This window comes from Cygnus atratus, chromosome 5, assembly GCF_013377495.2.
Source record: "Cygnus atratus isolate AKBS03 ecotype Queensland, Australia chromosome 5, CAtr_DNAZoo_HiC_assembly, whole genome shotgun sequence".
Taxonomy (NCBI): Eukaryota; Metazoa; Chordata; class Aves; order Anseriformes; family Anatidae; genus Cygnus; species Cygnus atratus.
In genome coordinates this window covers 33,963,313-34,031,448 of record NC_066366.1, presented here as the reverse complement: position 1 = coordinate 34,031,448, position 68,136 = coordinate 33,963,313, and the positions used below count along the sequence as shown (strand labels likewise).

The following is a 68,136-nucleotide window of genomic DNA, read 5'->3' as shown; positions in this document are numbered from 1 at the left end:
GGAGAAAAAGAGTAGTCAGGCCATAGCCTGGAAACACGCAGATGTAGTGTGGTGCAGTATCAAGGAGCTTACCTCATCTACCTCCCTCTTGCTGGAATCAAAGGTGATATTGAAGAGCACTTTGAGGATCTCCATGGCTCGCTCTGTCTCTTGCCGAGGCAAAGGTAGGAGAAGTCCCTCCTCGGTGGCAACTTCGTAGGGGTCCATCCACTTTACACCAAGAGTCAGCTCCAGGGTGTCTGTCATCAGGCCGATGCCCCTGAGCTCTTGGGCCAGCTGCTGTCGGATGTCCACTCGCAGCGCCGTCAGCAGGAACAGGAGGCGCAGGTCGAAGAACTTGACCTCGTGAGGAAGGCTCCTCTCGTTGTACAGTTTGATGCGCTTGGCCAGGCCCACCACCAGCCGAGCCTCAGCTGTCAGCTCCTGTGCCCGAGGGCTGCTGAAGACGATGTTGCAGAGACATTTGAGGGATTCCAGGATGACATCCAAGTCTGGGACCTCCCGGATGAGTTCCTCTGAGTAATCAATGCCAGCGTGCCTAGAGAGGGTCTTCAACCCTTCCTTGGTGGTGAAAGGGTCAAGGCAGTATTTGTCCCGGGACAGGATGCGGATGCTTTCCAAACAGGTGACCTGGCAGGATGGCTGGAGCTCTCTTTCCAGGAACTTGATAAGTAGCTGGGCCATTTTCTGTGCAGTTGGAAACAAAGAATGCCTCACATGCTGACACTTCATAGCGCACCCTCAAGGGTACCACCCTGTTACACTCTGCCCTGGAAGATGAGAGCATCATCTAGACATGGACCTGCTACCAGCTCTGATTCAGGTGCACATTTGGCAGCACTCGGGAACGATTTGGCTCTGGAATCCAGTTCCAGCTCAATTCAAGCAAGGACAAGCAGCAAGAGACAAAGAATGGCTGGGAGATGGTATCAGATCAAAGGGGGAGAGTACAACCGGCTACTGCTACTGACCTAAGGAATGACTGCTTATTTGAGGTTCACCTGTAGTTAGGATGGTTTAGGCTAACACAGTTTACTTGACAGCTCCGTTAAGTTAAAAGACAGTCGGGCAAAAAAAGCCCCTTTTCATAGCTTCAGGGCAACAGCAGACGTCCACTCTCACCAGAGCCTTAAGATTAGGGAGGCATCTGCCTTGGGTGCTCCAGAAACAGGCTGATGAGCTTGAGAGATGCATCAGAAAACTGCTGCGGGAGGGGAAGAGGAACTAAATGAGTTCAGAAGTGTTTGTGATATCGTAGGAAAGGAAATGAAAAGACCTCAGAAGATTCAAGTACCTCCCTAAATCTCAAGGCTGTCTGGAGACCTACTAGCCCAGATCTTCAGCAGGTACAGACTGGCAGAGCTCCAGTAACACCAATTTACAGCAGCTGAAAAGCTAACCCTGGTGGCTAACAGTACTGTATGTGATGGCAAGCAGCGGAAGAGTATGAGAGCAAAGGTAATGCCTCACAAAACCAAGCTTGGCTTTAACTACATGTAGCAACACTTCACGTTTCACTAGTAATCCACTGCTCAAGCAATCATACCGCGATGAGGGAAGATCTCACTAGGTCTCTCTAACGATAACGGTATCAGAGTAAAGGTCTTTCTGTGCCTATCATTGGAGCAAAGAAATTTAAGATTACAAGGTTTGCTATCATTCAGTGAACTGGATTAACGCAACCTAATCAATGCTAGTTCATAGTAATAAAAGGAATGAGGGAAGGAATGAAAGAACCATACATTTTAGCCCTTAATGTGAGGCTGGAAGAACTGAAAAAGCTTCAACGTATGAACTATGCCCCACAATTACACCCTTGAGCATCAAGAAAGTACAGTCATTCCTCTTCTCCTTCCATAAGAGGAGACAGACACAGGAGTTAAAGATGTATTCCTAAGTGACCAATGCCTCTGACTCAGTCAGGCTAAAGAGATCTCAAAGCACGTGTGTCCACAGCTAAACCTTCAGAAGAACCGAACACGCAGAATTACACGGTGATGCCCAATTCATATTTGATGACAGACACCCAAGAAGTAGAGCACCTTAGCTCTGCTCCTGAATTCACTGCCTGCGCGGCCACTCCAGCTCAAAGAGCAAGTCAGTGCAGGGCAAAGAGCTCCGACCTTCTGACCATGAGTCAGGCTGCAGCTGGAAAAACTTCACGCTAGCATTAGCTGGCAACGGCAAGGACAAAAGAGGTCCCGTTTTTCACCCTGATTGCCCTGTCTATGCTTGCTGTGCTAACATGGGCAGCAGTGCAACCAACCAATGATCTGGACCACAAAACTGATCCAGATGTAAAATCAGCCAGGAAAAATAGTTTTTGTTTGTTTTTGGTTTTCGTTTGGTTGTTTTTTTTTCTGGCAGATCAGCCCACCATATTCAGTGTGCAGCCATGCAAAGGTCTGCCCTGGCATGAGAAATGCAAGACTGGAAGTGAACAGACAGGGGTGTTTATGTCTATTAAGCACTCGATTATGTCAGCTTAAAGTGTCTGTTAACATACAGCCCTGGTCAAATCCTGCAGCTGGCTCACAGTGAAAGCACTCACCCACTAGAGGCGTGCATGTTGCTATGATTTTTGTCCAGCACACTCGTACCACTGAGACCCATACAAAGGATCACATCTTTTGTACACCTGTGGCAGAGGCTATACACATCTCCAAACCCGAAGGGTTTGCTAATGTTGGAAGGATGCTAACATTTATCCTAAACCATCATCTACTGATGGAAAAACTCGAGCCAGATGCCCTGAGCACACCATTCCCTGTGCAGGTACTTTATCAAGTTTTCAAAAAACCACTCATCTCTTTCCCCAAAGGAGCTGACACCACCAAGCCCGGCTGGACACAAGTGCAGAGCAGCAGACTTACCCCTCCAACAAAAGGAAGAAAGCAAAGAGCACGCCTACCTTCCTCTCTTCCCGTTCCTCATCATCAAAGGTGAAGCACTGAGATTTCTGTGGGGGCAGAACAGAAACAATTAAAATGAAGTAATAGTTTAAAAAACAAAACTGTTTGCCTCAGCCAGGGAAAAGTAATTCAGCTTGAAAGCAACAGGTCTAAAAAAGAAAGCGAAGGCAAAGAAGTCTTCTCAGAAACAGTCGCCTACCAGCACAGAGGCAGGGAATCAGCACGGCAAGGAGTGCAACAGCACTTAGAGAGGTCTGTAATATTCACAGCATTTTTAACAAGCAGTGGAAGTTCCTGAGGAGCCAGACAAAAGGACAACTTTCCTGGTGCTGAAGTTTTTGCTTCCTGCCTCTGAGGTTTTTGCTTTCTGCCTGCCTTTCCTCTCCAACATCGTTCCTTCTTAAGCAACTCCAACTACTGGCATCACAACAAGCAGGGAATGAAGCCGGTTTGGAAAGCACAAACATTGTGACCCATACTTCCAGGTCAGAATAGCTTTCCTTGACCAAGATCCCTGCTATTCCAGGGGCCCCTGCTTCTTTTTCGTCATTGAAAAAGATCTGTGATGAATAATACCCACTGCACTCTTCTGTTGGCTCTGTGTTGGAGGCTCAATGCCACAGGCCAAAGCTCTGCCCATCTGGTGGATGGACTTATTTTCAAATACTGCAGCTGTGAAGTGGGTATTCGTCATAAATATTCCATAACAGTCTGTAACAAAGAGTCATAAAATGGTTTGGGTTGGAAGGAACCTTAAAGACCATCTGGTTCCAACCCCCCTGCCATGGGCAGGGAAACCTCCCACCAGCCCAGGCTGCTCAAAGCCCCATCCAGCCTGGCACTGAACACTTCCAGGGACGGGGTATCCACAGCTTCTCTGGGCAATTCCTCTCCTCAGTGACACCACCAAGCTGTGCCTACACACCTCTTCCCTTCTTATTTATTGTTCCTTTTCCTGACTGAAAGCACCCTCTCCTTGTTATTTGGAAACAGATCCTTGTGTTCTTCGTTCCTACGATGTCTGGAAGTAAGAGTGTTTTTCAGCTCGTGTTCTTTAAACACAGCTGATAGACATAGGTAAACACCCCACTCCACGTGGCACCTCACAGCCTGAGTTACTCCTGTGTGACTTTGCATCAGAGAGCACTTGAACTGAACTGAAGAATGGTTAATATGCACAAATAATTCACAACCTCTTCAATAAGATAGGTTGACAGCCAGTACTGCAAAGAAGGAGTTGCTGGAACCAGGTAGGAAAAGCAGCCATCCTCTCTACCTTCTTTGCTTCCTAACTTCTGGCAGAGATCGCCAAAGGTGAACCACAGCACGAGGGAGTTTTTCCTTTTATCCCACACGTTGTCTCAAGTCACAGACAAGGACTGTCAGTCAAGTCTGATTTCCTGCACAGATCAGTTCCAGAGCCTGTTTTGGAAGAAATCTGAATTTCTCTACACCTCCATTACATCCTTTTTCGTAATAAAACAGACCTGTCCTTTGCTCAGATGAAATGTTCCTGTGTGTCTCGTGGCTGTGTCTAGGAGGACAGTCTCCTTTCTGGCTACATTGGTTTCCCATGAACTGCTCAGCACAAAACACCAGTGTCCCTGGTAAAAAGCAGCACTTCCCAGTCAATGATGCAATTCTGATCTATACTAAGAGAACATGTGGAATGCTTCTGAGAATCAAAATATTTAAAATTTATGAAAACATTAATTATGTATGCATAGATACAGCCTGATCAGATACAGATAGAGACATGGGGGTATAATTATATCATATTTCTCTATTTTTTTCTTAGTGCTCCCCATCACCTTTTACTGAGTTACACTGCAGACACACACTTACAGAGCTGCTCAATAATGACAATTAGTCTCACCACAAACAATTATTGTTATGCACTGGGCTAGTCCTTCTCTTGAGCTTCTGCAATTCACTGATATCCCATCAGCATGTCTGAACAGCGGAGCTTGTTTCCTGCGGTACGTACCACCTTATGGTTCTGCTTCCCCCAAGCTGATGCTGATGCATCACTTGAGAAACTTCAGGTGCAGAAGCAGGACAGCTGTACTCCTGTAGTGCTGGGCCAGGGGCTGGCCTCTTGTGCTTCAGCACTGTGATCTGATCTGTGCACAGGCTGTTGTACCATGTTATGAGGAACTGGCAGTTCAGTCCTGGAACCCATGTGCTCTGCAGACATCCATGGCACTTGTTCTCTTCCCATCTCATCCTCTTTGCAGGCTCCCGTAATCTCATTTACGTACATTTTCACAATACCTGTGCTTTTGCTTTAGATTTATTTTATTCATAGAATCACAGAATGGTTTGTGTTGAAAGGGACCTTAAAGATCATCTAATTCCAACCCCCCTGCCATAGGCAACGACACCTTCCACTAGACCATGTTGCTAGTTATTCCTGGCAACCAGGAATTGACTGCATCTTCAATAGTGAATTAAAAAGCATATACCCCCAGAAAAGGGTACAGTACCATCAGCTTTTGCAGTAAAAAGTTACATAAGGAATTTGCTTATTTTATCTGCAGTTTCATATCCTCTTCGTTTGCTCCATTTCTTCCAAACAGACTAGCAAAATCACTGACATTCTCACAAGTTTCCTACACCCGATACACTGACAAAAGATCCAGCTGGAGGAATTCTACAGAAAATATTGTGTTTTGATGCCTCAGACTGGTTGCACATCAAGTGCCATTTGCTCTCCTAATTTCTCCAGCATTACAGCTGCTGCAGGTGATGTTGATCCTGCTGACCTCTTTTTAACAGGGACTCACTACTCCTTAGCTAAGATTTCTCCTATTTCAAAACTGACTGTTGGACATAGTAGTACATTTCCCCTTATTGCACGCTCGTGCAAAAACATTCACAGGTTTTCCCCACTGACTTCCCACCTACTTAAGAATGGTGCAGAATGAGTCACATAGATCTGCAGGGGCAGCCCTACCCTGGCGGAAACCCTCTGAAAGAGACTTTCCCGACAACCAGAGTCTATTTCAAAAGTAAATTACCCCCACAGACAACCTTTTGCCACTGTAAGGCTAGAATCACTTCCATTTCTGCTTCCCAGCCATTCTTATTCATATTCTATATTAATTATTTTGTATAGTCAGCTTTCAGACCAGGTGCCTGAATCAAATTTCAGCCTCCATTCATGTCATTCCCTAATTATCTTTTACTTGCAAATCACAATTTCACCTGCAGCTCCTCCCTAGATTTGAGTTTTATTACCTCCAAACCTTGCCTAATATAAAGAGCTCCTCCTACTTGGTCTTCACACCCATGATTATTTCCCTGCCAGGTTTTACTTAGAATCTGGATAATAAAGAAAATCCTTTCTATGTGCTTTTCTTCCAGTATCTCAAGGACACAAGATAAAGCAAGGCTACTTAGATGCTTCATAGCAAAAGATCAAAGAAGAAGCAGTCTGCAAGTAAAAGACGAGGCAGCCTGTAACATTTCCATGGCAGTAATGCACGGACAGATGCGCTCAGAGGAGGCAGACTGTGGACAGCTGGGTAGCACAGAAATCCCACAACATGGCCAACCTGCTTCCAGCCTTGTAAACAGAAGCTGACATTAGGCAGAGGTTTGATACCCACTCACCTCCTGGTTGTAGATCTGAAGCACCTTGAGGACTGTGTCTTGCTCCCCGTTTTCCACTGTGGCCACTACACTCCTGAGCTCCATTATCTCAACAGCTCAGCTACAACAGAGGTGAAACAGAGAAGAAGGGGAGTGAGGGGGCTTCCAGGGTTCCTGGATAATAGTGATGCAAAGGTACCTCAACACACAGAGATCTGAGAGGGAGTGAGAAGGGGGTGGGGAAAAGAAGGAGGAGGAAAAAAAAAATAAAACAAAACCAGAAAAAAAATTCCCAGTGAAATTGCTCACTCTGTTGCATCCATAAAAGCAGAGCAGATGGATAACCCAAGTATAACCAGCAGCCAAGCTCCTCTCTCTCCCTTTAATCCTCTTCCTCTCTTTGCTTTTCAATGTTTAATATATGCCCTTCCAGTAAAGCACTCAGAAAAACCTTCCCCCCTCCCAGCCAGGGGATTAACAGAGAACAGATAACAGCAGCTCCCTGAAATAGCTCCCTGCCTCCTCCTCCTCCTCCCCTGGCTGTCCTGATTTCTGTTACCGCACAGAACAACAAAAAAATAAATCCAGAAACATTGCTGTGGAGTAAAAAGAGATGGAGAGGAAAGCCAAACGGATAAGCAAGCACCTCCGGGCTTGCTTTAAGGTGGAGCTACCTTTTAAGGTGGTGAAAAGAAAGAAATTCCGATTTTGTTGCATTCACTGCTCTGTGTGCTGGGACACTCGATGCCTGAGACAGACCACGTACCACATTATGGCAGATACACTGCACAGGGGGGTAAAAATGCACATATGGCGGATGGCTGGCCTCCCTGGCTCAAATCTGTGTGTCATTACAGAGTATAATGCACTTCGCGATAATAATGTAAATGAGCAGATGCACATAATGACAGAGATAATCATTATTTTTAAAATAGGCGAAAGTTTAACAGCTTGTACAGCCAGGCAAGTCCACGGTGCTGAAAAGTAACTCCTAATCATGGAATATCGAACAAAATTTCAGTACAAACATGAGCTCGTACATCTGTTTAGATTCTGTGGAGCTATGTGCCACGTTCCACAGCCTGGCTGAGCAGCGGATGCATGTAATCACAAGATACGACTCTGCTCCTGAAAATCATTCTGTGCTGAGAGCAGCATCACGTTATCCCCCCTCCCTGCCCCAACACAGCCAAAGGGGGGACTTTCCAGGGCTGAGGGCAAGCCCTGCATCTAGAAACCCAACAAGACGCCAAGCCTTGGGCCACAAGAGCAGGAGAAGCAGCTCATCCACAACAGGCATCGCTAGCACTGCCAGACTTGGGTACCCGGAGTGACTTCCCTCTATTTTCAAGGGGCAGGAGCAGCTCACAGCATACCGTAACCCCCTCATTTATTTTTTTGATTTTATTTTTGTCCCTCAGCTCCCTCCTCATACCTCCTTTCCACACCGGAGCCGAGCAGAAGGGGGGCGCCTCGGCCCTCTGGGGACGGGCAGCGGCGAGGAGGGAAGCCCCGGCACCTTCCTCCCCGCCGCCCCGGCTTCCTGCCGCGTTTCCTGGCTCCGGCCCCGGCCCTCCCCCGAGCTCCTCCGTGCACCGGAGGCGGAGGGGAAGGAGCCGTGGAGGCTTCACCGAACAGCGTTGGGGTTTTTTTTTGGGGGGGGGGGGGGGGGGGAACACGGCGCCACCGCCTCTTAGGGCTGGTCTGGAGGTGTCACAAGCACGGAGCAGCGAGGGAGAAGGAAGCTGCTAAACCTTGCGGCTACCAGTCGCAGGCGAGCTCCTCCTGGGAAAAGCTCGTAACCCTGGGAGAAAACGCAACCTAAACTTCTTCTAACCACACGGGGCTAGGAAGGGACCCCAAAAGGGCCGCACAGCCCCCAAAACTACCAAAGAGCCCCACGGCAGGGGGCGGTGATGGCGCTCGGCGGCCATTTTCTGGAGGCGGGGGCCGGCGGGGCTCCGCCTGCGAGGTGCTGGGGCCGGCAGCCGCCATGGCGGAGTGGGGCCGAGGTGAGGGGAAGGCGGGGGTTGGGGGCGGTAGCCACGGGCCGAGGGGGAGCTGCCCGCCGCTATTTGGGGGCGAGGGGAGCGCCCCTGCCGCCATTGGGGGTGAGGGGAAAGGGGGCGCTTCTGGCCGCCATTTGGGAACAGCTCCCGCTGCATCAGGGCTGGGGTAGGGGGTGCGACTCGGGGCGTTGTCGGCGACACCACCCATCCCTTTGTCTCTCCCCTGCGTGACATGGCAGCGGGAAGAGCTGAGCTTCTCCCTCTCCTGGGGCCGGTGCTGGGGGGAAATGGCCGTCTCCCGTAACACCTTGGCAGGAGGCATGTCTGGAATGCCTGGAAAGGATTTACACCGTGAAGTTCCTGGTGCTGAATTTATTTCCCCCCAAATTCCATATGTGGGACAACGCTGGAGGTGTCTGTAGAGTCACACAGTGTTGGGGCACAAAATCTGCACTTGTTAGAGCTGTTGGCCGTGGTTAAAGTTTTTGGTGCGTTTCAGGATTTGTTTCTCTCTTCTGTGGTCCGTCGTGGCGACGGTTCAGTGCGTTTTTGTCAAAAAAGGTTAGGAATGTTTCATGGTGCAGTGCTCTCAGGGTGGTGGGTGGACGTGGGACGTGGATGTGGGCAGGTTCTGATGGCCCCGTTGGGAGTGTCAGGGCAGCCAGCCACCAGCTGGGCACTGAGACTCACCACATTGATTGAGTAAACATGCAGTTCCTTGTGTCAGACTGATAAAACTCATTCTTTTTCTTTTCCCCAGGTCAGAATGGAAGCGGTGTGGAGGATATGCTGGATGTGGAGAACAAACGTATGGCAGACAGTCTAGCTAACAAGGTCACCAGGCTGAAGTCGGTGAGTTGTAGAGTTCACATCAGATGGTACAGTGAATGAAGGACTGTTAGCTCCGTAGTTCCTCCTTCTCGTAGAGTCTCTAGGGAGGTGCAAATGTGTGGTTAACACGAAGGGCTTCCTATGTACTAATGACTTTTAGAGAATGTTGTGGCGATGTGATAGTTAACTTACTAGTAAAATGCAAGGGATGACTTTGTGAATCTTCACTTTTGTGGTTTAGCTATGTCATCTCTGTGATTCCATGATCTATTGGGAATTATGTGGGTTTAGTTACATTTAGGGAAGTTTTAGGCACAGAGAGAAACCTTAAAGGTGCACAGAGGAGTATTGCTAAGCACGTCTCAGGAAAAAAGTAATAATAAAAAGATAGGTAAATTACTTCTAAAAATTCAGGCACCTCTGTGTTTAGTGTTACTGATGCTAATTTGCTCTTACTAACATCGAATGTTTTGATTTAGAGCTTAGTAGAAATCAGTGACTCATTTTTGTAGAAGGGAAGACTGAACTTCTGCTGTCATGTCCCAGTGTTTAAATACCCCTGTCCTATGTTTATGTCAGGTAGTCAAACTTTATTTCCAGCACTGCAGAGCTGAAGAGTTCCAACAGCCTGAAACTGAAGTGAGGATCTTGTGTTGTCACTGTACTGAACAAGCTTTCTTCTTTTTGTGTAAGAGACAAGGATGCAGTGGCTTGCTATTCTAATGCACACAGTGGTTTTACAAGCACTGGATGCATTACAGGCTATCTTCATGTTAAAAGTTTGTTAATATCCATTTTCTCCCTTATCCTGTGCAGCTGGCTCTGGATATTGACAAAGACGCTGAAGAACAGAATCGTTACCTGGATGGCATGGTATGGAACCAATGAAATGTTAAAAAAGCATGGTTTTTTTTGTGCTAGCTTTCAGCAGTTACCTTAACTTGGGCTTACTCATAACTAAACATTAGATACTTAGCAACTGCTAATATCGCATTGTCCGAATGGGCAACAGGGCATCTAGCATCTGGAAAGACTGATGTAGGACAACACAATTCAGAAATACAGCTGGAGATTACCTGATTACTGGAATTAAAGAGCTGCTCCCTGTGGCTAATTCTGGGAGGTAGGTCTATTTCTCAGCTGTTCCTGTGATTTTGGGTAACGCATAAATCTGCCAGGGTTACTTACTGTAATCTCTGTAACACAATACCTGTCAGGACTGTTCACTGATGTCTTTGGAAGGGGCAAGGCTGATGCTTTGGGCCTACTCATGTTGTTCTGTGTCTTGTTCTGTCATTTTTCTGACACACAACACCTTGTAAAACTGAAATCACTTTCCAGAGTAATCTGTCTCTAAAGCTTTGGCGGCTGATGGAAAATCACAATGTACTGTGGAAAGGCCAGAATGGCAGATCCTTACAGCAAAGGGATTACCTGCTGAGGTTTTTTAGGAGAAGGGTATTTCATAAACTGAATTGTGAGAGGACGGGAATCCAACCCAGAGACTGGAGAAAGAGATTAGTGAAATAACACTGCTGTGTGGAGGGCATTTTCTGCACATGCTGGATGTTGGAGAGCTGGTACATGGAAGCCAGAGAAAAGGTAATTGTAGTGTTGAAATCAGCCGAGTCAAAGGTGTGAGCTCAGCTTGGAAGCTTAATAGCAGAGTACGCTGACAGTGTCGGAGTATCTGAAATAGATATTTGCTCAGCCCAGAAATTAGAAGAATGGAGAATTGGAATATGGAGAATTGGAGAGAAATGGAGAATTGGTGTAAAGGCAAAAGATCTTAAAGTAGAAGCCCTTATTCAGCATGATGATATGCTTCCAGAACAGAGGTGGTTTTGAGATATTTGAAGAGAAACATAAGCAGAAATTCTTAAGTAGTTCATGAGTAAGGAAAACAGACCAGGAGTCGAAAATGCCTGAACTGCATTAATAAGGGAATTTTTAACCACTGCTTGGTGGAGTTGCATATGCATGCTGTCCCATACTGAAGAAAAAGAACTAATAGAAAGGAACTGCACTTTCTCAATGCTTTTTATCCTGCCCTGGTATGCATTAATGGTTCTAGCTTCATGTAGAGACATTTCCTTTGGATGAAGCGTTGACTTGTAGAGTTGCCATTAGCAAGCTGCTCCAGGCAGAAAAAGCTGCATGGGAACAACTGAACAGCCCAGTAGCAGGTGGTTTGGCCCTGACTGAAAAAAGAGGAGGCACACGCATTGTTTTACATTTGGAACAGAACTTCCCCTGTCCTTTCTTCTGTGCTTTGAGCGCAGTGGGAATGGTGCTGCTCCTGGAGCCTGAGCACAGGAGGGGAAGGACCTTCTGAGAGGGATGTGATGGGTGTGGAAAAATGGGCAGTTACTGTGCAGCTCCCTCTGCAGATATTTTTTAGCCAGGAAGTGGAATTCTTCAGGGACAGCTTCATCAGTTTAAAATGTCTCCATTTGTTTTTTCTTTCTCCTTTAGGATTCAGATTTTATGAGTGTGACTGGCCTGCTGACTGGCAGCGTGAAGCGTTTCTCCACCATGACGCGGTCTGGGAGGGATAATCGCAAGTTACTCTGTTCTGTTTCTGCAGGACTGATTGTTGTTTTCTTCATCCTCTACTATCTTGTGTCCAGAGCAGGAACTTGATCTTGGTTCTGGTGTGGCAGTTTTACAGAACAAAACCTACGTGATGATTGACAGACTCGTTCGTCACCTTTCTAAGTTTGTCCTGTTGTGGGATCCCTGAGACTTTCCAGACAGACATTCTAAACAACTTTTCACCAGCTTCTTGTCATTGTTCCAGCTGGTCATCGACGTATCTTTATAAAATGAGTATGTTTCATTCTAAATGGGTTATGATGTATAACACAATTTTGATGTTGTTAATGCTTAAGACTTTATCTCTTGCCTAGTTGTCCATGGCTGGCAGCCTGTTTTTAAGGGCCACTTTTGTCTTACCTCCCTTACTGATATTTGATACTAGGCTCATGAAGAGTTGTCTGATAAATCCAGAGACCTGTCAATACTCAGAAGTTCAATAAATCAGCAGAGTTTTGGAAGCTGCAAAATTTAGGATGCTGATTTATAAACCTCAGAAATATGAATGTGACTTACTCCAGTTGGCCTCTAAGCTGATACCTGGTCTCAGTTTCCCCTTGCTTCAGAGACCTGTTAATATCCTTGGTGTCGCTGGGATGAAATGAAATCTGTACTGCTTTGAAATGAAATCAGCATTAACTCCGAACCCTGATATTCTCTAATTGTTGCAGTGAAAAGTTGATGAGGTAAAACTTTGGATGGACCCTGCAGGAAAGAAGGACCAAAGTCCATAGGCTGCCTTGATTTGCACACATATAGTGTAGTCTCTATATAGTGTAGGGAAGGAAGTCTCCACTACCTTCCCATACACTTGCAAACGCACTCCTTTAGACCATTAAAGCAGTGTAAAAAAACCTCTGATAGTAAAAGGTCTTAAGAAAATTAAAGAGGAAGCTGATTATGGCCTCATTACACTTTATTTCAGGTATTCCAGTACCCTGGTATTAGAGTGCTTTGGAAAGACATTGCAAATAAAAGCAGAGGTTGAGGTCAGGTTAAACTCCTAAACCATGCTGTTGCGGTGGTGGTAGGTCAAGAAAAGATTTGATTGGAAAGTTAATGGATTTATTTATTAACATGGAAGGTAACCTAAGAAACTCTTAACTCGCTTTGCCTTTCACAGAGCTTTGCAGATTCCTGACTGCAGTGCTTGTGTCAGACATGGCAAAGCACATCCCCACCAGTTTTGTTTACAAAACAGTTGTTCCCAATCAACATGCAGTGCATGCTTGATTTCCTGTCCTGTGGAGCACTCTGGGAGTGCAGTAGCTGGGAACTGCAAGTTCCCTTCACCCTTCTGTCCCATCATTGGGCTGACCAGCATCTCACACAGGCATCACGACCCCAAGTGTATTCTTCCAGGGCTGAATTATTTAAGTCTGCCTCTAACTGGAGTTAAGAAATCTGTAACTTTAAAAATACTGTGCCTGTTGGGTGAGAGGAAAATAAAAAAAGCTTTCTCTCCAGACAAACCTGCACTGTATAAGCTTCCCGATCTATAAACTTTTCACTTTACAAAGCAGCTATACAAAGCTACTGTTTCATTTTGTCTGTTTTCTGTACCAAGTGCCTATGTGTTCTGAGATTTGCTGTTCAAAGTCTTTGCTTATTTGATTTTCTTGTCCTCCTCCGACCTCTGCAGGGCTAAAGCATTCCCCCTCTGGTTTCACAGTCTTCTTCCCCAACAAGCCCGTATTGGCTAGATATTTCCTTTGGCCTTGTCCTGGAATCACTTAGCAATTTCTTTCCCCTTGTACTCATCCGGGTCCAGATCTGGAAACAGATGGTGGTGTCCTTTGTTCAGCTGTGCCAAAATGCCAACCAAGTACTACTGGGACTAGTTTAGGTGTTGTTTTTTTTTTCCAAGTTTCAGGAAGAATGTGCAGGGAAGAAGAGTAGGAATGGAGGCATCAAGGACTTTGGTTCTTATTGCTGCTTCTCTGTTAAATGTGGCAGCTCCCAGCAATTTCTCTGTTTGGAGGAAGGATGGGTGAATTGACAGACCGCTTTGATTTCAGAAGCGCATGGCTTCTGGTGAAAGGCCACTGGAACAGCCTGGTCTTCATGATGGTGGCCACTTCAGTTTGCTTTAGCTGTTGTAAATAAAGACCTGGTTTTACTTTTCTTTGCCCATGTGTTGTGTTTTTTTATTTCTCCTCCAGCTCCTGGCCTTGCCCCAGGCTCCTCTCTCAGGCCGCTTTGGCCTGTTTCTTCTGGCTGGTGCCCATGCCCTGCTTGTCGGTGTTGACGTGAGGCGCTAGCGTGGGGCTGGAACAGCAGCTGCCATGTGTCAGCACTGCCAGGCAGTGATTTCCATCACGAGGATTTATCTGTGTACGGAATCTCTTATCAGGAAGCAGCAGCACACTCGTATCAGAAAGCACCACATAACCATGCTTAACCCTCTGAAACTTAGAACTGCACCATTTGGAAGTTCTTGGAAAACCTGAGAATGTATAACGTGTACGCATGCTGGAAAATAGCCTCCCCCCACCAGTAAATAGTCTGAGAAAGTGCCGTACCTGAGACAATTCACGAGTATGAATTCAAAGCGGGTATGCAGGGTAATAACAGCAACAGCAACACAGTAGTTGAAATTATGATAGGGTGCGTGTTCAAATCTAGAACAGTATTGCCACTGGGACATGAAGATACTCCCTTGAAGGCATCGCGCTGCCCAGGCCTTCAACATTATCTTCAACATCATTATAACATATGGTTATTTGAGTGATTTGTTTATATTGGTTTCAGTGCTCCCCTGTAGTCCTAATACTGCAAAGTTTTTGCTGACACATAAAAATTAGAGAAAACAGCGTGCACGCACAGCCAATGCTGAATCAACAAAATACTTGCAGGTACATCGATGGAAGCTCTAACAAAGCAAGACTTTGAGTGAAGCTGTGAGCTGTTATTTTAAGCAGGGTTTTCCAGCGCCATCTAAAGGTGAATAAACGTTGTGAATCTGTAACTTCCAGTTGCTGTGCCTGCAGTCACTAGCAATGGGAGATTTTTTGCTCCTTAAGAGTCGATAACGTTGAGGTCTCAGGTTGTGCTTTGTATCTTTTGGTGCTTTACCAAAAGCTCAGTATCAAGATCTTACTGTTACAGGGAGGCAGAGAGACAAAAACCTCTCATTTCGGTTGCTTTGGCCTCTCCATTAGGGACCACGGTGTCTGCAACACTCCCTCAGGCTCCCGATCTCTTCCAACAGGAGTATCTGTCCATTCATCGCTGTCCAACTTATTTAGGGAGCTTATGGTGACCAAGTTTTTCAATTTAGTTTCCCCAGAGACGGATGAAGCGGCTTTTATGAGGTCACCCCAGGAGAGCTGGGGCAGCAATAGCAGTAAGTTTCATGCTCTGATACTATCTGTAGCTTTCAAGTACTTAGAGCTATAATGTAAGCATACCCACGGTTACAAGTCCCCCAGGTTTAAGTGCCCCTAGGTTAATTACCTCAAGCACTACCCTGCAGTTTGTTTAGTACAAGGGGCGTGAGGCACTTGGTGCTCCCAGGGTGCTCTTGTGAGGGGCTGGGAGGGCAGGAGGTGCTTATGCAAGGTGTGGGGTGCTCCCAGGGCACTTGTGAAAGGGGCTGGATGCACATAGGGTGCTCGTACAAGGAGCGGGGTCTGCCCCCATCCCCACCACCCCAAAGGGACCCAGGTGTCTGGAGGCCCTCCCCTCCCACAGACCCAGGTGTCCAGGATTTGCCCTGCACCAGGAGGACCCAGGCACCCCTGCCCCCATCCCCCTGAGGACCCAGATGTCCCCACCCCACCATCCTCCAGCTGTCCAGGCACAGGGACAAGGCACAACTCACACGCATTTTATTTATTGTCCTCAACCATGACACAGGGGCTGCACCCGGCATGCCCCAGGCATCGGGAGAAGTCACCAAGGTAGTGAAATGACGTGGCATGGCACTGGGGTGGCAGGTACAACATGGGATTGGCATCACTGGGACGTGGAGGGGACAACGTGGGGTTTCACCGGGACTGGTGTGGGGACATGGGGTGATGGTGTGGTGACATGGGATGTCCTCGTGTGTTGCTGCAGGACCCATGACACACGGCCCTCCCAGAGATATCCCCAACTCCGCTGCACCCCACAGCAACACGCGTCCCATGTCCCAGTGCCCCCCCCCCCCCATCCTATACATGTCCCCATTTGTCCCCCTGGCATCTTCAGGTCCTACCCACGCTCGCAGATGAGCTCAATGATGCTGTGCTCCATGGGGACAGGGTCGAGGCAGCGGTGGGCAGCGCTGGCGGCCACCTCGTCCAGCAGCCCCTGCACCACGCGCTCATCAGCGGCGAAGCGCCAGAGGTAAAGCTGCAGGTAGTGGCCGTCCACCTGCACCTGCTGCAGCCCGAAGCGCCCCAACATCCACAGCCGCATGCACTCCAGCAGTGTCTTCAGGCTGATCTTGATGATCCCCGTCAGCACTGACACCAGGGACGTAGGGACAGCAGGGACAAGTGGCACAGTGGGGACGGGGACACCCAGCGCAAGGAGGCCTCGAGTCATGTCTGCGCAGGGATGCAGAGAAATTAGGGACACCCCTCTTGGGGTCATCGGCACCTAGGACACCCTCATCCTCATCCTAACATGTGTCAGGACACGGGGACGTGTCACGCAGGAGGTCAGGGATGCCCTCAGTGTGGCTGTTGGGTGCAGACCAGTCTCACCACTGCAGGGACACAGGGACACCCTCAGCCTGGTCCTCAGCCGCAGCGGAGCACCCTCAGCACCACTGCCTGGGGACAGTGGGGACATGTGGCATGTGTTGGGACCTCAGCTGGGCTGAAGGCATCACCACATTCCATCAGCGTGGGGACAGTGGGGGACATCCATGTCCTGGTTGCTAGCCCCAGGGAGTCCCCCTGAGCCTGGACACAGGGCAGGGGGACACAGGGGACATGCGGTACAGCGAGTAGGACAAGGATGCCCTCGGCCTGGCTGCTGGGGTTACAGAGAGACCTCGAGTCACATCAGTGTGGGGACACGGGAACACTGACACTCACCCTTGCCATCTGCCCCAGGGACCGACCCCCCCCCCCCAAAATCCCTTGTCTTGGTCATCAGCTCCTGAGGAACCCCAGAACCCCAGCACTGGGGACACGGGGACACCAGGGACATGTGACAGGTGGGAAGATGGACATCTTAGGGGCCTTGGGGACACCTGAGGGACACTGGGACATCCCTATGGCCTCACCTTGTTGAACTCGACGGGGCTGAAGATGTCGATGCGTTCAGAGAAGAGCTTCTGGATGTTGCTGAGCAGGTGGGTGTCAATCGGGGCACTGGGGATGATGAAACCAGGACAATCAGGGGAGGCAGGGGACTGTCAGGGGACAGGGACGCAGAGGTGGTCGGAGGGAGGATATGGGGATGGTCAGAGGACACCGTGACAGATGGGACGTAAGGACTGTATGGGGACACAAATGGGCAGGGGATGTGGGGAGTGTCACAGCACAGGGACTTAAGGCACGTGGGGATCATCAAGGGATACTGGGATCTGGAGACACGGGGACAGTAGGGGAAGATGGGAATAATCAGGGGATACTGGGACACTTTGGGGACACGGGGACAGCCAAAGGATGTGGAGACCATGGGTGGATACTGGGACAATTTGTGATATGAAGATGGTCACAGGGACTGTAGGGGAACATTGGGATCATTTGGAGCCATGAAGACAGCCAGGAGGACACAGGGCTGGTCACGGATGTGGGGACAAAGGGGTTACACAGGGCTGACAGGGAGGTGACCCCGGTGATAGGAGTGACTTGGGGGCGTAGGGGGGGTACAGCGAGTACCACAGGGGTGACACAGGGAGCACAGGGGTGGCCAGAGCTGGCCAAGTGGGTGACTGAAAGGTGTCCTGGGGGTGACCAAGAGGTGGCCTGACTGACAGGGCTGACCTGGGGGTGTAGCTGGGGGCGTAGCGCCCAGGTGCCCGCGAGCTGCTGTAAACGGAGAAGGCGTGCCGGCTCGAGTCGCTGCTCTGCGCCTGCCGCACCCCCTCCTCCAAGAGCTGCCCCACCTGCAGCATCACACTGCTCAGTGCCAGTGTCCCCCCAAACCCAAATACCCCCTGGTGACTCCCAAAACAAGCCAGGATCCCTCAAAACCCTCTGAGACCTCCCAGTCTATTTGGGATCCTCTCAGACCCCTCTGTCTCTCCCTAAAATCCTCAAGGACCTTATGGACACCTCAGGGAATCTCCTCTTGACCCTTCAGAGACTTCAGCCCCCCTGCCAGGGACCCTCTAGGACTCCAAAACCCTCCCAGGAACCCTCTGGGATCCCTGGAGGTGCTTTAGGGAGCCCCACAGGGACCATCTGCAACATCCTAAAATCCTCAATGTACAAAGGACATGGGGACACGTGGGGACGTGTGAGGATGCTCCACACGCAGCCTCAGCCCCGTGTCCTTGGGGTTCAGGGACATGGGGACACAGGGAGATGGCTCCTTGGTGGCACAGGGACGTGAGGACATGTAGAGGCCTCCCCCAGTGCCCCCACGCACAGCACCATCCTTTGTGAGAGTACACAGGGACATCGGGGGGCACGTGGGATGCTCTGGGCTGTCCCAGTGTGCTGCACCACTGCTGTCCTCACATCCTTGTGGCGTTTGGAGGGACTCAGGGACGTGCAAAGGCCTCCTGGGGACATGTTGTGGAGCTCCCATCCCTTAGGGACACTGGGACACGTGGGGACCCTTCCACCTCCATGCGTACTGCTGTTCTTGGGGCCACATTCTGGACAGACACAGGGCCGTAGAGGGACACAGGGAGGGGCTTGGGGACATTCAAGATCCCTTTGGGGACATTTCAGGGGTCCCTCATGGACATCTGGGGGCACACAAAGTTAGAAGAAAGATCCCTATGCTCCCACGTTCTGGACAGACACTAAGACTTGGGGCCACTCTGTGGCATCCTGGGGACATTCAGGCCCACCTCAGAGCCATTTTGGTGCCAATGAGGGCAGTTTGGGGGGCTCACCTCAGGAGGAAACTGCTCGTCGGTAAGAGTGAGGATGTAGCTGATGGTGGTGGCCTTGTAGTCGAGGCAGAGGCGGGCGAGGAGCAGCAGCAGTGCCGGGGGTGCTGCGGGGGCTCCCCGCTCTGCGGGGCTGTCGGCAAAGCCCCGGGCGGTGCAGCAGAGCCAGCGGACGAAGGCCACCACCAGCCCTTCACACACCGCCTCGACACAGAACTCCCCCTGTGGCCAAAACCGGAGAGTTACACCTCCCAAAATACCAAAACGCCACCCCTGCCTGCTTAAAAGCTGCCACTGCACCATAAAAGCCTCATCCGCACCCTAAAGAACTGCTGCTGGGCACCAATGTCGCACCCATGTCACCACGCAGAACTGCCCCCGTGACCAAACCTGGAGGGTTATGTCCAAAAAATACCACCCTGGGACCCCTAAAAACCTCCTCTGTATCCCCAAAACTGCCCCCGGAGCCCGGTATCTTCACCATGACCCCCAGATCACCCCAGTGACCCCCATACTCCCCCCAAGGCTCCCCCCACTGCCCTCAGCCCACCTTGAAGTAGGGCAAGCTGGCGAAGGCGACATCCTTGGCGGTGAAGAGCTGCACGTAGGCCAGGACAGCCTTGAGCTGACTGAGAATGGAGGAGGCCAGCGTGGCCAGGAGGTTGGGGAGTCCAGGGCCCTCCTTGCTGGGGGGCCGGGGGGCAGCCAGCGCCTGGCGCACATCACCCAGGCACCCCAGGAAGAAGGTCTGCAGCGCCTGCAAGTAGTGAGCCACCCGCTCGCCCGCTGCTCGGGCCACCAGTGCGGCGCCTGCTTCAGCTCCGGCTGTGGGCAGCAGCTCGAGGAGGACACGGAGGCAGCGGTGGAAGCTGGGGACACTGCATGGGCTGCAGCCCGTCCACCAGCCTCCTCTGCATCACCCCCTTCTGCCTGGTTCACCAGGCCTGGTGAAAAAAGCAAATCAAGTAAATAAAGCACATAAAGCACATGGTGTCAGTTGTGTTCAGGCTTCAACATTGGGGAGAGACCCGGGAGGTGAAGACTCTGGACATCAGGGATGTGGACGCACACACTGGGGGGGAAACGAGGGCTGGAGATGGGGCTGGGGCAGCAGGGTGACAGGATGACTCGGAGGCATCATGGACGATAAGGGGGGCGTTGGAGATGAGGAGTAAATTAGGAACATCAGGAGGAAATGGTAATTTCGGGAGGTCGGGAAGAAACGACTTCCCACCCTCAGTCCGTGTCACATGTACCACAACCTTCTACAGCCTTTTAGACCCTCTCCAAATATAAGGACACCACACACATCTTCAATGCCACCCAAGACGGGCAGAGCTACTCTTCCCATGCATGCTGCAAGTACTGCCATCTACATACTGCCTGGCCTGATGGAATAAGAACAAGCGCTTGTCGCCAGAAAGACGAAAACGCACCGGCTAAGCTCTACCTGCAGGTGCAGACAGATTATTTAACTCCTTTATAAAGAATCTGTGAAAGGCATTGATGAACAGCCAGCAGTATGATTTTAACCTGTGTGTCTATGTAAAGTTTAAGCCTCAACAAAAACAGCGCAAGAGTAGGAGGAGAGGAGAGCCCTGAAATGCCGAGGGCGTGCAAGACAGCCAGCTCTACCAGCACCTTTACACCTGCTTGCCTTCAACCCCACAGGCCTTGCATCCCGACTGCTCCCTTCACCCTGCACCAGGGCCATGCCTCACCTGCAGGCTGCAGTGCTCCTGGCTGAGGAGAGATGCCAGCCCCACAAAGAGCCATCAGAGCTCAACGCTGCGCCGTGACAGCACTCAGGGCCTTCCCCACCCACTCGCACCGCACAGCCAAGCATCCATCCAAATTTTATATTTCTTTTACCCATTTTTTTTATTCTTGTGCATATGCTGTCATGGCAAAAACATGAGATGAATTCACTCTGTTGTTCTGAAACTCGAGAGAACCTGCTGCCTCAGAGCCCAATTTCCCTGTTTTCCGGAGAAACGGTGCATCTTCAATGAACTGAAATACAGGGATGTGAGCAGACCTGTCCTAGCTCCGAAGTCGTAGATCATTCATTGCTCTGCAAGATCTTCCTGTGCTGTTTCAGAGGAGGCCTTGTCTCTCCAGTATTCTCTCAGAACAAAAATTTACATTACACAGAATCATAAAATCATTCAGGGTAGGAAAAGACCATTTACTCCAACCTTTAAACTAGTCCTGACAGGTTTACCGCTGACCCATGCTACTGAGTGCTACTAGGCCTTCCCTACCCACTCACACCCCACAGCAGAGCATTCTGGAGGTGAAGACTTGTCCCGAAGGACAGAGCCCAGCTCCACACCCCAGTCTGGGGGGCGCAGGGCTGGCACCTCCCCAGGCTGAGGCCAGAAACACTTTACCAGATGGGGTCCAGACCAAGCTGAGGAGGTAACAGCCCAGACGCCATCCCCCATGCTCCCGAAGCCTGTATGCTGTCATAATGCATTTCTATGGTGATGCCGTGCCCTCCCCAAGGACCCCTGGAAGCTGACACGCCCAGAGGCAGTGTCCGTCGTGAGCTCTGCCTGCCTGCAGCAACTCTCTGTGCCCTGTGACTGTGAGCAGCCGCAGCAGCAGCAGCAAAGCTCATCCTCACCCTGTTTGCCTTCCTAGGCTAAGAAAGGTGAAGCGGAGCTCATCCCGCAGGGGGAGGCAGGTTTCAGACCTGGGTTTTGGGACTGGAGATTCAGATGTCGGTCTGCTGCTGAAAGAAGCAGCAGTTTTTTGAAAGAAGCTTTGTTTCCTCTGAAGGCTCAGTACCAAGGCACAGAGGGGACGGTGGAGAAGTGGGGCTGCATTTTAGTCCTACGCACCAAGTGGAGCACTGGCACTTGAAAGAGAGGGGCAGAGCTGAACTCCAAGCTCTTTCAGGGCAGCCCACCAGTAACTCTTCTGCTCTTCTGCCTTTAGGCTTTGGAGGCGCCTGCCAGCATGGACGGAGCCTTTGTGGGGACATGGAGACCTCACCGCCCACGCGGCCCAGTCATGGCCCAGTTCACCAGCCCTGGGCCCAAGTACTCCATCCCAGGGGCAACAGGTACCGCAACCAAACCCAGGGCGGGCGGCACATTTAGGACATCCCTGCTCAAAACAGCTCAAAAGCCATTCCCCTTTTTGGCAAAGCCTCTGTGCCCTCGAGCACCAACAGCCCCCCAGGCCTGGCAGAGGAAGGCCGATACTTGCCCATGCCCAGGAGAACACTGCTTTCATACCAGCAAAAGCAATGGCCTGGGCACCATTCCCTGGTAGTGTTCCCATCAGAACTCCAGGAAAGTCAAAACCTCACAGAAGCCATCTTCCTGCTGGCTTGCACTCGGCTTTCCAAGTGTTTGTGGGGTTAAAATCTTGGATAGCAGTTGAATCCCGGGGGTACTCTCGTTATGGAGTGCCAACACTGGTGCTCCGAGCAGTTTTTTTGAACCGCTGGGTGCAGGAGGCTTGCTGGCCAGGCATCGGCTGTCTCCATCAGCTGCCTTTGCAATGCAGCTACAAAGCCATTTGTGCTGCCTTGGCTTACTCTTCTGCACCCCAAGGCACTGCATAACTGGCTTGTATTTGTAGTAGTGTTGGAGGAACAAGGCCCATGGGAGGGGAATTTATGGGGGCTGGCGACTCCAACCGCGCCTCTTCCAGCGCAGCTTGAAGCGTGCAGCCTCCTGGAGGTGTCCTTTGTGTGCTTTGCTTCCTAGGTTTCGTGGGCCACAGTCCCACCAAAAGCCGAGCCCCTGCTTACACCTGCAGAGGGACCAAACCGCCCGTGACAGGTGGCTGCGGTCCAGGTCCCCGATACCTCGTGGAACCTGCCATCACCAGGACGGGGAAGTACGTGCCTCCAGGCACCTACATCCGGGGACTTCCCAAAATAAATACCACGGTCACACCTGGACCGAGTGAGTACCGTCTCTCTAGCTCTTCATGCCGACAAGACCACAACACCTCACTTTTGCCCTGGCCTAGTGGGGGAACAAGTGTGAGCAGCCATAGATGCCCTCTGAGAAGGACAGCTGCCAAGGACCACCAGCAATGGGCACATGGGGGCAGGACCCAGAATCCAGAAAGAACGGGGCGCAGGCTGAGCGCTGACAAGAGGGACAGCAGGGCAGGACAAAGCTGCGGGGTGCAGAAACCCCCCCCTTGGTGCTGCCTGTGTCCTCCAGCACAGGGCAGGAGGGGCTGCCAGAGAGCTGGGAATTTTGCAGCTCTTATGAAGAGCCCCTCCTTGGGATATTGCCTCTGTGGCTGGAGAAAAAGACCAGCACTTGACTGCTTTTCTTCTCTCCCCCTCGGCCCTAGGCGATTACTGCACCGAGGCGTCCAAGAAGCACGTCTTCAAGTGCCCGCCTGTGCAGTCCATGGCCTTCCGGCACGAGGCTGTCCGAGCAGACCACCCTCCAGGTAAGGCGACCCTGGGCAAGGCAGACACTTGCAGCCTGAGCGCACTGCAGGGACAGCCTGCTGATCGGCCTTGGCAATGGGCCCACTTCCAAAGCCTCCCTCTGACCTGTGGGGCGAGAAGCAGCAGCTTCTCACTCGGGACTCGATCGCCCACCCTTTCTTTCCACTCCTCTTGCAGGCCCCGGCACCTACACCTTACCCAGGCTGATGGGACCCAACACAGCCTACACAACTGCCAGCCCGTGCTACTCCATGAAATGGAAGAGCACACATGATCGCTTCGACGCAGACCTCTCTAAGGTGAGCGATGCTTCCCTTCTTTTCTGCACTGCCTAGTGAACCTCGGCTGCTCTCCTCGTGCCACAAGGGCTCCAAAGCCTGCTGCATCCTTGCTTAGCGCAGGCTTCTGCGCACCGAGAGCAAAGCCAGAGAATCCACGTCTGTGCTCGCAGGGCCACAGAGCTCTCCCACTGTTCCTGCAAGAGAAGAGAGCGCAGGGAGGCTCTGCCTACACCTGCAAGTGCCTCACTTTCCAGCTCTGGCAGTTTCGATGATGCAGAGCTCATCAGAACTAATGGCTACCTGCCTGCCACTCTGGAAAATGCCCCTTTGGAGGGGAACAGGCTGTGCCATCGCTGACATTGTCCCAGGCTTCCCTTCTCTGTTGAGCTAGCGCCACTAGCGTGCAGCCCTCGTGGGGAATCGGGAAGGAGAAACCTGTGAATTTGTACCCAACAAGGTCCCTGGCTCTCTTGCAGACTCCAGGTCCCGCCGCATTCCCAAACATTGAGGTGAATGCCTACAAAAGAAGGGCACCCATGTACACCATGGGAGCCCAAACCAAACTTGTAGGGGACAGAACTGTCAAGCCTGGGCCCGCGGACTACCGCACAGGAAAGGTAAGGCAGCCTGCTCGCCTCTCCTGCTCCATTTTCCAACAAGCAGCCTTCAAGCATCTGCCCCTTCTGCTGAGGTTTTGGAGAACAAACGGGCTTCTCACTGCAGGCACCAGCTGCAGGACAGCAGGCCTGCTCCCTGTCCTTGCCCCAGACCCTAGCAGGGGAAGGGCAGAGGACACGTCTTTTCCCTTCCACTCCCTCCGCCCTTACACGTGACTTGCTCATCCATCACAAGCCCTTGCGGGGGACGGAGCTCAGAAGGGACAAGCAGACATGAGAGCGGAGCTTGGGGAAACCCTGCAGATACACGGGGAGGGGAGGGGAGTCCAGCAAAGGCTGGCTGGAGCCTCAGGTCCTCTGGGCTTGGAGCAAGTTCTGGATCCAGCGCAGGTCCGGCTGAGCTTGCCATGCCAGATGGAACAACTGTCGTTTCAGTCCAGTTTCCTTTTGCAAACAAGAGCTTCTCTTGAAGTGGAATGAGACAAAAAGCAAACAAAAATCAGGAAGGTCGTTCTTTACCTTTCCCATATCTGTGGTGCCGACTGCTTGCCCAAAATGGCAAGAAATGGCAAGCAGGAAGAGCATCAGGGCATTTCCAGTGCTCGGCTAACACAGGAGATTTTGAAAGAGCATGCCACCAGAACAGGGAGAGTTGGCTAAAGGTTCCCAGGAGTGCACACGGCCGTGGATGAGAAATGCCAAGTGCCCGTAACCACCCTTGTTAGAGCAGCCTGCCATCACTGCGACAAGTCTGCTCTAGCAGGAAGCTGAAGCGGCACTGCACTGACATCCTGACACGGAGCAGTAAGAGAGAGGCATACAGGGACTGTCTAGGAACAGGGGGAAGTGTGGGACAACAAGAAGGACCCTTAATGAACCCCCTTTTTTTCCTTTTTTTAAAACTTTTCCCCTTCCAGGTGACGCTGATCAAGCCCCAGGCACCCGAAACCACTTTTGGAATCCGTCACTCCATCTATACAACTCCACTCATAGTGGAATAAAAAAAGGTTCCCCAAAAGACCTTGTTTGTTCTCCTTGAGCTGTGAGGAGGGAAACAGGAAGGAAGGGGTGTGAGTGAGGAAGTTTTCTTTTCTCTCTGTAAGGTTAAAGCCTCAGCAAAAAGAGTGCAAGAGGAGAGCCCTGAAATGCCGAGGGCGTGCAAGACAGCCAGCTCTGCCAGCACCTTTTCACCTGCTTGCCTTCAACCCCACAGGCCTTGCATCCCGATTGCTCCCTTCACCCTGCACCAGGGCCATGCCTCACCTGCAGGCTGCAGTGCTCCTGGCTGAGGAGAGATGCCAGCCCCACAAAGAGCCATCAGAGCTCAACGCTGCGCCGTGACAGCACTCAGGGCCTTCCCCACCCACTCGCACCCCACAGCGGAGCATCCTGGAGCTGCACCCTGCAGCTGCTGCAGGGAACTTTATGCCAAGTGTTTACCACCTGCCTCGTAGCTTCTGGCAGAATACGAGACTGCAGCAGGCACCAGAAGCACCGGCACTTCACATGGTGATGCTGCACGTTCACTTCCTACTTTAAACTCCCTTTCTGGTGCAGTTCCCTTCTCCTCTTGGCGGCAGAAGCCAGATCTTGGGTTACAGACATTTCCTTTCCTTCCCCGATGGAGTACCGTGGGGGCTTTTCCCTACACCGTATTGGCATCTACCAACATGGGAACTCTGAATCAGCAGAAGCAACTTGCTGTTCTCAGCATCTTTCTCACCTTTTTGGCCTCTGAAGATAGCACCTAGGTCTGCTGCATAGCAAGACAGTCATAAAGAAAAAGCCACTGCCTGCGAGAACGGGCACAAGAAAGAGGTAAGAGAAAGTACATTGAAGGGGACCAGACCTGTTATTTTTAAAGGCAGCAAATTTTGCACATGCAGAAAAAAGGTTTCTATGATGATTTAGACATTTTGACTGTGAATGACTTTCTGTAACTGTTCCAATACATTTCCTTTTCGTCATTAAAATCAAATCCGCACTGAACTCCACTCCTCCTGTTCTCTGAGTTCACAGGGCTAACCCCAGTGTGCTCAGTGTTGGAAAACAGACAGAACGTACTGCAGTACACCCCCCTCCCAAGGGGAAACTGTGATTTACAGCCCCGGTAGCAGTCAGAGAATTGAGATAAACTAGTTTTGATGGCAGCAACCATGCATAGATACAGCTCATAATGCAGCCTGTCCAGCTATGAAGGGTCCATCGAAGACACAGTATTATGACTGACTTTTCTAGTTCTTGTACTGTTCTAGTTCTCCTAGTTCATCAGGGGAAAGGTCAACATCTTCTAACCTCCCAAACAAAAGCAGTTCAGCAGAATGTGCAAAGCACCCGCTCTATATACCACAGAAGGACTTCAGTTTAGTACAAAACTTTATTCATATCAATACTGCAAAACTACAAAAGTGAACACAGAGAATCTGAGCAGGCCTGGAGCCTGTCCCATCCACCAACCTCTGGAACAGCAGCAAGGCCCCGGACAGCTTTATTAACAAACTAGAATATGCAAAACTTTTCAGTTTAACAGCAGTTTTAAGATTTGGCTCTGAAACGGGGTGTCTGGAAGAAATCCCTCATTTCTGCTTTACAACACTCTTCTCCAATATTGTGACGTGCATAGGCATGGGTGAAAAAATTACCTAATTGGTAGCAAGAAAAAGCCTGGAGTTCTCGAGATAGAAACTACAGAATCAGTAGGTTCCCAGCTCTATACTGCCCCTGCATCCCACAAGGCAGATAAAGAGATCTGGCATGTTCTTTGTGGTCTAGTTAAATAGCTGCAAGCACAGAACAGGCTAAGCCTGAGGTTCTGACAGATGCACATTCTGCAAGAAGCTTGCATACGGGAAGGGCTGGTGTTCCCTAGGTCACCCAAGCTATCCATCACCTCACCCCTGCAAATATTCGACCTTTTCAGGACATCAGTGTCGCTAACAAAAGCTTCCTCAGTTCAGTGTGACTAGGACTCTCTGGGGACCCCATCATGAGCTGCTCCACAGCGCGCTACACGAGGTGATAACCTCTGTTACCAATCTGTTACTGGTAACAAGCAGATGTGGCAGGCTGGACGCAGTAACTGCAGCAGGATCTGAAGACCTCTGAAGTTTCCCTGGTGCCTCAGAAAATGGGTGGTAATTCCACCTGGAGGACGAACTGACAACTCTCTAGAAGGGGAAGCAAAGGGAATCAGGGAAGCAAGATCAGATCCAGGGAGGAAGGACAAAGCAAGAAGGCTAATGCCCTGCAGCACTCATGCTGCCCACTGCCAGCACTGAATTTGTCCTCTATGATCCAGAAAGGATCAAAAGACTAAATCAGTTTTCTAGATCCTTCCCTTTTCTCTTCCTCGCCTGTGATTTAGAATCTTTGCTCTTTGTTCTCATCTCTTCCACATCCCAAGACAGTAACTTAGCTTTCAGTTTGCTTGTCCCTGGGTTTGCCTGTCTCTGCCCTCCACGCCTGGACAAACTCCGGCTTCCGATCCCCTGTTCTGTCATGGCTTTCAGAAGATGTTCTTGCTTCTTCGCCACCATCTCCTCCCGGCTCCAGATCAGAATATTAAAGCCTGAGAGGAAAAATTAAACATTGTATTTGATGTAGATTTTCTGATGCACAATAACTTAGGCTATGCCGCTTAAATGCCAAAAATTCAAAATGTTTTGTCTGTTCTAAGACATTTCCAAGGTAAATAGGATACAAAGATATTTATTGCAGACAATCTCCAAACGCCCATGGAATTTTTCTCTAAGTACGAAATGTAATCAAGTAATTTCTAATCTCATCTGTCACAATTATAAGACATAAACCTATAATCAGTTGCCTTAATCCTGTACAGCCTAAGAAAAATTGAGTAATCTTGGCTGTGAAGCCTGGGAAATAAGGTAAGTCAAATAAAGGGAAAGTGCTACAGGCCTAGCCAGAAAAGGCCTTTTTTCCCCCATCCTGTGTTCTGGAACTGTCATATGGCCGGCAGATGGCAGCAGGGCTCAGGGGAGGCTTCTTCCCCTCCAGATCTCATGCTCAGGAATGCTTGAGAGATGACTAGCAACCTGTTTCGTAACTGCAGAAGTGGAAGACTGACAAGAAGGTCTTGACTTCCTTTACAGATGTAGAAAATTATAGGGGACTAGCAGTGAACGGGATCTGGGAAACCACACTCACGACTTGCTTTTAGTCTTGAGAAACAAGCTTACCCTTTCCTGGGTGCTTAGTGTTCCAGGTTCTCTTTACTTACCCATGCCAGAGGCCAGTGTGTCTCCCATAGGGTTAAATTTATTGAGCTGAAAGTGGAAAAACAATAAGAGTCTGTAAGAACATCACTGCTTACATAACAGAGGCGTAAGAGCACCACTGCTTACATAATGGCAACAAACAATCTGGAAAGCAGAATACTCCCTAAAGAGCATCACAGGAAACCCACAGATGACCATAGAACAGCCCTGCTCGAGTCAGCAGCTTTAGCCAGCAGCCACAACCCCACGAGACCGTGAGTCTGTCACAAGTAGAGAGGACGTTCCTATTGTTCTCGTCCCTAAAGCCCATCTCTTGGCTGCAGTTCAACACGCAGAGGTAGTTTTAGTTGCAGTGCCCAACTCACCGAGATGATACCAGATGCGTTTGGGTCATGGAGCTGACAAACCATCTCCCCGGTGTTTCCATCAAATATGTCAACAGTCCGTAGCTCATTCACTGTGTACCCGGGGAACTTCGGGTCTGGGTAGCGACCCGCTACAATGAGGTCGTAGCGAGGATGCCATGTCGCCTAGTCACAGAGCAGAGCGATGGGGAGTTGGAGAGGGGCAGAGCTGATGCTGACACACACCAGACAACCAGCAGCGTGAGCAGCAGTTTGTCCATCCCACCCACAGCCTGAGAAACACGAGCATCCTCAGCGGAATGCTCTGCAAGAGCTGCAGCAGTGTGAATATCCACCCACCACCATCGTATCCTGCCCAGAAATCAGACCATTTCTTTTAAAGCCTGCTGCTAGCACCAAGGGTGATGCTCCTCTCGGACTACACTGGCTTAACTCACCTTAATAGGTGTGAGGTGCTGGAACTGCCGATGTGGGTGTGGGATCAGATGCTGTGGCTTGGTCCAGTCTGAACACGAGTAAACCCTGATTTCATTGCGCTGGTCTGTACTCAGCAGCTTGGCACCATCTGTTGGGCTGAAGTAAGCTAGGAGAGGGGGACAACGAGGCAAACAAGAGATCACAATGCTGTGATTGACAAGAAACACAGAAGTCACATTTCTCTGACTAGAAAAACGTCAACTTGTTTCTGTTTTAAACTAAGAACGTACATGTAGCCATGTGCCCCAACAGAGAAAACTTCACCTGTCTGAAGCAAACTCAAAACTCTTGCAGTAAGCTGAAACCTACAGCACTCGGTTACACAGGAAGAATCACTATTCTCATTTCAGAGTCAGAAACAGACATAGCCAAGAAAGGAACTTGTTCATTCAGACGGGAAGTCACCAGAAAAGATGGAAACAGACACCTGCAGCTCAGACTTCCACAAACCGGTAAAACTGCAGCCAAGAAACAGCCTTGAGTCCCACGCCCTGCTCTTGCCAAAGGGACTGTCCCAATAAATTCAGTTTTCTCATCTCAGCCACTGCTGATGTTTCAACACTAACAAGCACAGTGCCACAGTTTGTACAGCAAGTCTGAGGCCATCTGTAGCTGCCCTATTTCACCTCCCTGCCTCTGGCCACACATTCCCACTGCCTTCCTTGCTTATAAGCACCAGCAAAAGGAAGACAGCTGGCATGCAGGAAAGCTTTTCAGCAAGAGAGCACAAGCATCCTCTCTGTTAAACCTGTAAGGCAGTACCTCAGAAAACAATGAGCTCTAACCTGCCTAGGATAAGTCTGTCAAAAAACAGAATTTACATGTGCTTCCACCATGAACAGCAATTCTGAATAATTTACTCCGAAGGTTAAAAAAAAATACAGGTTAACAAGTTATATCAACCTCCTCCTAAAGGACTCAGGTAAAATTCATGTTCAACTTTTGTGTTTAAAAGTTACATGATACTTGAACAATTTGCATCTGGCTGCATTGAGGCTTGCTCCAAAGTGTTTTAATCTCTTAAAAAAACACAAAGATATAACTGGAAGAGAGAATCAACTCATGCTTTTTGGGAAGAAAAGCAACATAGAATCCAAAACTCATGAAAAAAGGAAGAAAAACACGTGGATGGGAGATTCAGCGGATATCTGTGTGACAAAATTCTTATCTCATGAACTTACCTGCATTGACAGGTTTGTCATGAGGAAGCACATGAAGAAAATTAGTTTTGTCTTTGATGTTTCTGAGGTCCCAGATTTTGACTGTCTGATCCACAGATGCTGTGGCCAACAGCCACTCACATCGAGAGTTAAACTCCACGTGAGTTACTTTCTTCTTGTGCAATTTCAGCTTCCAAATCTGAAGCAGAGGAAACAAACAAACAAAAAAAAATCACACACACAAAAAAAAAAAGACTGGATTAAAAAAATGAAATGAGAATCTACTAGTGCAGAGTAAAGAGGTCATACATTTACAGAGTTTAAAAAAAAATAAAAATAAAAAACCTTCTATAATACACCTACTGGAAACAAGAAAGGAGAAGAATGACCTTGGAACTATTTAATCCTGGGAGAATCTCTGATCCACCAATTTATTACAGCTATAGGAAAGAAAAATACAATCCCTGTTTCATGGAGGGAAGTATTAATGTCACTGGTAAGACCTCATGTGGAATACTTCATGCAGTGCCAGTCTTGCAGCTGCAGGAAGATTAAAACAAACTGGAACAGGTACAGAAATGAGCCGCCAACATAATAATAATAAGGAAGGGCCTACTTTGTGGAAGATCAGAAAAGCTTGCTTTATCTTAGTAAAAATGACAGGTGATGGGATACAATTGGCTTCTAGAAACGTATCAGAAAAGAAATATAAGGAAAGGACAAATATTTCAATTAAGCAGAACAAATGGATATAAACTGACTATCAATAAATTTATATTGGATGCCAGAAGATTATTTCTAATCAAAGGAGTAAAGTTGGCCCACCCTCTATAATAATGGGTATCTCCTAAGTGCAGAAGAGCCCATCAAATTCTTTCACGAGAAAAAAATAAAGCAAGCAACTAACCTTTAATGCACAAAACTCATGTACTCGTAACTCTGCTCACTAATTTACACAGCTGCTTCTGGCCACAGCTCACCGGGCGGCACGCTTACAGATGTTACCCTTGCAGGCAGGACAAACGGTAACTCCAGTGTGGCGGTACAGCAGGCTCTTGTAAGCAGGGCCACTCCAAGCCTATTCTCTAATAGGTTTCTGTACTGCTTCAGAGTCTGCCTCTGCCTGCTCTCTCATGTCTAAAAGCAGTAGTGCAATTTATATCCCAATGTTTGTTGAATTACTGTTATGTACTTACTCCACAGTCATGGAAAGGCGTCCATCAAAGCAGTACCTCCCAAATGACTCCTATCAGTGCGCTAAATTTTTGGAAGCATGAAGGTTGCTGGCAGAAGGTATTTAGGTTCTTCAGGTTACCATATAATTACTCTGCCCAGTAACAAATACGTTTAAGAAAAGGGCAGCACATCACACAGTCCCTGTTTGAGAATTGTTACTACTGTGCTGACCAGCGTGCTTGGCAGAAGCGGAGGAAGTCTCAGCACCTAAACAGCGGATAGACTCATCTCCTCAGCTGCAAGGCACTTTTCCACTTCACTGGGCCCCTGTAGTGCAGGAAAGTACATGAGCCATGAAGATTACCGTAAAGGAGATGCTGTAAGGAGCCATACAAACCTCTTCACCAGAAGTGCTGAGCAGAACCACGTTGCCCAAATTATCGCCTGTCACCACAGTGCGGCAGCTTGCAGAAACATCAACGCTGCAGTACCAGCAACTAGAGGGAAAGAGACAAAAATCAGTGCGGCCTCCCACAGGCAGCTGAGCTCTGGTTCACATCTTGTCCCTTTCTGATAAAGGAGACTGCAACAGATTGTAATCGCCGTCTCCTGCCTGATCTGATGGGGTGGCCCTGAACATCAAGAAGGGGGCCGGTTTATCAGCAGTGCTTGCTTTTGGTGACTGAATATGAAACAATTTCCAAGTAATTTGTGAAGTGCTCATTAGATAGAGTGTGACACATGGGGACAGCAGAACATAATAAAGGCTGAGAAGTCCCTTGGAGCCTGCACATGGATACACCTTGGGAAAGATCAGAACACCCATGCAACACTGCCAAACATACAGAAACAGCTTTAAAATAAGGTTTTCCACAACACAGTGAAGCAGCAGTAAAGAAAAGACAAAAGCTTTGGATTGGAAAGTTGCACCTCTAAACCGTCTCAACTTCATGCTCCAAGAAACAAAACCGAGTAGAGACTTATCTGATAAAGACATATTTCTTAACCCCAGCTCTGCTGGGAGGGTAGGGCCAGTGAGAGTAAAACTGGGGTCCTTTGGGAACCTCTAAGGAAAGCTTCACTTGCAATTTATTGCAAATTATTTTTGAATTCAAGGCAATGGGAATTAACATGGTAAGCCTGAACACTCCAGAAGGCAGTAAGGTAAACTCAGTAAGCTGAAACTTTGATTCTTCAGGAATGTTTTTTGGCCTTCCTCTGCTGCCTGAGCTGCTGCACACAAAGCGCCCAGAACACAGATCACAATGAAGAGCAGAAAGCACATTCTGCTCTTCTCACCTCACACTTTATACAGCAAAGCTTTGTCAGTACCTGCAAGACAGGAGATGGCGTCACCAGAAATAACAGCAGAAGATGCATGCAGCGCACTCAGCTACTGCAAAAACCTAGGTGCCCTGGGGCTGCCTAGCTTGCCACCCACCCTGCAGCGCTGGAGCTGGGGCCAGGAGCCTGTCTGTGAGCTTCCTCACAGGACCACTTCACACCAAGGATCTCCTAACACTTGCAAAGAAGCAGATGTTAGTGAGCGCGAGCAGCACTAACCCAGCGCTAAGGGTTAACCATTAACCACAGCATTAAGGAGCAGAGATTCAACCTTGCCCTGCTCCCTCCTCACCAAACATTATGGAGCTCATGGCCACAGTCCGGGGCACGGGAGATCACCTGCACCGCTCTGCCCTCAAGGTCCTGCAGGCTTAGGGTGCCATCCCCTGATGCCACATAAAGCTTCACTGCCTCATAAGGACTGAACTTGATGTCTCCAAGAGAATCTCCCGGCCCTTTCTGGAATACACACAAAGCCAAAAGGCATCAAGGTTAGAGTGGAAAAAAAATCTTAATACAACTCATCTCCTGGAACGCACTGCCGGTTTCCCAAGGCACGATGCTCCGCCTTCTGACAGGGGATGCATATAAGATCTTTCTGATCTGTTTCAGATCTGCGCACGTACATTCTGAGCCCCTAGGTTCAACCCCAACGCTTTGGGCTGCAAACCTCATTAGCAGAACTGCTTCCCTCTGCTGCTGAGGGAAGGACAGGTATACAGGGAACCACCTGGCTCAGACCAGCCTTGGGAGATCAGAAGAAAAACCAGCACCACTGCATGCAGAAGCTACCTAAAATCTCATGACAGCACTGCACCAAGCTTTTCTTACAGAGGCTTCGTTCACCAGTTCACTACAGCCTACTTCCAGTGCCCTACCTAGTCCTTCTCAAGGTATCAGCAGGCAGCACAAGAGCAGTGCCAGGAGAACTTCTACTGCTAGCTACAAGGCACAAGAACCTCAATGTTCTTCCCCATTCCATCTACTGAGGAAACGTGGACAACATACACAAAGACAGAAAAGAAGGATGCAGACTGGGAGTCCCCAAACTCTGATCTGCACTCCTCTGCTGCTCACAGAGCAAATATTTAATAAAGTCACACGGTACACATTAGCTGTTAAGAGGCCAATGAAGACGAAAAGCCCACCCATAGAGCTTGCCTGTCCTCACAGCAGCGAAGAAAGACTGCGTGTCCTTTCAAATCCAGGCATTACTATGACAGGGATCCACTGGGATACGAGGTCTTCCTGTCCCACCTTGCCTATCTGACCAGTCACCCCAGCACCACTAGGGCTCACCTTCTGCCTTAAGACAAGCCTGCAGCTGGAACAGCCGCTTTGGAAACCAACCATGAAACCTGCTACCAGAAAGAATCAGGTGGAGAAAAGCAAAGAGGAGGCTAACCCCATTTCTCTCACTTACCTACAAGCACTGAAGTAACTAACTGAAGAGGTCAGGCTTCCTCATGAGTCCACAGACTAGTGTGAGAGGGTGATTCTAAACACAGGCAGATAGAGTTGCCTCTAGAGATTCATCTCCTCATTCCTCTGAAGGATCCAAGTCTTAATTTCGATATTTTATATAAGAAGCACCAAAAGTTAGGTGGGACGAACTGGTGTGATCCGTATGACATGTACCACTTAAAGCCAGGGATGTTTGTGGAGAAGGACTGAGGGGACTACAGATTGCTCGGTAAAAGCCATCTGGCAGCGAGCAGCACCGCTACCAGGTCAAGAGGTCAGAAGGTCCCCAGGGCAGAGCTACAGAACACAGAGCTGAGGAAATCCACCCCACACTCCCACATGTCACAGGTAGTAAGCAAGCATCTATGTCCTTTCCCTTAATGAGGAAGAGCTCTCTCCTACCCACCACCCCATTTCAGAGAAAAATAAAAAGGGAGAGTGAGCCTCCTCAGAAGGGAGAGGACTTTTGAAATTTAGAGGGTAAAGGAGGTCTACGTGGAGAAGAAGCCCAGCTCCCACATATTAGAGACCAGCATCTCTCTCTCTCTCTGTAGTGCTCCTGCCAGCAGGACACAGAGGCCCAAAACATTGCTGTATTTCTTACTCCCAGTCCTCGGAGATGGTGAAGACCCGGAAAGTATTGCCATTAAAATCCTGCAGGGTGGTAGTGCCGGCAACTGACGAAGTGTACAGCTGGCTAGGGTTAAAAGGGTTAAACTTCATTCCTGTGATGGCCCCTCCAGCTCCCATCTACAAGGAAGGGGATGAACAAAAGAAAAATCCACTGAGTGATGGGGAAGGAGGAAAGCGTGTTCTCTAAGTCTGCATTCTCTGCTACGTTCTTAACAGCAACAGCAAAACACACCACAGCCCTCCAGGAGACAAAGACAACCATGCCTTCCCACATGACAGTTGTCTAGGCAGCTGCCCCCCCAGAGAATAGAACTGCAACTCCGCCAGTCCCCCAGCAACGTGCTCCTTGGCTGACATCACACTATTAACAAAAAAGAAATACAACCCTGGAATTTTTGGAGGATAGAATTCCTTCCAGTGCACACCTATGTTAATTTAGGAAGGGACAAAAGAGTCTTTTAAAGTCCCTGTAGGAATGCCAATGGCTGAATATACTATGGGGCATGCTAGCTATACAAACCACTCATTCTAGCTTAGTTTTTTACTTCAGATGAAGGAACTTTGTTTCTCTCCACTCAAAGATGTTTCTTCATCTGACACAGAATAAAAGGTGAGCAGAGAAAGATCAAGACCTAAACCAGACAGACCCTCTCTGCCTATTTGCTTTTGGCATCCCTTTAAAATAAATGTTTTGCCAGTTGCTGAATTTGTTTTCCCACTGAACACACATCAAGTACAGTTTCATTATGAATTTACTCAACAAGCCTCTGTTCTCCCTAGTGCTAGAACGATCTGGAACTGAGGAATGACATGCTGCTGCATCTCAGTCCTGCCCCATGGCTGGCTACTCTGCAGCCCAAGGCCTTCATGTGTTTCTCACAACAGATCTCAGTTTTGACCTGCAAATATTTGGCGGTGCTCCAGTTTTCCCCTCCAGAGACTTACCCCTTTTATAAAGCAGGTTTTAGTAAGTACTTCGTAGTCCCACAGAATGATGTCTCCACCTTTGGAACCAACAGCTACAGTACTTGGGTGTGTTGGATGCCACTCCAGGCATGTCACTCTCCTGTCAAAGGGACTTGCTGTTCGGAAGAGGCGGTAGGAGGTCAGAGAACGCAGAAAGGGCAGCTGGAGACACTGTTACAAAGATAAAAGATAATTATGACTTTTGCAGGGATCCCTGAGTATCTCTGAATGAGGAGTGCTAACAATTTCTAATCACCACCAGTTGTAGGACATTCACAGCAAAGGCTAAGCTCCTCTGTGCAAGGAGTACATGCTGTGCCCAAGGGAAACAATCTGGACCACGCAAATCCACATCAACCACAGAACTCAGAAAGCAACAGAGAACTGAGAGATACCATGCTTTAAATGACGTACAGGGAGCTAAGCCTCTTGGGCTGAGCTAAGAAGGCAGGATAACTAATATTAACGAGGGAGGATAACACGTCTCCCTGTCAGAAATAAGACCTTGATGACTATGTCATTACTGTGCATCCAGAATGTTACACTTCACCTACAGCTACAATGTTACAGGCCTCCATCCAAATTGCTTGCAGCTTAACAATACAGCACAAAAAGAAAAAAAGAGTTAGGACATCGAACAGGTCATGAAGGAGGAACTCCTCACCTGCCTGAGCTGTGCCCGGATGGAGCCTCCCAGCATGTTCTGGTAGACATAATGAACAATGCTGCACCGCCGCTCCAGCTGATGGAAAAGGGCTCCGGTGTTTCTCGTCACAGACCCACCTCCACTCCGACCTGCCAGAGAGGAAAAGAGTAAAACTTACTGGGAGCCAATGCCGGTCATGCTCACTCACTAAACAACACGGGAAGACGTCTGCATTTGCTGCTAAATCCACGAAAAGCTTCAGCCACAAGTGAAAAGACTAAATGACTCTTACACGTCTAAGGTGCAAGCAGCCTTTGCAACTGTGGAGCCCAGTGCTTCCCATAGGCTGCCAAACTTTTGCGTATGCTTCCTCATGATAAAACTTCCTTCTCCTAGCCAAAGATTTAGCAAAAAGACAGCACGAGAGGGAGGACTAAAGCAAACTCTCAGGTGGTGCATCTCTTGGACAGTATACAGCTTGAATGGTTCATACCCAAAATATACTGAGGCCATCCAAAGCCCCAACAACTTGGCAATATGCAGTGGGGCGGGGGCGAGCCCCTGTGTACAGGGGAAAGAAGGTCAGACTTGTGAAGAGCAGAAATGTTACACCTGAAATTTCCCCAAGTGTAGCAACAGGAGTTCCCCCACAGTTCCTGAAATGCCTGCTTGTGAATGAGAATATTCTATCTGCTTGTGCTGTAGCCCATACAGTCTGCCTACAGCACTGTGAGGTTTGTTTTTGATAATAGACTTGCTGACGCCTCATCGCCTGAAAACCTTTCTGTTCAGGGTGATTTTTGCTGAGAGCACAGCATGCTTCTACATTTTGTTCATGTTCCAAGTTTTATCTTCAGGGACCTTTAGATAAAAACAAGATCTGTTCGCAGTCCCATGTCTATGATCTAATCATCCCCACGGCAATAGACTGTAACACCTCAGTACATCTAGATGTCAAATGAGAAAGATGCCTTTCTTAAGAAACAAAAATGCTATTTTTATTTCAGGATACTAATGAAAAAACAGAAGACCAAAAACATAAGGATCATTCTGTGTGATTAGAACCTAAACAAAATCTTCCTTTAATGCAAGCCTGAAGCCTAGAGACTAAACTTCTTTATTCACATGCCAACATAGTGCTAACACTTGCCACACCTGTTGAAGTGGGCATACAAGGATTTATATTTTAATTCCTTTTTTCCTCTTTTTTTCTTTTTTTTTCCCTCCACAGAAGAATTAGCATCCACAGTTCCTTCTTCAGAAGTGGGCATATTTTTTCAGATAGAGTTTGGTTACAAAGGATAATTTACTAAGAAAAAACTTCAGGCCTTGTTAGAATTTGCTGTAGGAAACACTTAAAAAGAGATTTCAACTGCAAGAAACTGGACCTGTCCTATATAATTTAGAAGAAAAAATATTTTTTTCCAAAATATATTAAAATCAATATATAAAACAGTAACAAAGTATTACAATTTTCTCTGGGGGTTTGGATGTTTTTCTCACAAAATATGTAAAAAGAACAGAAAAGCTCAAATGCAAAGGTCTTGGTCTTTTTAAGAAAGGTCTTAAGGAAAAATATGATTGGTCTCTTTTTCCTCAAAATACTAACTACATCCAACTCCCTCTGAAACTTAGGGGAACTACAGGTGCTCTCCGAATCGGAAAATCAGGCCGTGAAGTTACAATGAAAACCACATAGATAAGTTAACTAGAGAAGATGCTTTAACTATCCACAATTACGTACAGAACACCTTTCCAACAAGAGTATTTTGCCTCCATGACCACTGTTCACACTGCCAACTGCTCCAAATTTTATAACTCCTACTTGCTTTAGGAAAAGTTAGAATATGCACAGATCAGGTGGAAATGCCAGTTTAGACTGCATGCTGTAGGATACCAACCTTACAGCTATGAAATTGCATTAAGAATTGCATGGAAGAAAAAATGATTCATTACCAAGGCTGTCTGTCCTACAGTAAAGCAGATATCTGGTAATTCAGGAATTCCACAGAACTCTCCAATGTGCTGTGATGGCATTATCAGTGGGCAGGCTTCTACCAAGGGGTACAGAGTCTCAAAAATGAAGGACAGACGTGCACAGACACACTTTCACTACACAGATAATTGGAGGCTGCACTACCCTGATACATGTCTGTGTATCACTTGAATATGTAACAGAGTCATCTGAACATGACTCTTGGCATTCTCCCTCTTCAACTAGTTGATGCCTGTGATTTGGGGTAAATCTGGCTGGGAGAAACAGTAAAAAAGCATTACCGATTTTTTCTAGGGGTTTGGATGTTTTTCTCAGAAACAATTTCTTTGCTAGTGGTTCGTTCTCTAGTTCCTTGTAGTCCAGTTTCCTTTTCCCAGACGATTGTGTCTCTTCTGACCAATGCTCATGTGCCCTCTCATGCTTCTTGTCCTTTGGCTGATTTACTGGAGCCATTCTGTCTGACCACTGGAAGCAAATAAAGCACGGAAGGTAAGACTGTCACAGACTTTTAACCAGACGACAGAGAGGAAAACTGGAGTGAAATTTATCCCAGTGGCCTGGAAGTAGTGATTATACCTGTAGCCTCTTTCATCAGCATGACAGTAGCTTTTTGTTGTGCTCTGCTGGAGAGGGGAACAGGTTCAATAAACTCTTCTTTGTTCCCATATGAAAATGAGTGTATCCTGAAGCACTAGGGTATGTTTTGACAGATGTGCTTCTACAGAAATTTTAAGCTTAAAACCCACAGATCTGCATAAAGCACATCTGTGCAACCACATAATACCCTAACTGTTCCTGCAGCAGCTCACACTGAGCTCTTCAGATTCAGCTAAGGAAAAGGTCTGAGCTGTTACGGAGACGGCCAAGGCTGACTGCTTTCCCACCGAGCATGTTCAGAGGACGCTTCCTACGGAACGGCCACCACCTGATATCTGGGCCGGGCTCCTGCGCTGCGCGGCAAACACGCTCCGACTGTTTTTCACCCCGGCGGCTCGTGTTTGGGCCCCCCCCCGACGCGGGCTGGCACGGCGCGGGGCTGCCCCAGCTCTCCGCCTCCTCCTCCCGGCCGGCCGGCGGGCGCCGCATCCCCGGGGGCTCCCCGGGGAAGAGCCTGCTCCGGGCCGGTCCCCCGCTGACGCCGAGCTTATTTAGGGACCAGCCGTGAACGGCCGCGGGCGGTGCGGGGCCCGAGCCTCCCCACACGGCGCCCTCCCCGGGCCCCGGCCGTGCCGCCCCGCTCTCACCTGCGCTCCGCCGGCCTCCGCAGCCCCGGCGCGGCCCAGGACGGCGGGCGGCAGCCGGCCCCTCCCCGGAGCTTTCATAACCGGGGCGGGGAGGAGCGGGGGGGCAGCGGCTGCCGGCCCCGGGAGCGGCGCCGAGCCCTGAGGCGGCCTCGGCAGGGCCCCGCCGCCATCTCGCAGCCCCGGCCGTCAGCGCCGCCGGGCCCGCGGCCGGCCCCAAGCGCGGGGAGAGAGCCTCCGAGGCGGCCTTGGGGGGGTTAACGTCGTCTTCTTCGGGACTTGTGCTCCTAGAGAAGTGATGAGTTTCTGCGGCGCCAAACGGGGTTATTAAAGCTGCGCGGGGAGGGCCCAAAATAGACCAACGGAACAGCGCCCGAAAAAAGAAGAGATACTATTTAAAAACACGACTTTCACAGCAAGATGCACCTGGTGTCGAGCTGTGGTAGAGCTCAACAGAAAAACATGCGCTTTAAAGCTGGGGAAAAAGTCAAGTCCGGATCACCTCAGAGACTGCCGGACCTTACCCTGGGCAGCAAAGGAGAGAAACAAAGACAGTCCCCAGCTGGAGGTACACACACCTCCCTCCCTCTCCATCCAGGAGGGAGGCTGCTGCCTGTCTTGCCTCCAGAGCAGCAGGCATCCCATGCTTCAGGTCCCCATTAATATTCAGAGTAATAACGTCCTGTCATCCACACAGCTGGCTGCGAATACAGGTCCTAAAATATCTCTGTGTAACCACTCCTGCAGTTGTAGGTGTGTTGTTTTTTTTGGGGGGGGGACAGGGGGTTCTACTCAAGTTACCTATACATTTTCTCACATATTAGGAAACGAACTGAAAAACTACTAGGAGAAGCTATAAAAAGCCAAACTCCAGACCTTTCTGCTGCACTGCAACAATGTTGTATTAGTTGCTAGCATCCTAAAACTGAGTATCAGAATGACCTGAAAAAAAAATCATAACCGCTGACAGATGTCAGTTTTGACATGTTGACAGACGTCAGACATTTTTGAACATGTATGCCAACCTGACCATAGTCTTACCAAGCACTTCTGTAATACACAGCATTCTTCTGAGAATTGTATCCATTAACAAAAAATAGCAATAGCAATAACTGAAAGTAGTATTTACCTGCTTTCCTCAGAAGCCTTGAAGGCTTGATTTCTGGGAAGGGAAATTACTATAGAAAAATAGCCTCCTTGTCTTGACAACGATCAACGGTTTCGTCTACAGGTCTGCACAAGTCATCGTCATCAGAGGCAGAAGCTGTGGAGGTCATTAGGAATCACCAACAAATCACCAATTAAAGGACATAAATCTTAACAACCTCTGTTTTTCACATACAGTAAAAGGTGTACATTTCTAAGTCTGTAGCTGAAGACAAATGCCCCGATACCAACTTTCTTCAAGCAGATTGAAAGACTTGTATTGCTTTCAATGATCTATGTCTTAATCCCAAAGTAAACTCCAATGGTGTCATCTAGGTTACCTCCAGCAATGTTGTGTACTTCCTGTCCCCATTCCTTTCATCTTCCAGCGTTTGCTTCCCTGCACAGAGGGCATGCACAGCAACCTACGGGTTTCCTCATTGCGCTGTCATGGTTAGCATTTTCTATCAATTACTAACACCACGTTTGCTTTCTCTCTCAAGAGTCACCAGATTATTTTTGTAATTGTTATTCACTAAGGACAAGAATAGCAGATCACAAATCATGCACAGCAGAAAGGCTATTGGCATAGAGTGCCGCCGATTAGTACTGGTATGCCAGTACTAAGCAGACGTGGTACAAAGCAGGCCAGAGAAAGAGTAATTTGAAAATAATATTCTGATATGTATTTACAGGCTCACACTCTTCAAACTAATGTATGCAGCAAAGTCAAAGGAGTATAAATATGCATGGGCTGGATATTAGGCTTGTTTTTACAATGCCTTCTGTCTGATGTACGCTCTTGTTGAGGTTTCACCTTAGTTATAGATCACAGTTCTCTATTAGAGAATGAAGCTGTCTTGTTGCTGGGTCTGGTAAAGCTATATTCTGACTAAGACCGTCAACTTCATGGTATTTGTAATACTAGTTGGTATTTTGCCTCCTTGTTGCCAGGACCTTTTTCCAAAGCGTGAATGTTTTTGGCTACTTTAGTCTGACTACTGATGTAAAGAGTACCATTACAGCAACTTGAGTTTTGCCTGCAGATGCAAGCAAGACTTATATTCTGCTAAAAGGTAGGAAAAATTTTTCAATCCCCAAGAGATAAGAGTAAATATGCTATCTAACCTCCTTCTATCCCATGACCTTTACTAGGCTGCCCTGCATCAGGAAAAAGAGCAGTATTGCTATTCTAATGATCTTGTTTACCTGAGCACTCAATTTTCCCTAAGCAATTCCAGTCTTAGAGGAAAGGAGTGAAACAGCCATGTTACGTAGTAGCCTCACCACTTAGTCTGTACTGGGGACAGCCAGATCCGAAATGGAAGGCATCTCAGATGCTCAATGCATGGAGTATCAGTATCAAAATCTGCATAACATAAGGCAAATGCTGGATAAAGAATATTAATGAATTACAGGTTTTTGCTTTCCCCTACCTCATTAATGTATGTAAATTCGATAATGGCATTAAAATCTCATATTTGATTTAGAGAATCTCTATGCCAAAGAATTGGCACTGGTTTTGTTCATTTTTTCAGGGGTGGTTTCTTATTTTTAAAAGAAAAAAATATTATTTTAGTAAGATAAAAAGTTAATGCTTATATTCTCAGTGATAATTAACTTCTAGGGTAAGATAAATGTCTTGAGTCACTTTTTGAAAGTACACTCACCGTTGTACCACATCCAGTGACATATCATGGGAATCTACACAGGGGAAAGTGAACTGAGGATTGGCCCCAGGGCAAAATAAGTGGAACGGTTTCTAAGATCTCCTTTCTAATAGGAATTCATAGTCTCTGAAGGTCCACTGTAGAGGTACTTTTCTACCTCCTATAAAACTTGGGGCAGTTGTAAAGAGAGAAAGCATCCCTGGACTGCTCCAGAGAAGCGGGAGCACAGATTTACGGCATGTTCTTTCCTCTCTCCCTCCTGTAAGGCTCTCAAACTTTCCTCTCTCCACTGATTGCATAAACGTCACGGCAAACTCACAGTTGGTCCTTGGAGGTGGGTCCCAAGTCTCTTGGAAGCAGTCAAGAGGAGAGGGGCCAGCGAGGCCTCCAGGCGCTCCTCTACACGCTCTGTCCCAGCGTCATGGCAAACCACACCCGAGGCCTGGCGCTAGAAATGGAAACTCTGGCACACAAACCTCCTGGTACTTCGAAAAAGCTGGCTTCAACCAAGCGACTCTGAAAAGATGAGGTCTGGGTTATTCAGGAAAAGGTTTCCAGAGGAGAGAGCAAACGGACTGAGTCAGCTCTGAGGAAGTGAGCCAAAAGGCCACCGCGCTGAGCTGCGGTGAGGCTGCTCCCCAACCCCAGGAGAGCTACCTACGTCTCACTCAGAACCGGGGAACAGGGCCTCTAGGTGGGCACAGGCCAGCTGCAGCTCACAGTAACTAATTAACTGAACCACAGCCCTGCAGACAGGACAGGAGCCCAGCTCCCTGAGCGCCGGACAGGCGGCTCCTCACAGGGCTGCCTCCCCCCTCAAGCGCCCGCTATGCCGAGGGGCAACCCCACTGGGCGACCCCCAAGTGTTTTAAGCGACACCCCACAAAACGCAGGGCTACCCCGAGCCCCTGCCCGTGACGGGACAGCGGGACATCCAGCACTGCTCCCCCGCCCCGGCCCCACCTGCCCGCACGGTCCCGTTAATTGGCTCAGGAGGGGCGGGCCAGCGGCAGCCCCGCCGCCCCCGGCCTGCCCCGAGCTCCGGGCCGGGCCCGCCCCGCCGGGAGCTGCTGGAGGCGGGGCGGGAGCCCCCGCGTCCCGCTGCTGAAATAGGGGGAGGGCCCGGCCTGCCCTCAGCCCAGGTGGCCGCTGCCCGCCGAGCCGTGCCGAGCCGTGCCGAGCCGTGCCGAGCGGAGGCGCCTGCGAGGTAAGCGGCGGGGTTACGTCCGCCGGGGCGGCTTTCGGCCCCATTCTCTGGGAGGAGCTGGGGGTCCCCGCGGCGGGCAGCGCGGCTGGGCGGCTGTGAGGGAAAAGTTTCCTCGCGGAAAGGGGGAGGCTGGGGGAGGCGCTGCCCGGCCGGGCGCTGCCTGCGGGCGGGGTGCGGCGCGGCGCCGAGACCCCCGGGGGGGCGCGGGGTTGTTCCCCGGGAGGGTGTTGGCGGGCGGCCGGGGCACCCCCCGGTAGGGCTCCGCCGCACCGTTCCCCTCGCAGCCCGGCCGCCAGCCTGACCTTCAGCTGGCGCTGGGGGCTCCGCGGGCCGCCCCCGCTCCCCCCCTCCTCCGGGGCCAGCGCCTCCGCCCCGCGGCGGGCACAGGGCCCCTTTGTGGCGGCTCCGCGCCCGGCCCCTGCCCGCTCCGAGAGCGGAGCCGCGGGCTCAGGCAGCGCCGTGCTGAGGGGCGAAGCGGCTCCCCCGAGGGCTGGGGGCTGCCCCTTGTCTCCTGGGGGGAACTTGTCGCTGTCCCCCGCCGCGAGCCGGGCGGCCCTGGCTCTCTTATCCTCCCCCTCCGTCCTGGGGTCGGTGTCGATGAGAGGAGCGCGGGGCTGTGGTGGCTGTGCCCGGCCCGGGGCAGGACGCCGGGGTTACCGTGTCCTCTCCGTCCCGGGGCAGGCGAAAGCTGATAAATATGGAGGGTATTAGTGGGCCTGAACACCCAGCGCTCGGTCTGCGATTTGTCACCGCTTGCAGGAGGAGGGATCTGCCATCTCCGCGAGGCTATCAATAAGCGAAGTTAGCGTGGCCCAAATGCGTTAACCAGTTTCGCCGCTTTTTGTGCCAACTATGTGTGCTTTGCTTGCTTCAGTTCTTCAAGCTCTGAGTTGTCTCTAGGCGTAGGGGTGAGGAGGAGGTTAGCTGACCACCTCCGGCGGCGTGCTCCTGGCCCTAGGAAGTGGTCTGGCCTCCTCGTCCGCTCTGCAACCTCTGCACCCGGCGGGTGCTCCCTGCCTCCTGCGGTGGGAGACAAACCTCTCTCCCCTTCAAGTCCACTGCCGATCTAATTTGCACAAAGATATTTCTGATACTGCAGTAATTGATGGCAATACAAAGCCCTAGCAGAGCCTCCTGCTCCACCCTGGAATTCAGGTGTCACCCAGAAGTCGCTAAGCCTCGCGACGATTCAAGCAATGTTCAGTGCGTAATGGGTGCAGAATGCACAGCTGCAGCGTGTGGGCTAAAATGACAAGGTCTGGACGGTCCCGGCTCCAGGTGTGAGCTGGTCCCTGGGTGGAGTCAGAACGGAGCTTCTCCCTGCGCATTGCGTAACTGAGCACATTCTTTTTGGGAGGGATTCACCTTTCTGTGAAGTGTACAGCGTACTCCGTGTGAGTCGGAGTGTGTTCTGCTTTGGCAATGCTTTGTGTTATTAATAGTGCCTCACAAGAAGTTCCCAAAAATATTCACTAGATCGTACTTCCAGTTGCAGCTTGGAACAGAATGAGCGCCTGAGCTGGGTTAGCTGCGTGCTGCCTTCCCTATTCTGTGCCCACTGTATTGTATTGCTTTGTTTTTTGATCTGTTTTTTTTTTCTGACCTGTGAGTTTGCGCTTCTCTGGCTTGCCTGCACTTGTTCTATTAAGGACTGTCTTCCTTCTTGGGTTGTAAAGAGTAGTAACTTCACCGTGTTGGTAGGTGTAGGTGCTCACCTGGAACTCCATTATCAAACTTCAGTAAGGACTGTGTATGAGCTGGCTGTACCAAAATGTCGCAGGTCCTTGGCACACTGTGTGTAACCAAATTATAAAAGCCTGACAACCTCGTGGATCCAAAGTCAGTTCTTTAGAGGACAGTGATGCTTTTCATTGTGCTAGGTCATTATGGATTATACAGGAACTAGCCTGACTTCTTGGGGCTTTCCATGGATGAACATGAGCTTACAAGCCATCACCACCCCTAAAATATATATATATATATATATATATGCACATATAAAGATTCAGTGGTGCAGTCAGGTATATCTGTAATGTGGCTAATCTTAGAAGATGACTGTAAAACTGAGAAACAGATGAGGCACTATACTAGAGGCAAGATCAGCTCTTGTTAAAAATGTCATTGTATCTGTATCTCAGAGTGGCAAATACTGTATATTCTTTATTCCGGCAATCTTGAGGGCTGGAGATTATTCAGTAGTTGTTGATTAAACTGTTTGGTTCATGTGATGGCTGGCATCCAGCCATTGAACTGGAGACCTCAAAAGTATCTGCCTATAGCCTGAGTGGAAAAAACTATGATCTTGATTAGAAAGCAGTAATAAACTGCCCCTATTTTTTTCCATCAGCTGATCAGTAATATGTGAAGTTAGGCTGCTCATGAGAGTTCATGGGGAAATTCCTAAACAATGGGAGAGCTGTTTAAGCCCTTTGAGGCGCTCTTATCTTCCTAAAACAGGCTTTCTGATCGGGCAAGCTATTTTATCGTACTTACATAGTGTGATGGGTGTAGATGGTGCTGTATGACAGGGAGCTGTGTCAGAGAGATTAAAAAAAAGCCTTAGCCTTAATCTAAAGGCCGTAGTGGATGAGACAGAAAACAGTGACTAGTGTATCTGGGGGGTTTCATGGAGAATTTGGGCTTCAGTTCTTTGAAGAGTAACAGAAGAGCTTTGCATCGTTGGAGCAGTTCAGAAGCTGTTCAAGAGGTAGCTTATTGCCCGCTACCTTGTGGCACAGTGAACACTAATTTAACCTCCAAATGCCTTCTGACCATTTGGGCACAATTTTTTCCAGCACAAAGTGTAATCTTAATGCAAAGAGCCTGGTGTGCCCTCTGCTGTAATCATCCAGCCTTGTTTCAGTGACTCGTACAAGAGTTTCATGTCCCTTCAAGCTGAAATGTGGTCTGAAGCTGGGTAATGCTGTGAAGCAACGTGTGTGACTGGCATCCTAATCATATTGCTGCCTTCAGTGGTTTCTCCTGTCTGTGAATGGCGCAATGGGAAAGAGCCTTTCAGACTTGTGACAGTTGGAATTTGTGTGTTAAATCTGGTGGTTGTCACCGGGCATTGTAGTTTGCTCAAGAGGCATGTGAGGGATCTCCATGGTACCAGGGGCCTGGATCCAGAGGCATTAAGCTTGGGGGTGTGTGTGTGGGGGGGGGGGGGGGGTGTGCTTTCCTAGTAGGCGATCACAGTAGGACTGTTCATTATGACCTGTATGGACTGCAGCACTGCATTATAGAAGTGTGAGGTAGGCTTGTTACCTGACCCTGACAAGGGCAAGAAACCTTTGTGGAGAACCTGGAGACAATGAGCATGTTTCACTTCTTGAATCATTCTAGATGCTTGTTTTTGCTTCTTGGTGTCCTTAATCAGCCCTTTCTTGTACCAACACTGCTTACCCCATTGCCTGGAAACCTCTGTGAAAGCCTGGTGTTGACACCAGCAGGCTTCTACCCCAATAAAACGAACAACAAAAACAGTTTTTTGAGCTGTGGGATGGGAGCTGCTTCCAGAAGCCACGAGGGAGAAAACAATGCCCACTGGATTGCTCTGTTTGTGCATTGACTTTAAAAAAAGGTCCTGGTGTTCTTTCCTCACATGTCTGTTTGGGTCCCGAGGACTAGAAACTGAGATCTGTGCTTTGGCCAATGGGCTGAGGAAGCAAATGACATTCCAGTGATGCTCAGCAGTTGAAATTTATTCTGTGATATGTGCCCTTTGGACTGAGTAACACATTCCTTTGTAGCCTCTTGGAGTTTTGTTGATAACACCTGGAATATGAAGTATATTTATATTAATAGATGTGTTCTTCAGCTTGATATTCAAAAACGTATTTGAAGAGAGATGAAGAGACAATACTGAAAATGAGGACCAGATTCTGTGCAGGTAATCTGAAAGTAGACAAAAGTTGCTGCAAGACATACTGTATGTGATCTCCAGGATGAACGTGTGAGGTATGAATATTCACAGTGCAGGATAGTTCTTGATGGCTGCCCTCTTCAACCTTGTTATCTGTGCAATCTCCAGGAAATATGTCAAAAAGACATAGGGTACCTTTACCAATAGACTATCTACAAAGCAATTGAATCTGCTAAATGCTTCTTGGACCAGGAGACACTGTGAAGGGAATCTAAATTACTGAATGTTCTCTACACTCCACAGAGCAAACACTTTTTCTGGGACCAGGCATGTGAAAAGAAGGCTTTGGTTGTGTAAAATAACTTTGTTTAACCTCCTGCCTGTAGTCCTGCCACTTCACGTGGTACTGAAGGCTGCCTTACGCTTGCATCTTTATGTTGTTTAGGTGTTCCTGTGAGGAAGCAATGGAGGAAACCTATCTCTGGTGATGAAAGGTGACCAAAGAGCTTTGCTATCACCTAAGTGCAGGAACTGACCACAACATAAAACAGAAGCAACGAGTGTGATGCTTTACCTCTCTCTTCTTTACTGTAAGGGATGTTCTAGCACTCAGTCTTATCTTATTCAGCTTTCCTTCCAAGAAGTTGCTTGTATCCCCTTCCCCAGCTTGTCTGGGGACTGAGCAGGGAACGGGATGAACTTTGGAAACACCCTGATGAGTTTTCAGGTTCTTGTCTGCATTATGTGAATATCTGGAAGGAAGGCTTTCATGGAAGCAACCAAGCAGGTAAAGGAACCAGAAAGTAAGAAAGTAAGACACATGAGGAGTGGCTGGGGGAACTGGAGTTCTCTCTGGAGAAGAGGAGGCTGAGGGAAGACCTTATCAGTCTGTAAGTACCTGAAAGGAGGTTATAGTGAGATGGGTGTCAGTCTCGTCTTGGGTGGTAGTTGGTAGGGTGTGAGGAGATGGCCTCAAGTTGCACTGGGGAGATCTAGAGTCGATATAAGGATTCATGGAAGAGGTGGTTAGACATTGGAACAGGCTGTCCAGGGAGGTGATGGAGCCCCCATCCTTGGAGGTACTTGAGATGTGTGGATGTGGTACATAGGGGCATGGTTTATTGGTGGACTTGGTAGTGTTAGGGTTAATGGTTGGACTTGATTAAGGGTTTTTTCCAACCTAAATAATTCTATGATTCTGTCTAATAAACAGTATTAGTAAATCAGCTTTTACCAAGTAAAACCAGAAGTCTGTCTGAGAGATAAAGAGAGAAAGAAATATACTACTTTGAATTCATTGTGCATATGACTGCCACGTACTTTGTCTACATGACAAAAATATTTGCCAAATCCATCTCCCATTCCCCCCTTCCTTTAAAAGACAGTTAAGTGAAACTCTGCGTATTGGTAAAATGAAGCCAAGAGCTTCCTCGTATATAGAGGTATGCAGAACTGCAGCTGGGTTAAAAAAGTGCACCCTTCAAATGGAAGGGGCAGAGAAGCCTGGTTGGAGACAGTGCTTCACTACACTGCAGAGCAGTCAAGGAACTGCCAGAGGCTCAGTGCTAGAATGGTGCTAAGTGGCCTGGGGCTCTTCTGAAGGTTGTTGGGTTGCAGCCTGCTCCCTTAAGACTCCTTAATGCATTCAAGTAAACTTGATCCCTGCTCTGGGGGTTACAAGGTGACTCAATCACAGAAGGAGAATATTCCATTGATAGAAACTAACAGCAGTTTCCTGAGGTTGGGGAAAAAGCAAACACCAGTACCACCCCGTTATTTCTTTTCTTTACTCTGGGCTGGCTGAGGATGGCGCGTTCTGTTTTGGATCACTGCTGTTCACATACAGATCGAAACAAAACTTCTTTACTCAAAGCCTAGCTGGAAGTGGGCACACTGGCTCAGCCTGCTGCTCCAATCTCCTTTAATACTGGAGATCTCCTACATCCTATTGGAAAGGAAAACAAAATTTTTCTTGGTGAAACAATTTCTGCTTGGTACAGCTATGTTGGTCAGGAATCTTAACCTTTAGATCAGCAGTGATGTGTTGGCAGAAGCCTATCCTGTAGCCTTGGCCTCTGAGAACTGGACAGGGAATAGCTAAAAAATATGGAAAGTATTTTGTCTGAACACTTAAAAAAAAAAAAATAAATAAATAGAAAACCACTTGGGGTTATGGTATAGTGAGATGTCTGCAGGATATTAGCTTGGTCTGAATCTGGAGGAGACCAATATAAAGAAGCTGTGGTCTGAAGCTAGAGAGAGCACTGAAGCAGCACGTAGACTCAGGAGGTCAGCACCTTAAGCAGAGGAGGATCTTGACTGTACTTTTGTACTTTGGTATAACCATTGAGAATTTTGCTGGTGGACAGCCACGCAGTCTCTGGAGAATCATTGTTTTGGAGACGAGCTTCTGTTAGAGGCTTGCACATAGCTGAAGTGACCTTTGTGTGCAGTTACTGCTCTGCCTGATGTCTCTGACCTCTCCCTGGCTGGAGAGATCTTTCTCTAAAGTGCACTAGGCAGCCCTGGCAGGCTTCAGGGAGTGGCTGAGAAACACCGGTTTGTAGGCCCTTTCCCAGGCAGGTGACTCTAGCAAGGGTGTGACCACAGGAGTAGGGTAAGCATCTCAGGGGGATGTTTTTCTGGGTAGAAGTCATTTCAGGTATACAGGCTTCTTGGAGGATCTTGATGTCACTTGGTACTCCTCTAGCTGTAGAGAACTGGCCTCTCTCTGGCAGCTGTGTCCACCTGTAACTATCAGTGCCCCTACGTAATGGCAGTGGAGAGCACCTTACTGGGCATTGTTACAGTTCAGAGCTATTGGATGCCCACATGGAGAGATGAGGCTGGAAAGGAAACCCTGTCCCATGCTTTGTTTCACTCTTCCCATCAGGGACCTTCCTAGCACTGCTGTACCAGTAACAGTCCCACTTGTTATGCTGCCGGAGTTCTGTGGGCCTTCCTGGCTTCAGCTCTAGCTCCTTTCTGACAACAAGTTACCAAAAAACGGTATTTTCATGGCAGCCGCTCTGGAAGGGGAGGATGGACTGTTGTCCTTGTGTGTCTTTGGGTTGTTCAGATTGAAATGTTTATCTGCAATCTACACCAGAAGCGCCCTGGAGTGAAAACAAAACCTCTCCCACTGCCTGCTGTACAGGAAGAGTGACTCTTTGGGAATCAAACAGATTGGTTACAGAAATGTCACGCTGCAGCTTTGAGGTGTTACCGTTGTCCTGAGGTGGAAATGAGTTAGTAGCCCGCTTCTGATTAAGACTCTTGCTTAGCTTGTCTGGAACACCCCTATAGGAACTGGTCCATAACAAAAATGTCTGTCACCAAAGCCCAGTTACTTGATAAATATAACTGAATGTTTTCCTTCATCTGCCTGGATCCAGTGCTTGCTGTTGTACTCAGGAAAGGTGGAAAGGGGACTCTTTGTTGGGCAGCAGGCCTTGCCTGGCACGGTGTACAAGCTCTATTTCTGTGGAAGAGTTCCTGCAGGTCTGTATGCACCAGCCCTTGGAGCGTCTGTAGAGCTCAGAGGCTGGTTCTTGGCAAACCTAGGAAAACAATTGCTCACAAGGAGTCTCAGGAGGCGGTCAAGCAATGCACAGAAGTGATGCCTTGGGCATTTGGAGTCTGGAAGCACTAGAGCGTGGTGTAGAGGGAAGAGGATTTTTGTGGCTTATGTGCCTTAGGGAAAAGTTTCTGAAGTCAAGAGTGATTATTACTATCCGGCCTAGAAGCTTTAATTGTGGATCAGAACCCTGTTGCACTAGTGTTGTGTAAACACGAAACAAAAAGGCCTGCTTAGTAGTGTGGTGCCAGATGCACACACTTGAAAGCGAAGGTTTTAGCTTAGACCTCTTGGTCTGAGGGTGGGGAGTTGTGGTCTGAGATGTGACTGACCGGAGCAGGGGTGAGATCGACGTGGTTAAAGGTGGAAACAGCTCTGCTGTGACAAGTGCTCTGACTTTCCTTATAGTGGAGCTCTTCACCGGAGAATCAGTCATGAGCCACTCTGCCCTTCTGCAATTGAAGACCAAGAGCTGTTTTTGGATAACTTGCTGTGTTGGTCAAAATTAGAGCAGATATTTGGGGGATGGAGGGGAATACCTTTTTTTAAAAACACTATTAGCAGCAAGACTTGTATCTCTGCATAAATCTCATTTGTATGGTTTTTGTCTACTTGCCATCGCTGGTTGTGGTGTCTGCGATGCCTTCATCTGTAGTTCTGCAGAAGGGAAGTGACTAGAGATGTAGGTGCGCTCTCTGCTTTCTGGGAGAGTTCCTCATGCAGGAGCTGCAGTGAGGTCTCATTCACTTAACTGTAAGAAATGGACGAGGGAAGCAGGAGGGGGAAGAAACATTCCTCTGCTCTGCAAATTTGATGTTGGCACCCTCTTAGCAGAGGTGGCAGTGGCATCAGAAAGTCTTGGTGTTGATCCATGCGACTGCAGGTCATCCTGTATGGGCTCTGCCAACCTTCCTGAGTGACATGGTGGCTCCTGCTCCATCAGGCTGTCCACAGGGTAGCACTGTCATCTCCCCACCTTGCTGTAGAACAGCCTTTGGCACGTGTAACACTCGTCTGCTTGCTTTTCCTGGCAAACTCGTGTTTTCCCTGGTCTCAAGCTCTTGGCAGCTCCCAAAACATATGATGTTTGGGGAATAACCAGGCATGAGGGGGTGGAGTGGCAATCTATTTGCTCTTCTTGGGCTGAGGGTGACAGCAGCAGCTGTTCTTCAGCCCCCATGTGCACTACTAAGTACCATCCCTATGTCTGCACGCAGATCCAATTTGATCTGCTGACTGACATGGGCTCATGGAGTATGTAAAGTCCAGAAAAAGCCTGGCAGAAAAGGGTCCTCCTTGTTCTTTGACCTTTTTGCTTCTACCAGGACCCTTTTTCTTGGACTCTTATGAAGTCTATACAACTGCTATTGAAATAACCTATTCTGCTGGGTGCTACTTGGGTCATAGAGATTAACCTGTAGAAACGTTAAACTATTTTATTTGATCACCCAGCTACTGGGGTGGTGGTTTCAGTAGAGCTTTAAGCTGTGGGATACTTAGCTATGTGATATCATTGATGCTGAAAATTCACGTGTGTTCAAATGCAGATTGGAGAAGTTAATGGAAGAGCGATTCATGGGGTGTTTCTGAACTCATAGGTGCCACGTTCAGCTCAGGAAGTTCCTGTCAACAAATGGTTAGAGGCTTGGAAAGTACATAGGGAAGCATCATGTATGCTTGCTCTGTTCTCCAAGCAAGGAAAAAACAGCTGCTTTTGGCCACTGGCTACGAAGCATATGCGGTGACAAGGACCCTTAGTCTGATCCAGCGCAGCTACTATTATGTTTCAGAGCCTGCTAGTCTTAGTGATAGAAAATCCAGTTACTTGGGTTTGTAACTCCCAAGAAATTTGAGCCGTGCCTCCTTATTTTAATGTGGAAACTGTACAAGTAATGGATTTGGGTTCCTCCTTTCTTTACTGACTGACCAGGCAAACAAGCATGCTGTGACACACAAGCTTTCCACATTTACCCCTGAATTCTAGCATGCTGTAGTCAATCTGAATCGGAAACCCCAGAGGGAAGGCATGTTTGTGATTCATTGCTTCCCGATAAAGAAGTAGGGATGGGGGCAGAGTGGGAGGGAAGGGTGGAAAAAGTGATACAATCTTAATGGGTGATATCTAATTGAGCTATGTCTTCATGAGGAGAAGCGTGCTCGGTTTTAAATGTAGTTACTGAGTCCTTTGTCTCCTTTTCATCCTTAGGGAAAGGGGATGGGAAGAAGGGCATGTCTGTCCTTCCCCTCTGTTCTTGAAGCCTGCCATGTCTAAATGTGCGGCAGCAGTGCTTGGAGGCAGTGGGCTTTCCTACCAGACACTGTACAGTGAGGGGGGTCAGGCCCCACCACCCAGTGCCTGGGGTGTGCTTATTTTAGGCCTTGCTGGCTTTGGGCTGCTCCCTTTGCTCAGCTGTTGTGATGCTGCTACCTTTCCTGCACAGTGCTGTCACGCCGCCCCAAATAGTTTCTATTTTAACTTTCTCTGGGGCTAGGTCTTGTGACACAAGGATTTGGCATCTCTCCTACGTGCTGGAACGTGGCATCGTCGGAGACACAGTGGCTGCAGCTGCTATATCAGAGGGTGCCCCTCCTAGTAGCTGGCAGACGGGGGACACCCCTATCGCTGCTCTGCGGTTGGGATGTGTCAGAAGAGGCAGCATCCCTGCGAAGAAGCAGCACTGTCTAACTGCCTGTCTCTCTCTCTCCTCCAGTCTGTTGTAAGGAGTTTGGAGAGCTCAGGACATACTTGCCAGCTCCCTGCTGCTCCCCTGTCATCTCCCTCTCAGGTACGTGGTTACTGGGGGCAATGCTGAGTTGTGTGCCCTGGAAGCACACAAGATGGCTTTGCAGCCTGCCTAGGGATGGTGGGGAGAGAGGATGGGGACAGCTGCTGGCGTGAGTGGAGATGTTCTTCAAGTTTCAGAGCTCGTGCATCTGAGCATCACATCTCATTTAACAGCTTGATTGTGTGACTGGAGTTCAGCACTTTCAGCCTTCTGGGGAAACCCAGAGGAACAGCATTAATGTACTTCTGACAGTCAATGGCATGTGAGACTGGGCAAACAGAGCCCAATTGTTTCTGGAAGAAATGGAGGAAATTCCTGCAGTCTGTGTTGGGGTGCTCATGAGGTGGCTCGCACTACAGCAGACACACTGAGAAGGATTTGCAGGAGGTGGGAGACAGGCACTCCTGACCTGATCTTTGTTTCTGCTGTGTGCTCTGTGGGCTGGCAGAACGAGCAGATACCTCTCTGGGGTGTGAGGGAAGCTTTTTATAACTAGGAATGTGCAAGAGGAGAAGTGGCAGCAAAGGACATCTATGCTGCATTAACCCAGGCTTGCCCAGAGGGTTTGTGTGTGAGCAACTGGCTTGGGCCTCTTTCCATTGCTCCTCATTCCTGCACAAAAGCATCCTTGAACTTCTCCCCAGGGATTTCAGAGTCATACCACATCAGGAGCAAAGCAGCAGCCCAGGCTTGTATGGGGAATGGACAAAAGTTCTGAGACAGAGGATGAGGAGCACCTTTCACCTTCTAGCCTAGATTTTGAGCCTAGGGAGGTGACAGACTTGAGTGTAATGGAAACAGTGGCACTACAGGGTTGTTTTTAGGGAAGCCGTGTGGCAGGGTAACCAGCATGCATGCTGCAGTGCCATGTGGCTGCGTATGCCTCTGCGTGTTCCCGTAGTTCTGCTCAAGCCCAGCTCAGGTGGTGGGCAGCTTATTGGGCTCCTCCCCATTCACAGCATGCCTGACTGCTCAGCCTTGTTTTCTCCAGTCAGTTGTTGTAATCCTGACTCACTGGGAAACTGGAGTCATCTCTGCTGATGGAGGACTTGAAGTGATCCAAGACCGGTTTCAAATAGCTGTAGCTACTTCAGCTTCTGTAGCTTTTGCTGCCTTCCTGAGGGCCTTGGTTAAAAAAAGAATCTCTGCAGGGGTGGCTGGTGCTGCTCAGAAGTGTTGGATTCACTGCCGTCTCTAGGATCTGTTCAGCTGAAGTTTGAGATTGTCTCCTACAAGAAGGTTTGACCAGTGCTGTGTTAGAAATCACTTTTCTCTGTTCTCAGCTTAACTGAAATCTGCAAAAATTCCTTGCTGCAAGAAAACGGGGGTGATGTCATCAGAAGATGATGCTGGTGGGGAGGCTCCTGGGGGCAGTTTCTGGGAGGTAAGGAAGGATAATTGGGGTGTGAGGGAGGTAGGGAGGAATGTCTTACCTCCCACCCATGGAATTAAGGGGTTGAGTTTCAGGTTCACAGGTGACATGTTGCTCTTGGGGAGTGGAAGGGAGGAGCTGTGGGGTGGTTCAGTAACACGTCTGTTACTGCAAGGAGGAGGTAACCCTTTCCTCTGCTGATGCTGTGGAATGAGACTTCCTTGTTCAGCTGACACTGATCAGAGCTGTGAGAGGCAAAGAGCATCTTGGTGTCCTCCCTCCATTGCTCTGCCTGACAGACCACCAGAGGCGGGTCTGAACCCAGCTGCAGGTTCCAGGAGGGTGTGCGCTCCCTCCCAGTGCAGTGCTTGACCTCCTGCTGTCTGTTCTGAAGGAATGTGAAGGTGCAGTATAAATGACAATGTGTGAAATTTCAGGCTGGAAACTACAGGCGGACAGTGAAGCGTGTGGATGATGGCTACCGGCTCTGCAATGACTTGATCTCCTGCTTCCAGGAGCGAGCCAAGATAGAGAAGAACTACGCCCAGCAGCTAACAGAGTGGTCCCGTAAGTGGAGGACCAATGTGGAGAAAGGTAAAGTTGGCAGGCTGGGCTACAAGCAGGATGCAGTAATCGCACTGTATTCCTAGAGTGCTCTATCGTACTGAGGTGAGGCTGTTTCCTTGGGGGGGACAGGACCCTCTTCAGCAGAAAAGGGGGTGCGAATTTCTTGGGCATTTTTTTTTTTTGCATGTGTATTTTTGTAGGCAGTTCTTTGATTTACTTTTCTAGAAGTCTTCCTCTTCCTCTGCATTGTCAGGTGTTTGGTTACAAAAAAATATTTTTAGTGTTGCAAGTCTTTGGCCAGTCCAAACCTTAAATCGAGCTGCAGATCTCCCACTTGAAATGCCTGCCTTGGCCAGTCGTGACAGCCAGTCTGGGTGCTGCCTTTTGGGACTGAGTGGAGACCAGTCAGTGCTGACTTACTTGATGGAGCAGAGTTATGGAAGTGACTCCGAAGTGATAGATGCATGTAGGAGGAGGAAAATGTGTGTGTTTTCCTGTGGGCAGGAGGTATAAGAGCCCCTCTGGTGCTTGTTCCTGCAGGTCCACAGTATGGTACTCTGGAGAAGGCCTGGCATGCTTTCCTGACGGCTGCAGACAGACTTAGTGAAATCCACTTAGATGTCCGGAACCACCTGGCTGGTGAAGATTCGGATAAGATCAAGGCCTGGCAGAAGGAGGCCTACCACAAGCAGATGATTGGGGGCTTCAAGGAGACAAAGGAGGCAGAGGATGGGTTCCGCAAGGCCCAGAAGCCCTGGGTGAAAAAGATGAAAGACGTAAGCGAAGTGTGAATGGGGAAGGAGGGATGAGGGTGGTCTAGGTGGCTGCTGGAAGGTGGGTGCCACTAGGCAAAGTAGGTAGCAGGGAATACCACAGAGGGAGGGATGTCTAGCTGGTGTCTTGGTCTCGGTGGTCTTGTAGCTTCCTTCCTGTGTAAGAAGAGTTTAGTAACAGGCTTGGTGTTCCTGCATGGCAGGTTAGCACTATGAGATCATCTGGAGATACCTGTTCCCATGGTTGGCTAAACACCAAATTGGCATTTCTGTTTGTCCTGAGACAATTGCTGCTGCCTGTAACAAAGTGTTAATGTGCTCTCTGAAGAATAGAGGATCTCTGGTCAGAATCATGACCTTGTCTGCATCGCTTCTCCTACAGGTAGAGACCTCTAAGAAAAACTACCATGCAGCCCGGAAGGAGGAGAAAACGGCCCATACAAGGGAGAATCATGCCAAGGCAGACTCCTCGGTCTCACAGGAGCAGCTGCGCAAGTTGCAGGAGCGTGTAGAGAAGTGCACTCAGGAGGCTGAGAAGGTGAGCATGAAATGGACGTGCATCACAAGGATGCGACTTCCAAGGAGAAAGCACTGGTTGCATTGTCACTCAGTGAAATTGCTCCTGCTGAAGGCTGTAAGGAGGTGTGAGACTGCATTGTTTTGAAGTTTTAGTGAGTTAGACTGAGATTTTAGGAACTAAGGCTGAGTGAGGGGTCTATCTTTGGTGTTGAGTAGAATTTCATTTATAAATATACTTAAAAAAAAAGTAGGGGACTTGTTGCAGGGGGAGGGAGCTGCAGAGCTGAAGACTTGGTTACCAAATGTGGGTGGTTTACTTGCTGATGGGAGTAAGTGTGGAAGGACCTCTGTGGAGGAGGGTGGTAAGGAAGGAAGAATTTCTAAGATACTAGGAGAGCAATAGATTTGGATAGCAGCTGTGATTTCTTCTATTTTCTGTGCTGTGTGTTCAGCAGTGCAGGGGGAAAGAACTTTAGTCCTGAGCAGGGGGAGTGTCAGTGGTTTGACATCAAGGCAACACAACACCACTGCTCTCCTCCTGCATTGATACAGTGCAAGGATCAATACGAGAAGATGCTAGAAGAGCTGAACCGCTACAATCCCCGCTACATGGAGGACATGGAGCAAGTGTTTGAGGGCTGTCAAGAAGCAGAGCGCAAGCGATTGTGCTTCTTTAAGGAGATGTTCCTGAATCTGCACCAGCATCTCAACCTCTCCACCAGTGAAAGGTACCAGCCCTGACACAGAAGGGAGGTCCTCTACCCTGGGGTGTCGTGGGCACTGAAAAGGGGTGCCAATTCTGGTGTTGGTGAAAGGGAGCTGCATCAGGCAGGTCTCACTCCTTCCCCTTCTGACTGAGAACTGGCATTTGGTCTCTTCTTTGACCAGTGCAGGCTCCCCACAGAGGATTCTTTCTGTCTCTGAACCCTTTGTCTTCCAGTACTGACCCATGGGTGTGTTTCTGTTCTGTGAAGTGCCTCCGTGTTACTTGTAATCCCAGTCTGTGGAAGGCAATGGAACCACATTGCTGTACGTGTAGCAAATAGACCTGTTTTGCCCTGAGCAGAGACATCTTAAGAGAAAGATGATCATGAGCCCATGAGTTGCCCTTAAATAGGGGTTACACAGGGACGTAGACTTTTCTGGGCTTCTATGCGTTGAGGTGGAGGTGACAAATCTGAGCCACTTCCTTATTTATGTGCAAGAATGTGCCAGGCTCTTTCGATACTCATTTGAGCTATGCTGGGAACTGGCAGATGTTAGCTACTCCCACACCAAACAGCTTGCCCTGCTTGCCGCACTGCCTCCTCTGCAAAGGTGGCCATATTCCCCTTGAGCTGAATAGGTGTTGCACCCTTAGTTCTGTGGGATTTGATATGCTGTGTAATTGTGCATGAGGTTATGCTCTTCTTTCCTACTTGGGTCTTGGAGAACCACTGAGGGACTGGTTACTGATGGTTCTGTTTGTTCTTGGTCATAGCTTTCAAGCATTGTATCGAGATCTCTACCAAGTCATCATGGCTGCAGACAACCAGGAAGACCTGAAGTGGTGGCGCAACACTCATGGGCCAGGCATGGCAATGAATTGGCCTCAGTTTGAGGTGACAAAGCATTCTGGAGTGTTATTATTTCTCACTATCTGCTTTTCTGAAATTGGTGGATTGCTAGTCTTGTGTTGGAAAGACATGTATCAGACATAGCTCTTTCCTTCCCTTTCCAGGAGTGTCTGAGAGCTGGCATTTGGTCATCTTAGGCTAAACCATGCTGGTGTCTCTAGTCTTGAAGTGAGGCTCTTTGCTCATCAGACTTGTGATATTAGGATCTTCAGAGACTTTTGTGGGGTTGCAGTCCCTTTAGTTCCTTAAAGGAATGTGTGCAACCTTGCTGAACTGCAACTACTCAGCCATCCGGTTGCAACAGCAGGGAAGCTGAATTGGTGCTTAGGGACCTGGGATAAGCTCCTATTGTAACTCTTCCCACAGGCCCTCTTGTTGCACCTCGGGATTCAAGAGGAGTGAGCCTGCTCTGTCTGCAAGGCCACTTGGCTGATTGACTGATCAGCCACAACTGAAGCATGACTTGTGTTATTACTCTTCCTTCCGTATTGTCCATTAGAAAAGGTGCACAGAACTCTCATATCTTAATGGTTTGATGGTATTATTACTTCTCCCTGAACAGGAATGGTCCCTGGAAACACAGCGGCCGATCACCAAGAAGGAGAAGAGCGGTAAGATGGCCGACGATGTCACGCTGACCAGCATTTTGCCTGCACGGGATGGTGTTCTTTCACAGACCCCTCTGCAGACAAGGCGAGGGTAAGGACTGAAACCTGGGATACATCCTGTTAGGAAAAGTACAGTCCTGCCCAGGGTAATTAATGAGTTGGATTGACAGGACTGATCCATCTTAACTTGTTGTCTCTTCTATTTGTAGCCCCATGGCCTTGCCCAAGACAAGGTAGAATAAGGGTGTTAGGGGAGCTCTTTTTGGTCTCATATACCATCTCACTAGGGGCTGTCCTTGTAAAGGTCCTTCTAGTGATGAAATCTGGCCTCGTTCAGACTAGTGCTGTGCAAGATTGTGGCAGGTGTTCCCACAATTTCCCTTTCACCCAGACAAGGTGAAGAGTTGGGAACTGGCAGCCTTTGGAGTTAACTGTACTGTTTCCTGAATGAAGGTATTAGTTTTTTTCCCTTGGCATGGTGCTGAGTACTGCCTGACAAGTCTGGGTATAGCTGCTTCCCTCGCCAGGAAGCAAGCAGGAGAATAGGGAGAGGCTGAAGAGACTCATGTCCTGCAGTGCTGTCACCACCCTGCCTTAAATGGTGAACCCTGGCATAAATGAACTGGGTGGAAAAGAAGGGGAATATAGGGGTGTCTTGAGGCCATGACTATATTTCAGTCTATTGGATTCAGGGGCCCTATTTGCCAATCCACAGGTCTTCCTATCAAGAGGAGCAGAACAGCTTCTATGACAGCCTGAGGGCACCCACATCTGTGAAGTTAGTATGGAATGTAGCCTCTTCGGGGGTTTCTGGGTTCCAGGTGCCTGTCCTCTGATGTTCCTCCCGTCTGCTCTTGCTTCTCACTTAGAAAATGGCATTCCAGCCACATCTGTTTGGGATGCGAGACCTGTTTTTTTCCCTGTCTGTCCTGTTCTTGGCTGGAATAACTCTGGACACAGCTGGGCTCTCCATTTTAGGACTGACTGACCTTCCCTGAGTGAGATGGTCTGCTAGAGTAGGATGAGGTCACGAAAAGTATGCATGTGTGGAAACACTGTGAGAATGAGTTAAGCTCCTAGCCCTCCTGGCTCTAATGCTGGGATGCTTTCAACCAAATCTAGTATCTCCCGGTGTCTTGCTATCCCGTTCACCCTGACTTGACTGTTGGGTCTCCTGCACGTTGTTCTATGGTATAGGAGTCTCTGAGGGGTCAGAGTGGTGCGTGATTCAGGAGGAAGTGGGTGAGATGACTGCTAACTACCATCTTGTCTCCTCTCTGCTTCCACATGTACAGTGGGGGAAAGGAAGACATTTCGGAGTGGTCAGATGAGGACACTCCAAAGAAGTGCCTGGATGCCAATGGGCATGAGGAGGACATAAAGGTACCAGGTGTACGGGTACGAGCACTGTATGATTACACAGGACAGGAGGCTGATGAGCTGAGCTTTAAAGCAGGTACAGAAGCACTAACCTCTTACTAACTTCTTGCTGTCTTCACTTGAGCCAAGTGAATGATTGAAACGCTCTTTAAGAACTGGATGTCCACTTGAAAACTGGCAACTGTTCTTCTTTCCCTGGCCTTGACCCACTGCCAACTGCTGAGGCAGATGATACACCAGGCAGTCCAACCCGTTGTAGATCAAAAGACAGCGAGACCACATACAGTCTGCTTGGATCTTGGTTACAGGGTAGGGAAAGCAGCAAACCCAAGTGGTGAAATGGATCCTGCCTGCTGTCTCTTAAGGCATTTAATAAAGAATAAATGTTTTTTCCCTTGTCATTGATATAAATGACTCTTTCCTGAAGTACAAGAAAGGTGACCACCTATATTGTCCTTTGAAGTAACCAGAAGGTAGATACTCTGGGGAGAAAGCCCACTTGACTGCTGTGCACTACTGAAGGCAGAGTTCAGCTGGCAGAAACTGTGGCTATCTTGAGAATGGATATCCTGGCTCCTAGCAGAGAGGACTGAGTGAGGGAGAATGTCCAAGCAAATAAACCCCTCCCCTTTTTTCTTCCTTCACTTAAACTTATAAAATTAGTTTGAATGTGCCATCTTCTCCAAATCCGAGAGGACATCTGGATCTTGAGTGTCTCTAATCTTGCTTTTTTTATGTGGTGTCTGCTATAGAAATACGCCCCTCTTCAAAAGGTGCTGTCTTTCAGTAGCAAGGACTTGTGCCTGAGGCCAGTATCTATGCTGTGGTGTAACCATTCTAGTAAACTTCTTAATGCTAACTTGTTGCTTTAAAATGAGTGCTCTGGATCTTGACTCTTTGCTGCTACTTCCTACCCAGCAGATCTAATGGTTAAATAGAGGCATGACTGGTTATATTCAGTCATCCCTGTTTTGAATCTGCTCTGACAAGCAAGGACCAGTAGGGCTCAAGCTTAACAGCAGATGACTTTCTTTCCCAGCATCTGCCAGTGTGGGATGTGCTTACTGATGCAGTAGACCTCCCCCTCTGGCAGATGTATGACTCCCTACTGACAGAAGGGGACCTTTCTGCCCTTTCCTGTAGTAGATATGGGGAGGTTAAAAGCCTTTCCTGGTCATAGTCTGAGAAAGGAGTTGATTCCATGCCTTTCTGGCCAAGCCAGACAGTTCATCATGGAATAGTTGTTCTGGGTCTCTCCAGACAAAGCTTAGCTGCTTTTTACATTTCCTTCCTACCTGCTACAGAGGAGGGTTGTCTTCCTTTTCCTTTTTTTTATTTTTTTAGAAAAGGCTCCCTGAGCATTCTGAGCCCTTTGGCTTATAAGCACTTTCCTCTGAGGAGAAATTTGGGTAGAAATATTGGGAATGAAACTTTATGATGTTAAAGAGCAGAAGTACCTTGCTGTAGGGGATGGTACTGACCACAGATACTGAGGAGGTCAATAACTCTGGATTGGATTAAACTGCAGTATGATACTGAGTGTGATAAGGGGGAAAAAGTGTGGGGATTCAGACCAATTGGTCTTTTTTGTTAAAATTCAGAAAAAAACAAATGCTATGCTACCTTTCCCAAGGCTGCTTCCTAATGACTGTTTTTGCTTGTAGGTGAAGAACTAATGAAAATTAGTGAGGAAGATGAGCAGGGCTGGTGCAAGGGCCGACTTCTCACTGGCCAGGTTGGACTCTATCCTGCTAACTATGTTGAGAAGGTTGGATCGTGATTGCTACTGCCCTGTTAGTGTCTCACAGCCATGCCAGCATCTCTTGCAGAGGTCACTGGGTCACTGCTGGCTCCAATCCGCCTTTGCAGTATATCCAACACCTTCTGGACTCTGAGGGCATGTATTCCATGTAACTAATGCTTCATTTTAAATGCCTAGACCTGTAGGGATTTTCTAATAAATAAACAAGGATGAGTAAGACTTCTCTGACTGTGAGCACTATAGGAATGTAAAAGTGCAGAAGGGAACAGATCCTCCTGACTTGCACTTGGTGAGGGGAGGTGCATGACATGTCCAACTCCTCACAACAGACAAAGACTTCCTGGGCTTCAACACACATGCATCCATAGTGTGGTGGGGTCTGCCCTGCCCCCAGGCTTCCTGTTTAAGGAACTCTGGATGTGCAGGGCTATAGGGAACTTGTAGTATTGCTTCCTCTTTTTTTGCTTAGCTGAGCTGAGGCAGAAATCTGTTTATTCTCCCAAATATTTCACAAATCTCCAGTGTCCTTTACCTGCAGGCGTGTTGACTCCTGTGGTAAGGCAGCTGATAAAGCAATACAACTTCAAAAGCCTGGATTTCCCCTCCCACTGCCCTCCGATTTATTGGGATAACTCCAGGAATACATGATAACACAACTTAAGGACAGAAGAAAGGCTTCTATCTTGCATGGTGTAGCTGTTCATGTTAAAGGTCTGAACAGCACTGTCTGGTAGAATAGTGGGGCTAGCTTTCTTCTGGTCCTGAATCCGTTTCAGGTGTACATATGCCCAGTTAAGTGCCATTCAGCAGAGAAGACCTTTCAAACCTCTGTCCTGCCTTTCTGCCCTTCAAAGCCTCTGAGGCCGTTGAAACAAAGTAGGGTCCAGATCTTAGTGCTTTGTGTATTCAAACGTGAGCACTTGTCAAAGGTATATGACTGATAGACATGGTCCAATACAGAAAAAGCCCAGAAGCTTGAGGGAAAGCAGAAAGAAAAGTGAACATTTATGGTATAAAACTAGCTACTTATTGCATCTGTTTGAAGCTGTTGCTGAGACACATTGTGAGCTTGTAGGAGCTTTCTGCAGTGAACTTGTTCTGGGTTAGCACTGGAGGAACTTGGTTCACTCAGACTCAAAAAAAAAAAAGCCTCTGCCACTCACTCACTCACTCATACTGGTGCTAGCTGCTGCAAAGCTGTTTGGGAAAGGGATTATACAAAGAAGGAAGTTTGAAGTCAGGTGAGCACTTAGGAATAAATGACTGCAGAACGTTAGCACATAGTGAACCAAAAAGGATGTTTAACAAGTGTGGACTCAAGAAGGTGGGGATGGACAGATTCAAACACCATTAACTTAGGGGAAATTGAAAAGTGTCACAAAGCTTGTTTCCTGACTGTCAGCAAGAGCAAAAATTAACTTTCTACAGCACCTTGGATGGGCTGAAATATAGTGTCATGGACAAAGATCCACAACTCAAGAGATGTCATTGTATAAGCATTCGGATTTGCAGTCTCCTCTTTCAGTACCATGTCCAGGTAAAATATCAGGTGTGTTATACAATAATAGCATGTGGGCCAGTTGCTGACATCCCCCCTCCCTCAGCTGAATAATTTTTTGCTGTCTGCTTTGTTCTAATATACATGAATGTTATGAAAGCATGCCTGCCAGGCCTGAGATGAGAGACAAAAAGAGTGAAGGATTAAAAACCTGCTTTGTGTTAAATACAGAAATTTACCTTGTTAGCTTGGCTACTTTCAAGGACTAATACTAGCCTTTCAAGTAGGGTCAAAACAAACATCTAAGAGGGAATTAGGAAGGACAAGAAGCTTGACTTCTATTCTCCCCCTGAGTTCTGATCAGGTTATAATTAGGGGTAGAGGTAGGTGTGGCCAGAACCTGCTGTGAGGACAGAAATGGCCAGCGGACAGGACCCCTGGTTACAGTACAAACAACCTGAAATTCCATGGGACAAAGTCTGAACAGACTTGTTTGTCCTAGGAAAAGACCGTGACCTGATCATAGGGGGCTGCTTGAAGGTTTCCACAAATAGTGACACGCCGCAGTTTATGTGAACATGTCCTCTAAAGAATGTTTGCACATCAGAAATTCCTGCCAAAAGCTGAAGTAATAGACAGGGGAAAATGCAACGAGAATAAAGAATTGCTCAGCTGGAGTGTACCTCATAAATTTTGGTATGGATACCCAAAACCAAATGGAGTAGTAAAAAGAGAGCCTGTGTAATAAAGAACCTCCTGGAGGGGTGGGGAACATCTAATGGTCTTAAACTAATGTAATATTTGCCTGGAGACTTACTTCTATGGAAAACTGAGGTTTCTTTTTAACTGCAGAGGCTCTAGTTGAAACTTGTTATCCATACCATGCCAAAGGTTCTGCGTGAACAGAGAGTTAGTTGCATGTATGACCTAATAGCTGTGCCTCAACTTCAGGTCAGCAAAGCCTATGCTTCCCACAGAGCTTCTGGAAAAACATACAGATGTGCCTCTGTGGCTGATGGACAACACGATGAAAACATTATCTAGTTGTTGTTTTTAATAAAGCCATTCCTTGTGAAAAGCTTGTACAGCTGTGGTTGGCAGATAATTAATTTAGTTCTGACATCTTCCTGGGAAAGTATTTCTAAAGCATCATGCAAAGCTTGGCTTTTATGATGATGATGAATTTTTCTAGGAAGAGGAAGTTAAGGATTCCCTATGGCAGATCACACCCATTTCCCCAAAGCAGAAGCTGAGCTTGCTCAACCCATTAATAACATTTCTGCCCTGTAGGCAGAATTTGGGTCTTGGACCCTGTAGAGCCCCAAGCCAGCTGTGCTCTGTGGTGGCAGCTGAGAGTTGTGGTTAGCATCTAACTCTTGGTGGCATTCCCACAGCCCTGTGTGGAGCCTGGGGCCGTTGGTGCTTCAGTTTACTTTCCATTTCCACTTCCCCATTCCCTCTGTCATTGTGGCTGGTTTGCTTGGCACAAAGCACTGAAGCAGGTGTGAGTAGATGTCAATCCTGCACCGGGACCCCCCAGAGCTGTTAAAAACCATTGTGGATGCCCTGGATTCTCCTGGATGCCCTTTGCTCCTGCCCTGCTTGCAGACCTAGCCCACGGCTGCAGCTGTGGGGTGCTCAGCTCTGCTATTTCAGGCATGTTCTCCTTGACTGAAGTTCAGGCTGTGCACAAACTGCACAACTGGGGCTGCTTCAGTCTCATTTCTAGATCTGCTAGGGTTTTGCTCATGGGCAACAGTCTGCAAAATTCCCCTCTGCTTGTGAGGAAAGCTGGTGGAGGTAAAATGGGCCTGAACACCCCTCAGACCGTTGAGTAGTTGCTCCTAGGTAACTGCACAGAGGCTGGCTGCAGGGACACTCTGTGCTGGTCGTGGAGCTGAACCTGAGACAAGGCCAGGGCCACGAGCCCCAGCTTCACCTATGGAAATAAGGTTGGAAAATACCCATTTAAAAATAATAATAATAAAAAAAATGCAACCAAGTGTTGCGCTGCCACCCACTTCTAGGCTACAAGGAGCTGGAAAGCTCAGGGACTACAAGGGAGTGAATCTGTTTATCAACCTACCTAAGAAGAACAAACATGAATATGAGAGGATGTTTCTGGACAAGATGAATAAATTCTTGCTGAAAGGAAAGTGGGGGTGAGGGTAGGGAACGGGGTAACTCTAAAAGACTGGCTGTTTTTTTTCTAGGGATATCTTGACTCAATAGCATGGCTGCAGTGAACTTTTCAAAACCAGATTTTAGGCCCAATCACCTTCTCAGTTGCTTTGAACACATCCATTTTAGTGGCCGTCTCATCCTGCTTTCCCTTGTCTAGTAACCCTCCTTGCACAGGTTCATGGTTTGCTGTCAGTCCCGCAGTTTGATGTAATTACAGCTGCAGCTTGAGATGTCCTTTCTCCAGAAGCAGCGTGGTGGGTCAGCACCTCTTCTCCAGTAGATGCAGAGGCCCATAATCTCTCCTCTTCAGTCTCAGCGCTTTCACTGGGTCCGGCTATTTATAGATCCTGTGATCCCTTCCTCCCCGTGTTTCCCTTCTGTCCTATCAGCTGGAAATCTTCCAGGTCCTGTATTCTTCCCCTTTGACTTCCTGAGTCTATTGTTCCTGCTTTCAGCAGGAGGCTGATACTGGAACAGTCCCTGTCCCCAGCTGTGATCGTGCTAGCCCTTTCTCTCAAATCCTCCTCAGGGCCACACAGGTGCCACACAGTTCCTGAGGAATGCTGCATCCACGCCCCAGTGTGTGTTTGTTGCACTTAGGGCCCTGCATCCTCCCTACACATTGTGGCCACCTGCGGAGCCGAAACACTGCTACCTACTCACTCTCCACCCAAATCCCATTTCACAGTGGTGCTTATATTCTGTGGGAATCGTATATTTTCAAAACTGTTTTATAGTAAAGCAACAGCTTTCTTATTTTACCTTGCTTACTCTGTTTTTTTTAGCATTGCCTACTTTGGGTCACTGTCTTCTGCTTTAGGCATGCTTCCCACTCTTCTGGGGCCTGCAAGCAACTAGTCCCCGTACTGGAGGGATTCAGTTCAGAGGACTGGTGAGTGAGGTGATCTGCAGGGAACATGGAGGTTACACGCCCACTGGAAAAGTCAGAAAGGTCACGTATAATAGGACAGCCCTTCCAGCTCTGTCCTCAAGCAAATCAGTGCCTGTGCTGTGAATTGCCCCTGAAAGGAGGCAGTGGCCAGGCAACTCAGAAACTCCAGAAGAGGCTCATTGTTCTGGTGTGAAAAAGGAGGCATTTCCCTCACTGTAGTACCACCATCTTCCCCCTTCTCCGCCTCCCTTCTTCCTCCACCCCCAGGTCACTTGGTTTTTCAGCTTATGTAATTCCAGCATTAAAGTGCTTCAGTAAAGATGCTCAAAACCACAGAAAGCACTGTTTCTTAACTCCCATGTGGGCTGTCCCAGGCCTGCAGGCTGGCAGCTAAGCTAGTCTTCCCAAGACCAACACAAACTATAATTCTCAAAGATGGTACCTTTTCTTCAAGGAGTTGGACTTCTTGTGACTTCAGGGTCTGTGAATGAAACCAGCTCCTTTGATGGCTGCTGCCTGGGCCTCTTGAGTTATCTGAGAGGACAGCCAAGGCTTTAGGCCTTGTGCTGCCACCAGCGTTTCTGAAGTTTCAGCTGCTGCAGATGTTGAAGACTGGTGAGCAGCTCAAGGAAGCAAGTAATAGCCTCACGCCCTGCAAACTGAGGCAAAGCCAGGCTGGCTGTGAAATAAAGGTCTCTGCTGCGCTCCTGCTGAACAGCTGGGGAGCGCCATTCCCCTGG

At 48.7% G+C, this 68,136-nt stretch overlaps 5 protein-coding genes across 15 annotated transcripts in view; 3 read left to right on the top strand and 2 right to left on the bottom strand.

The window, feature by feature from the left end:
- The window catches only part of RIC8A (RIC8 guanine nucleotide exchange factor A), a 15,006-nt gene extending 7,017 nt beyond the window's left edge, over positions 1 to 7,989 (bottom strand). For 2 of the 3 annotated variants that reach the window (XR_004777509.2, XM_035539060.2), the window contains exons 1-4: positions 7,942 to 7,989; positions 6,528 to 6,627; positions 2,912 to 2,959; positions 73 to 687 (exon numbers count right to left, since the gene is read on the bottom strand). Coding sequence is in view for 2 of the 3 variants with exons in the window: in XM_035539060.2 (XP_035394953.1) it covers positions 73 to 687; positions 2,912 to 2,959; positions 6,528 to 6,611 (747 nt within the window). In the remaining variant the exon portion in view is untranslated. Of the gene's footprint in view, positions 1 to 72; positions 688 to 2,911; positions 2,960 to 6,527; positions 6,628 to 6,815; positions 7,256 to 7,941 lie in introns of those variants that run through there. The other variant, XM_035539061.2, reaches the window with a different exon arrangement.
- A 113-nt stretch (positions 7,990 to 8,102) lies between these two features.
- BET1L (Bet1 golgi vesicular membrane trafficking protein like) lies at positions 8,103 to 14,074 on the top strand. Of its 2 annotated transcripts, none has more exons than XM_035539067.2 (4): positions 8,103 to 8,518; positions 9,276 to 9,367; positions 10,163 to 10,219; positions 11,822 to 14,074. In XM_035539067.2, the coding sequence occupies exons 1-4, from the start codon at positions 8,500 to 8,502 to the stop codon at positions 11,987 to 11,989; spliced, it is 336 nt and encodes a 111-aa protein (XP_035394960.1). In that variant the 5' UTR covers positions 8,103 to 8,499; the 3' UTR covers positions 11,990 to 14,074. The 2 variants fall into 2 exon arrangements, with proteins under 2 accessions (XP_035394960.1, XP_035394961.1); XM_035539068.2 differs by lacking the exon at positions 8,103 to 8,518 and adding an exon at positions 8,722 to 9,076.
- Positions 14,075 to 21,389: 7,315 nt separating this feature from the next.
- On the top strand, positions 21,390 to 25,272 carry ODF3 (outer dense fiber of sperm tails 3). Its single transcript, XM_035539147.1, has 7 exons — positions 21,390 to 21,404; positions 21,888 to 22,014; positions 22,667 to 22,867; positions 23,271 to 23,372; positions 23,551 to 23,672; positions 24,131 to 24,271; positions 25,189 to 25,272. Exons 1-7 carry the CDS (start codon positions 21,390 to 21,392, stop codon positions 25,270 to 25,272), a joined length of 792 nt encoding a protein of 263 aa, XP_035395040.1.
- Positions 25,273 to 26,634: 1,362 nt separating this feature from the next.
- On the bottom strand, positions 26,635 to 43,294 carry DDB2 (damage specific DNA binding protein 2). Of its 5 annotated transcripts, none has more exons than XM_035539985.2 (12): positions 43,110 to 43,294; positions 41,104 to 41,238; positions 39,015 to 39,198; positions 36,756 to 36,886; positions 36,071 to 36,262; positions 33,321 to 33,487; positions 32,082 to 32,181; positions 30,530 to 30,707; positions 29,309 to 29,454; positions 28,872 to 29,036; positions 28,509 to 28,554; positions 26,635 to 27,839 (listed from the first exon to the last, which is right to left on the bottom strand). In XM_035539985.2, the coding sequence occupies exons 3-12, from the start codon at positions 39,184 to 39,186 to the stop codon at positions 27,589 to 27,591; spliced, it is 1,548 nt and encodes a 515-aa protein (XP_035395878.1). In that variant the 5' UTR covers positions 39,187 to 39,198; positions 41,104 to 41,238; positions 43,110 to 43,294; the 3' UTR covers positions 26,635 to 27,588. The 5 variants fall into 5 exon arrangements, with proteins under 5 accessions (XP_035395878.1, XP_035395879.1, XP_035395875.1 ...); XM_035539986.2 differs by lacking the exon at positions 43,110 to 43,294 and adding an exon at positions 42,408 to 42,426; XM_035539982.2 differs by lacking the exons at positions 41,104 to 41,238; positions 43,110 to 43,294 and adding an exon at positions 39,978 to 40,114.
- A 562-nt stretch (positions 43,295 to 43,856) lies between these two features.
- On the top strand, positions 43,857 to 63,041 carry PACSIN3 (protein kinase C and casein kinase substrate in neurons 3). Of its 4 annotated transcripts, XM_035539991.2 has the most exons (12): positions 43,857 to 43,997; positions 54,151 to 54,225; positions 55,509 to 55,609; positions 56,035 to 56,191; positions 56,705 to 56,940; positions 57,320 to 57,475; positions 58,009 to 58,184; positions 58,937 to 59,057; positions 59,635 to 59,771; positions 60,396 to 60,458; positions 60,976 to 61,136; positions 62,725 to 63,041. In XM_035539991.2, the coding sequence occupies exons 3-12, from the start codon at positions 55,556 to 55,558 to the stop codon at positions 62,838 to 62,840; spliced, it is 1,377 nt and encodes a 458-aa protein (XP_035395884.1). In that variant the 5' UTR covers positions 43,857 to 43,997; positions 54,151 to 54,225; positions 55,509 to 55,555; the 3' UTR covers positions 62,841 to 63,041. The 4 variants fall into 4 exon arrangements, with proteins under 4 accessions (XP_035395884.1, XP_035395887.1, XP_035395881.1 ...); XM_035539994.2 differs by lacking the exon at positions 60,396 to 60,458 and having other exon boundaries at positions 43,858 to 43,997; XM_035539988.2 differs by lacking the exons at positions 43,857 to 43,997; positions 55,509 to 55,609 and having other exon boundaries at positions 54,064 to 54,225.
- Positions 63,042 to 68,136: the final 5,095 nt, after the last annotated feature.

Coding starts and splice junctions, on each gene's coding strand:
- DDB2 (XM_035539982.2), bottom strand. CDS start 40,055: ATGAAAGCTCCGGGGAGGGGCCGGCTGCCGCCCGCCGTCCTGGGCCGC. Junction 33,488..36,070: donor AAACCTGCTTTATAAAAGGG/GTAAGTCTCTGG, acceptor TGTGTATTCCAG/AAAGGGCCGGGAGATTCTCT. Junction 27,840..28,508: donor CACACTGGCCTCTGGCATGG/GTAAGTAAAGAG, acceptor TTTTCCTCTCAG/GCTTTAATATTCTGATCTGG.
- ODF3 (XM_035539147.1), top strand. Junction 23,673..24,130: donor TCGACGCAGACCTCTCTAAG/GTGAGCGATGCT, acceptor GCTCTCTTGCAG/ACTCCAGGTCCCGCCGCATT. Junction 24,272..25,188: donor CGGACTACCGCACAGGAAAG/GTAAGGCAGCCT, acceptor TTCCCCTTCCAG/GTGACGCTGATCAAGCCCCA.
- PACSIN3 (XM_035539988.2), top strand. CDS start 54,079: ATGTGTCAGAAGAGGCAGCATCCCTGCGAAGAAGCAGCACTGTCTAAC. Junction 54,226..56,034: donor CCCTGTCATCTCCCTCTCAG/GTACGTGGTTAC, acceptor GTGAAATTTCAG/GCTGGAAACTACAGGCGGAC. Junction 61,137..62,724: donor TGAGCTGAGCTTTAAAGCAG/GTACAGAAGCAC, acceptor TTTTGCTTGTAG/GTGAAGAACTAATGAAAATT.
- BET1L (XM_035539067.2), top strand. Junction 9,368..10,162: donor AGGTCACCAGGCTGAAGTCG/GTGAGTTGTAGA, acceptor TATCCTGTGCAG/CTGGCTCTGGATATTGACAA. Junction 10,220..11,821: donor ATCGTTACCTGGATGGCATG/GTATGGAACCAA, acceptor TTTCTCCTTTAG/GATTCAGATTTTATGAGTGT.